This window comes from Acanthochromis polyacanthus, chromosome 10 (assembly GCF_021347895.1).
Source record: "Acanthochromis polyacanthus isolate Apoly-LR-REF ecotype Palm Island chromosome 10, KAUST_Apoly_ChrSc, whole genome shotgun sequence".
NCBI lineage: Eukaryota > Metazoa > Chordata > Actinopteri > Pomacentridae > Acanthochromis > Acanthochromis polyacanthus.
Genome location: NC_067122.1, coordinates 18,191,112 through 18,252,059, shown reverse-complemented (window position 1 = coordinate 18,252,059; position 60,948 = coordinate 18,191,112). Strand labels below are relative to the sequence as shown.

Sequence of the window (60,948 nt, the reverse complement as noted above, 5' to 3'; positions counted from 1 at the left end):
TTAATTTTTTTTTTAAATAGAAGAAGTGCATGAGTGTGGTTGTTCAACAAGCATGTGTCACCCAAAACCTAACTCCAAGCAGACTATTTTTATGTACACAACATATCTGGAAGGGATTCTTAAATAGCAATAAAAAGGCCTTCCCTACATTTAGCCTCTATTAACATGATGCCCCTATGAGCTTTCCAGTGGACGAACAGAGACACTGACATGCACACTGTAAAATTAGATTGTGAGCTATTACTCTATTACTGCAGGGTACACAGCTCTCTAACCCTGGGATATGTCACACAACATGCAGCCTTCCCCACGCCTGACTGCATCTGCAACACATTAAACACGACATTTCTAATAAGAAAACAATAGAAATGTTATGCAACATCAAAGTCACTGTAAGCCATATCGACAGGTTCCTGCAGGACTTTTGTAAAATGTGCAAATATACATGATTTAAATGCAGCCTCACAACTTCTTTCCATCCTTTCCGATCAGGCAGGCTCTGACACGGTTTTACGCGCAGCACCACAGAGGTAAAGATAACACTTGTTTTGTGGTTAAGATCGTCTCTCTCGGCCCCACCCGGGCATCCCTGCCTCATCCGCCTCCTCCTCTTCCTCTTCTCTTCCTCCTTCCCTACCTCCCTCCTCCTCCACCGCCTTTCCAGCTGACCGCAGCTTCCCGTGGCGCCTCGACCGGAATCACAATATACGGACACCGGCCACATGCGCCCTCACATCGGGTCTCTGCCCCCTGGATGCCGGCAGCAGTGGGTGTATTACTGCTCTCTGCATGGTGTCGAGTGCCACCACTGATGAGAAGAAACCTCGGTGTGTTTGTTTCATCGCTGTGTGCAGTCTGCTCCAGCTGTTTGGAACAGGAGGCTACAGGAGCGCACGGTCGGACCGGGACAAAAACACCATGAAGTTGGCGATGCTGCTTCTCCTGCTCGTGTCGGTGTCCTTTCCGCTGCCCGTGAACTCCATCGCTGGTGAGTAAACTCTTGATACGTTTTTCTAAACATTTCCTTACTGTGTTTTTTCTACTCTGAGAACAGACCATGTGGAGCAACATCCGCGTATAAAGACAACCTCTGATGACCTCGCCAAACAGAAAGTACCACCTATAGCCTTTTCACTTAATAGGTTATGTGCCCAAAAAGCATGTTAGGATCTTTACAGCACTTGTTTCTGCTTGTTACTATCCCAATGTCTCATGAAAACTCAGTAAGACGGGGCAGATTTAAAGAGTTCTGTTCAGCCTTGGTGCTGCACTTAGAGAAAGTGCCATCAAAGGAATATTTTTTTTCTGCTTTTGTAATTATACTGAGAGTAATGAAACAGAAATGTTCTCTTTGGAGCTAGTAGAAGTCAGGAGCAGGCTGTCATGCTCGCCTCCATCTCTGTTTCTGTTGAACTTGATTGGTCATCAGACAAAAGGGAACACAGGTGTCAGGTATCAGTGTCCAACTCTCTGCACCTGTCCTTGAAAGTACAGACAGAGCTTATGGGATTAAATGTGGGCTTTTTTTTTTTTCTAAACGTTTGTCTGGTGGATACATAATATTTATTTATCCACGAGTTCAGTCTGATGATGTCAGACAGATGTGAAGCCAGATTAGAAACCAGCAGCAGGTTAAAGGTAAACACTCTTCCTCCCTCTACCTCAGCAAACACATTAGTTCTCCCCTGTGTCTGACATTATAGCCATCTGCTATCAATATTACACTTCCTGTCCCTCCAGAGACTTCACATCACCTCAGGCTGACTAATGTGCTGACTGCTTCAGGACACAGTGATCACAGTTATCCATCCAACTCAGTTTGTATCTGTGCAGAGCTGCATCATTATTCCTCTTTCTGCTTTTCTAGGAGAGCACCTACCTCTTGACACTGTCTGACTGTTGTGATTTTGCCCATTGTCTTACATGTCTACACTTACAGTTGTGAACCAAACTTTATACACACTTGTAAAGACCATGTTTGTCATGGTTGTCTTCAGTTTCCAATGACTTGTATAACTTTGAGTTTTCTATAATGGAAGACCTTGCATCTTTGTCACACAAAACCGTCATGCATTTTGGTTCTTTCATAGATTTTTTTATTGGAGTTTTCTAGAAATATGATCAAATCTACTAGGGCGAAGATATGCACACAGCAATGCTAATATTTGGCTAAATGTCTCTTGGTCATTTTGGCTTCAATTAGGTGCTTTTGGTAGCTGTCTACAAACTTCTGGTTTACTGATACCGTCCAAAGATGTACGAAAAATGTTTAAAGTGGAATTCTTTTAAATTAACAGGATGCTGCCAACAACATCTAAGTGTACAAACAGCTACTTAAAAGAGTAGTATTAGTCAGTTTAAAGTGTGACCAAGATAATACAATACATGAAGCAGGTACTCAGCTGCTGTCATCAGAAAGACATTAAGTACTTTCCACTAATGTCTCTTGAAATGGTAGAAGGAGGCTGATGATAGTGAACGATGGTCATTGCAGGAGGACAATTGTTAATCCACGTTTTTTCTTGCTCCAGCTCCAAATGAATTTGTGTCCTTGGCGGAGATGGAGGATGCCCTCCTCAAGAACCTTTTCCAAGGCTACCAGCGCTGGGTGAGGCCCATCCAGCGTGCTAACGACACCGTTAGAGTGCGCTTCGGACTCAAAATCTCTCAGCTGGTTGATGTGGTGAGATGACACCTTCAAGCCCCAACACATTGTCTGCATGTCTCCAACACCTTACTTCTGTCCCTTCTGGCATTTTTGTCTTTTTTGGACAATGATTTGAAGAGGCAGACAGGAAAGGTAAAGAATAATGACACCCTGTGTTCCAGTAACCATGTGACTACTGAAGCATTTCACAACTCTGTATTTTAATGCACAATTGAGCATGTGCCCTTAAGTTAATCTTGGCAATATTTCTTTTCTTTTAAAAAAAAAAAAAAGTTAATCTTGGCAATATTTCTTTTAAAAAAAATCTTAGCAATATTTCTGAAAAACTGGATGTTGCAGACACATTTTCCACAAAACACGAACATCAGCATGTAGTTTACTCTGATGCAAAATACTATTTGGTCTATATTTGCTTACTGAAAGCCATGTTGGTGAGCTTTTCTAGTAAGTCATTTAGCCCTTTTGTAGAACAATGCTTTATTAGGGACCTGTATATAAAAATTTCCACCTTTAAAAAAATCTATAGAGGCTGAGAGACAGTCATGTATGGGAAGTAGGAAAGTATTGAAGGATAGAATAACATATTGCTGAAGTTGGTCTTTATATTGGATTAGGTTGACAACAGCAGAAACACAGAGTAACGCCAGCCTTACTGCTTTAACCACAAAAGCAAGTTAAAGACCTGAGTTGTAGAGAAAACATTTAAAAAGAGGAGAACGAGATAATCTGCGCAAATATACGAGCTGAGACCTAAAGTTTGAGGTTTGTTCTTCAGTGTCACTGTCCGTGGTGCTGAAGCTAAACAGGCCACTGGCAGCTGCACACTGTGGATCTTTCCATGGTCCTGAAATAGATCTGGAACACTCTCTTCATATCTACAACTACACAGCTGCTCTCCGGAGTGTTCCTTTAATATTTCAGAGGCTGGCTGTGATAGGCTGAGTTGGTTTAGGTGTTCAAAAGGAGAAAATGGAGAATCCTAATGGAGGAACCACTCTTCTAGGCTTGAAATATTCATCTCAACCAGTTCAGATTTAACTCCTCATCCCTCCTCCTTCAAACAAGACAACCAAAAGGAAATAAATCTTTTTTGTTTGTTCTGGATTCAAAGATGTAGGTTGATCTGTTAGATTTTGAGAGAAAAGGCGAAAGAGCTAACTATAAGCACAGCAGCTTGGCGACACTGTTTATGTCCCCTGAGTCTCTCTGAGCTGCTGCATGGCTCTGTATTAGATTATGGTTCACCTCTGGTATATGTGATCAGTGAAACATCCAACTGACTCTGACAGCTGAGGTCTGGGCTGGATACCCTGAACGGCTTTCAATGCGTCTCTTTCTCTTTTGGCACATTTATTTTCTCTAAAGCCTTTTCTACTCAGTCTTCCTTTGCTATCTCAAACTTACCTCCAGTGATGCGGAAATAAGCCAGAGTTAACCACTCTCCAGCCCTCTGCTCCTGTCTTCTTCTATTTACCTCTTGATGTATTTATATTGCCCTAGCTTGGTCTACTGCACCTACCTTTAGGTTTCTGTGTCTTACTTGCTAAGGAGGTAAATGAGATTCTGTTGGACTCTATGGAAAGCATGGTTTTGTTCACCTTAACCAAATTTGTCATGTAGTCTGCTAATCAGATCTATTGTTGTGATGAAACACCCAGAGCAGTCATTTCAGAAAACATTTTAGCTATAAACATTTTAGATAACAAAAGTAGGGAATGAAATGTTTATGTATAACAATGTTAGATTCTCTTAAACTCCCAACATTCCACAAAAGCTGACATTTGTGAGGCTAAGTGTAAACATACCTACCAAAAACAAACCAACCGAAAAGTACATAAGTTATATGAGCACAACATTTATATATTACAAGAAAACACATTATTTTGACTTTGTTTTGGTCTTGTGTGCTCCATAAATATCAAGATTTGCATTTTTGATCACTAAACGTCGTCTTCACCTAAATTTCATTATGTTGCCTTTTGGCTGTTCCCTCCTTTTTAAATATCAATCTCCTTGTCTGTTTTCTTTTGTCTGTTTTAGGATGAGAAAAACCAGCTAATGACAACTAATGTTTGGCTCCGTCAGGTGAGACACAAAAATGAACTGAGGCTACATGGTCACAGTGAATCGTATCAATTGCATCAATAAATCATTAAGAAGACTCTTATTTGCTATAATATTTTTTTTCAGAGAGACCAAGAAAAAGATTATTTCTACTTAAATGACCCAGTTTTAATTAGTGATCAAAACAAGCCTTAGGCTCTATAAGGAGAAACACATCAGGATGAAGAATTTTACATTTCAAAATGTACATTTGTTTGTTGTTTTTTGTGGTAATGTCATGACTTTACACCCAGATCAGAAAGTCAGAGAGAAATAGTTTGGTGTTTTTCTCTTTTGTTTGTGTTCTTTGTTATGTGATACAGTAGCTGAAACTAGTAAATAACATTACTTTGTTGGGCAGGAGCAGAATAATGATGACATATGGTAGTGTATTATATGGATTTAGTGGTGTCTTTACAAAAATATTAATATGGATGTCCGTCTAACTATTGCAAAGTAAAGTCCACTATTGAAAACTACTGTTAACTGTTTTGCATAAGCCTAATCATATGACATCTAGTGTTTTGCATTTTACTACCACCAGGAGTGGATTGATTACAAGCTACGATGGAATCCAGAAAAATATGGAGGAATCACTTCCATCAGAGTCCCTTCAGAAAACATCTGGCTGCCAGACATCGTCCTGTATGAGAAGTAAGACTGAGCTGATGCTCCACAAACCAGCTGACTGATGTCACTTCATGTAAAATTTAAATACTCCACCAGCATGAAAACAGCATGAACAAAAAATGAATATTGTTCATATGCACTACCAGTCAAAAGTTTGGACACACCTTCTCATTCAGTGGTTTTTATTTAGTTATTTTATGCATCATAGATTAATACTGAAGACATCGAAACTATAAAAGAATACTGATGGAATTATGTTGTAAACAAAAAAGAATTGGTCTTCAGTATTAATCTACAATGTAGAGAATAGTACAAATAAATAAAAAAATATTGAATGAGAAGATGTGTCCAAGCTTTTCACTGGTAATGTAGTATTTTGAATTGATTTAGATTTTAAAGATGTAACAGAAGTTTAATATTCTAATCTTACTTTTAATCTAACACACTAAAACAAAGGGTATGTAACGCTAGGGACATTTTCCATTAAATTTCAGTTTTCAGTTGGTTTGATTATTGAGTATCATTAGTGCATATATTTGCTTCAGGAAAATAAGAATTTCACTGTACAGTGTCTGGTTTCAGTGCATATGACAATTAACCTCTGGAACTTGAACGTATTTCTAGTAATGAGAATATAAAAATTCCTTCCATAACTATAATGCTACAGAATGATTTGCAATACATTTAAACTATGACAATGCATTAAAAAGATCAATATAATCAATACATTTAAATGCAAAAAATCTATGAATGTGATTCTGATAAGAACAACAGGTACTTTCTGACTTTGCTTCCATATTTCCTCAGTGCTGACGGACGGTTTGAAGGCTCCCTGATGACTAAAGCTATTGTGAAGTTCAACGGTGCCATCACCTGGACACCACCTGCCAGTTATAAATCTGCTTGCACCATGGATGTCACCTTCTTCCCCTTCGACCGACAGAACTGCACCATGAAGTTTGGCTCCTGGACGTACGATGGCAACATGGTAGACCTGGTTCTGATGGACAACCAGGTTGATCGGAAAGACTTCTTCGATAATGGGGAGTGGGAAATCCTCAGTGCCACTGGTGCTAGAGGAAACAGGAAGGATGGCTTATATTCTTACCCGTTCATCACATACTCCTTCATCCTGAAGAGGCTGCCACTGTTCTACACTCTCTTCCTCATCATCCCGTGTTTGGGTTTGTCCTTCCTGACTGTCTTGGTGTTTTACCTCCCCTCAGACGAAGGAGAGAAACTGTCGCTCTCTACCTCCGTCCTCGTGTCGCTCACTGTGTTCCTCCTGGTTATAGAGGAAATCATTCCCTCCTCCTCCAAGGTGATCCCGCTCATCGGAGAGTACCTGCTCTTCATCATGATCTTCGTCACCCTCTCCATCATTGTCACCGTCTTTGTCATCAACGTGCATCACCGCTCCTCGGCCACCTACCACCCCATGTCGCCGTGGGTGCGGAACCTCTTCCTGCAGAAGCTTCCCAGGTTGCTCTGCATGCGAGGACACACTGACCGCTACCACTACCCAGAGCTGGCGCCGGAAAGCCCCGAGCTGAAGTCTCGATCTGGAGGTCGGAGAGGAGGCCAGAGGACAAACAGCGGAATGCACGGACAAACGAATTCTGAAGGGAAGGAGGACGAGGCATGGGCCACCATGCTGGAGAAAGCCATCTATTCAGTGCGCTACATCAGCAGACACATCCGCAAAGAGCACTTCATCCGCGAGGTGTGTATAGCATCAATCCAGAAATATTAACAAGTTGTGAATCTAATTGTTGAAAGACTTAAATTTCTGCTTTTTCACAGGTGGTACAAGACTGGAAGTTTGTGGCGCAGGTGTTGGACAGGATCTTCCTGTGGGCTTTCCTCACTGTCTCAGTACTGGGCACCATCCTCATCTTCACTCCAGCTCTACAGAAGTTTATGAAAATCCCTCCTCCAACTCCAAGCGAGGAGCCACCTTCAAACTAGGGACAATACTCCAGTAGGAGCCACCTTCAAGAATTCATGAAACACGTTATCACTGAGCAGCAAGAAGCCATCAAACGTACATTTTACAGCAGAACCCGTCTTCTTTTGATTCACTGAGTGAAATCTTGTGTATGTCATTAAGTCATGAGGCCAGTATAGGTATACTTTGCGTGCATATCATTACATGTCAAATAGCGTACCAATCTGCTTGGAGATACCCAAGACGATCATAAAGTTATTGCCACCTATGCTACTTTTTAGTCTGTTAAATGCCAAATTCAAAAAACATATCCCTTTTAGATTCTACATAATAATGTAGATTCTAGCTTTAAGTGTCAAATATTACACATGCTTGCCATTTTAAAAAGGTATTGAAGCGGAAACCCAACCAATTCCATTCCGCTTACTTAACTGTAATAAATCCACTGAAAAATTTTACTTTTCACTTTATTCTGGACTTTGCTGATTTCCTTATTTCTGTTTCTAAATGACATCACTACTCATATGATGCATGCTGGTTTTCTTGAAACGTATCAGTTTTCATTTGGCCACAAAACAAGTTTCCAGACCAAAAAACTATTTAAAAAAAACAACCTTCTAAAATCTCTGTAGTTTCTTTTATACAGACACCATCAGCCCAATGTTAAAACCTAATATTATGCCTGAGTTTATGAAAAACCTATTAAAGCCACTAGAACAGCTCTTAAATGTCGGTACATGGACACAGGACCTCTGTGGGTGTCCTACGCCGTTTGGCAGCAGGATGTTTCATCAGATCCTTTGGGTCCTGTGGGCTGAGGGTTGGGACCTTCCTGGATCGGGTTTGTTCTAGCGCTTCCCATAGATGCTTGATTGCATTGGGATCTGGGGAGTTTGGAGGCCGAGCCAACGCCTTGGGCTCTGTGTCGTGCTCCTTGAACTGTTTGTGAGCAGTGTAGCAGGTTGCATTATCCTGCTGGGGGAGGCTGCTGCCACTGATGAACAGTTTGTTCTGGGTCTAGAACAGTATTTAAATGGATGCAGCGGAACACTGCATTGTAAAAAGAAGATCAAAGTTATTCACTCCAGCTGGCTTTAACATTGTGGCTGCTCAGTGTAATCATTCTGGCTTTAACTATTACTTACTGTACCTGAAGCACAAAATACTTCTTGCTGTAACTACTTAGTAGTGTACTGCATCAAAAGCCTCAAGATACCAACAACATTTGAACTACCTTACACATTTATTACAGATGCTGCCACCTTGTACATGTTTGCAAAAATCATTAAACACATTTTATTCATTAGTGTAACAAAGCATTAAGTCACTGTTCAGAGCTCAAAGTTGCAAAGCTTTTTCTGAATAGTTTGCACTGTGTTTCTGTTGAACACTGTTTCCTGGTCTGCCTCATCTTATTCAGACAGAATTCAATTTAAGTGCAATAAATGAATTAAGTTACACATTCAACCCATAAACAGTATTGGTAATGTTCAGATGTTCTTCATCACACTAATAAAGGCTGATTCTCTATTTGTTACCATCAGTGCCATCAATTTGTACTCCTGTTCCATTCAGTGAAAACTGTAGTTGTTTATAATTTGTACAATGTTGGATGAAGTCACACTGATGTCAGATGAAGTAAGAAAGAGCCAAGAGGAAGAAAGTATGTGGAAAAGTAAACAGTATGTGTAGAGTGCCTGTATAATGAGAGTGGCAACATGACGGGTCCAAAAAATTTTGGTCACGTGATCTATAGGAGCCATTTTGTTTCCAATTCATGAACGCCGGTTATGCCTGTTAACGTTGTTTACAACGCAGAGAGTAATTCTAGGTCTTTTTTGGTTTCATAAATACCTGAAAAATGACGGGCTGTTGTGCCTTTGGGTGCACAAATCGATCGGAGAAGGGATTACACATGTTTAGATTTCCCAGGAGTAGTGAAAGAAGGAAACTGGGGGAAAATAAAGTCCGGAGAGTGGGATGGAAACCGACTTCATCATGATTTTTGTGCCAGGTTAGTCCCATGTATGTACTTTCATGTTATGATGTATGGGTGAATGACAGATGACAGACAGTTTGATGTGATTTTAGGCAGTTGTGGTTATTCTGACTTTGACCATTTTCATGCATGGAGATGCATGAAATACGGGCCGCTTAAGTTTAACGGGGTAACCCGTTAAACTTAAGCGGCCCATCTGAGCTTCGACAACAGCCTCCCTGTTCATTCACATGATTTCCAATTCAACAAACAGCTGACAGTTTTCTGTTTCCTATTTTCTGTTTTCCGTCCAACCTGCAGTCACTTATCAGCCTCATATGACCCGAACAGGCTCCGTGTTGTTCACCTGTTTCTGGGCTGTTAGCCGCCGTTAGCATGAGGATGCTTGCTGTTAGCCACATGCTTACAGCTGCAGCACCGTACAGGCGGACGGGAGAACGTATTTTACTAAATTTACCGAAGTTGCAAACTCGATGATAGAAACATTATACACCCATGGAAAGCTTAGATTTTCATGAATCCACCGGTATAAACCACTTTCGGATGTGATTACCACAGCGGGTAATATAAACACATTTGTCCAACAAACAGCAAATAACGTAAACAGCACAACTCACCTTTGAAGGCTCAAAACTAGTCACAGATGAAAATATTCCACAAACAACGGCCATACTCCAACCTTGGACATCCAGACAAAACAAGCCACTAAATTATTTTGTCCAAAACATGTCTTGAAATCAGTAAACAATCCATAGTTTTCGTGAATGTGCACCTTGCGCTGCGCTTCCCATATTGAGTGAATGGAAACAAAATGGCGTCAAATCCCCAGTTGTAGCCACTCTGATTATACAGGCACTCTAAGTATGTGCAATTGACAGCACCATCGAGTGTTAAACCTCAGCAACCCCCTGAAAGACATCAAAGAATGCAAAACTCAATTTTTTTCTAAAATGTCTTGTGAAATAAATGCTTCTTTCTTCATATCATGCCTTTAAATAAAAACTCACTTTCCATCAGAATTCACAAGATTTAAAACACCAAATGTACAACAAGCATGATTCATTTCTCCTGATCTCATGTAAAAGCAGTTTTTTGTCTGAGTCCTTTTTCCACTGTGAGAATATTTTCATTAACTGCACGCAATAATATTTCAAGACAATATCAGTATTAAATGAAAATTGCGCTTTTTTGCAGTGGCACAAACTTTTTTTTATTATTAAATGATCATTGGGATTGTTATTTTATAAACTCATTCTTTTCCTCACATTGCCATGCTTAATAATGAGCACATTTCATATTCTTATAAGAACAATGTTGGAAAAAAAATAGTTCTTGCACAACCAGCACAGATATTTAGTTGTATCTAAATACAAAACTAAAACATTATTTTACAAAAATAGTTCATGATTGAGGCTCAGAATATAGAACATATTAATATGTATTTCTATAAATCAATCAAATGTTGGGGCTTTGCTGAAGTACCATTGTGATGTTACACCTCCTCGGTCTTCCTCTTGTTTTCTACCTCTGTCGACCCGTCAGACTGTCCAGGTGAGCTCGTGCATTGCGGAGCATCTCCATATAGAGCCTGTTGTTTTCACTGCAACAAAACAAATAAGAAAAACACTGAAAAAATCATTAAACAATCTACTGTAATGAGTTGTTACGAATTTACGGTATGTCATCTGAAAAGCCTATTACAAGAAAATTACAGCACGCAGGAAAGCTACAGCATTCAGTTTGTACACATTAGGAGCTTTAAATGGCAACAAAAATCTACAATTATCTTGAGTAAAACTAATTTTGAGCCTGAACTGCCTTCATTTTCTAAATAAAGCATTCTAATGTCATGTGGTTAGAGTAGCTGTGGATAACAGTTCACTAATCTCACTCACGTAGCCACAGAGCGGTCAAACATCAGGTTGCTCATGTCCATGTAGTACTGAGCATCTGTTCGGAGGGCTGTATAGTACTCATTAGCCTGAGGAGGAAAAACAAAGCCTTTGTATTAGCTTTTGCAATCCTTCACAAGAAGTTATGATCAAAGCGGGTTATTGCACTCCTATATATTCACACCACACAACGTAGTCCTACCTGTTCCTGAACGGTGTAACCCCACTGGTTCTGAGAATGGTGTGGATCCCAGTATCCTGACTGTCTCTTCAGTCTGATGAACCGCTTTGCCTCCTCTTCTTTCACAAACGGTGCGGCAAAAACCCCTGCACACAATGGGAAAAGCAGTCAACTGGGTTTAAAAAGAGAGAAAATAACATTTCCGTGGCACAAAAATAGTGAATTACAGGCAATAGAGTTTTAATTTTAAATAATACTCATTCTGTTACATCTAAAATAATACTGGTGTAGAAATTAAGTGTATAATGTACATAGGAATCTGATCAAAAGTGATCCATTTAAAGTCAACATTAGGTTGCACTTGATCATGGCTCTAAATCTAAAACATCTAAACATACTAATTGAAGCGCAGTGAAGATAAATCATAACTTACCACTGAAGACAGCCAACAGGATCACAAACTTCATGTCTAGGAGATGTTAAATACAATTAAAAAAAGCTTAGAAAACTGATAGAAATACATGCAAACATTGAATGCAGGGTTATGTCCGTCTCTGGCTAGTAAATAAATGATGAATAAAAGAAGAAAACATCATAAAGATATTTTTAAAAGTAGCAGAAAGCGAGATTTACCTGCAGTGTGAGCGGTGAGGTGCTGGTCGGCTGAATGTGTCTTCAGATCTCAGAATCTCTCATCCAAATGTGAAAGTGAACAAGAGTTTCTTTCAGTGATTTTCTACCAGGAAACTTAGAGGAATGAATGGACTCAAGCATCAGGCTCTCAAAGTCACCACTTCTCTGGATGCCAGAGCTCCAGCAGACGATCCAAGACACACAAACGCACACTGCGGTGCCTCCCGTAGGAAAAAGTCAGGCATAAAGACGATGCTGTCTGGACTAACAGTCAGCAAACAAGTACAGAGCAGAAATCTTGAGCCGAGTAGTCCAGGTTTAGAATATTTTTGTAAAACATTTTTTCGAAGTTTGTCATTATAGAAACATGAGTTATTTAAACCTTTATTAAGTGAAAAAAATACCCTTAGGACTCACAAATACTGCTAGGTTCGAACTGCAATTTAAGTTGCAGCCATTTCTCAACTCTAAAATGTTTAAGCATTTTAGAAATTTAAACACATTATCTCACCTGTTTTCACAACAGATTCCTCAATCGGAAAATATAATTGTATTATTGTTGTTCAGCCACTTCTTAAATTAGCATTTTTTTATCTGATGTAACAGACTGAAAATAATTTTTTTTTATTGTCCAGACACAGAATCATGTTACATTTACATAACCATAAGATTGTGACTGCATGATCTGTGTTTGTAATCTTGCAAATATGATTGCAACAAAAAATAATTTGGTGTACATCAACATTTCTTCCACTGGGTGGAGTCCTAACAACAGTTATATAGTAGAGCATTTACTGTTACACATTTACCCATCATGTAATGTAGGTACAGAAAAAAAAAGAGTAAAATCAAGAATTTATGCAACCTGTGCCAGCAAATTAAAAAAATCTGCACAAGAATGATGAAAATAAATGAAAAAAGCCTGCAAAACAAACTAAAATGCACATTATGACGAAGTGAGTTATGAACACACTAATACAAGTGACAAAAATGCAAGACATTAATAAAACTAGGAGACTTTTGTGATTCGCTTAATGAAACCTGAAAATATTAACAACATATACACATTGTAGCATTTGCAAAAGGGAAGGTAATTAAAAGCTTGTTTTTGAATCAAGGAATTCCTGGCTATGACTTCAAAAATTTCAAAGCAGCTCCCAGGAGTATTAATCTTGGCTTCTACTTGTTGAGGTGCTGCATTAAGTGTCTCATCCTTTAAAGAGTCAGCCGGAGCCTTCTTGTGCGTTTCTTTGTGTGATGTAATATTTACACGCTCGCTCAAATGCAGCCACATGGAAATGACCACGTGAGAGCTGAAGTGAGGCTAAGAGTTAAATCACAGACACAATAACATGAAGTCTAGTGGAACAAAAATCATTACTTATTTAAGCTATTTCAGAACTTAAGCATTTTTAAGTATGTGCATATAAATGTGTGTGTTTTTCTGCATGTACTTGTACCTACATTTGATTTTTCTCTTCAGTTCATTATTTTCACTCATCCACACAATGCAGAAACTCTATTTCTGCTGTTTCTTGTCTATGTTTTCCAGATTGTGTGTCTCTGATCCTCAACCCTTGTTTGGACTGGTAACATTTTCCACAGTAAACCCCAACGTATGTGTGAGAGGTTTGCCCTTTCTGTGACATCCCATGATAAACCGAGTCACCACCTGTACAGTGTAACGGAGACAAAAAGCGAGCTGGCAGCAGGACAACAGAGGAGGAGCGAGATGCACTTCATCATGTGGGTTACCTCAAAACAACACGTACTGGAGGCACAAAATCCACAATTAATTGTTCTCTTCATACCCGTTCTGGCCGAAAACATCTTTGTGAAGACACTCTACATAACAAGTGTGCTTTGACACACACACACACACACACACACACCTTGGCATCTTTCACACATCAAAGGTAGAGACAAAAACTAAAACTCATCTGACCTCATTCTATCACACATATGCGCCCAGCTGGGGCAGGCGAATAATTCAAGTATTTAGTTTAGACACAGAAAGTGAAGGAGATGGATGTTTAACAAAATACACTGCATCACTGAAAATTTCTTATATACATTTGGCATTTTCGAAACAGCCGACTGAGATGTGAACACACCTGCTGCCGTTATCGCTGACTTTATGAGCTTTTGCTTGTACTTTAGTGTTCACATATGTCCTCCTATAAGCAGAATAACGTAGCTCTGATTCTGTTACGAGTTATTATGTGCGGTAGGTTTGTTTTATGCAGCAGAAAAATACCATAGGGATGTAGAGAGGGAAAAACGTCAGGAAGTAAAGCAGCAACAGTATCTCCACTGCATTAGGTCCATTAACAGAGCGCTTCTCATTTATAAAAGATAGAGAATTAACAGCTTCCCCGGTCTTCACACTCTTTTCTGTGCTTAACATTTCCTCTCAATTGTTCATCTTGTATCATTGGATTGGCACATTTTTAAAAAAAAAATACACTAATGGAGACTTTAGATTATTTTAGTTGTGAGAATTTTGAAATCGGCTCTGAATAGTGAAACCATATCAAGAAGTAGCATGATTTCTCTTTGATCTTTCACATTTGAATAAATTGCTGATTAAAAGTGTTGGACTTGCATCTGCATAGATCCTCAGGTTGCCAAATCTCTACGGTGCCGACAAAGAGTGCCTTTGCCTGATGATTGTCAAATGTATTTCAAAAAACACTTTGAGAGCTGAAATTTAAGGCAGTCCATTTCTGTGTGTCTGTAAAGTTGGATTGAAAGACTCTCAGCAGGTAACAGTTTGCTCATGGCGACACTCTGGGCACTTTGAGGAGGGAAAAAGCGAGATGGTTTCTTGTTTATGTGTTTGTGCAGTTGCAGCGTGTGACAGTGTGCATTACCAAGTGTTCGCAGCTCGTCCCCTACCGAGGGACAAAATCATGTGCAGCATGTTGAAGGAGGCAACACATAAGGAGAAAAATTACTTATGCTGCAACAGACCAACACTGCACAAGCACAGTGTTTGAATACTGAATTACATGCACACCAGGAAGTATAATGCAATGGAACAAACAAAATTATAAATGTGATGCACCTTCAGACAATGCAGGTGCCCTTTAAGTTTCATGCTATGAGACTTCAAAGGCTGTTTTCAGTTTGAAATAGATTTGACATTGCTTATCTTTCATGTTCTCTTATTAGCTGTGTCATATTGTCACATATGAAATCTTTGTAAGTATAATCTGTCAGGTTAGATTGTTTATAATAAGCCTGACATCATGGCTAATAAAGAACGAGCTGACTCCCCCCCCCCCCCCCCCCCCCCCCAATACATGATAAAAAAATCTTGTTTTTTTTCATGTTGCAATTGTTAACATTGACACGTTTCAACATGCTACTGCTGGTAATATCTCAACTACAGAGTGCCTCTTCTTACTGCAGTAAAGTTAGTGGCACTAGTAACAAAATCTTTAGCTATTCTGTCCACAGTTGGTTCCATATTTCCTTGGCAAAATTTGTTTGATGCCACTGCCTTCTGACTGGCGAGACTTCTGCCCAGTGAGAGCATGAAGAAGGATGGAGGTGGTGATCAGAGGTTTCTGTTGGCCCACCTACAGCACACACAGACATAGAGTGCTGTACCAAATCACATCGAACGGCATCAGTCTCCTCCGATGGAGCGCCATGAGACGTACACATGTGAGGTATCTCAAAAAATTGGCAAGAGCAAATCTAATACCACTGGTGCAATGCTGCCTCTTAGATAATACTTCCCTGTTCCGTTGAGAGAGAGGCTGAGAGGGAGCCAGAACGTTTGGAGGAAAAAAATGCAGTGTTCCTCCTCGATGCCTGTCGGATCCCATTTCCGACTGAAATTATTTATGGACCGGGATAAATAGGTCATTTGATTATGAGCCAGCCTGGCACAAAAAGGAGACAAATATGACAAAAATGCAGTTGATGAACCTCTTTGTAACACTGGGAAGTGGGAAATTGCAGCGTGACACATGGCACATTCAGAAACGATCGTGTACAGCTGTGGGAGAAGGAGGGCTGACTGGTGATCTGTGCTCGCTTTATGGGCCAGAGTCATTATTCCCATCCAGCACAGAGGGAAACAGGCAGATGAATGATGAGTGTGTCCTCAATAGCGACAATTCAAAGGCCTTGTGTTTGATTTAAACCTGCAGTCACTTGTTGAGCAGGTCTCTGGAGGCAGCTCAACAAGTACTTCACATTATGTGTGGTTGTTTGATCCTTTGTACCAAAATAAATGCTGATTAGAGCAACTTTCAGAAATGTGCATGCAGTTATTTCACAAGTATTATTTGGGAGAATTGAAAATTCATTTGCGGAAAGGAGAAAAATCCTGTTGTGCTCCTCTGCTTTGAGACTTGCAACATGTTTTTTTCTAGTCACAAATGTTATTTTGAAGAATTTATTAGTAGTTAAAGGAATAGTCTGACATTTTGTGAAATGTATTAATCTTTTTTCCTCAAATTAGACAAGAACATCGATAGCATGAGAAAAAAAGCCACAGGCATCAGCTCAGGACCTTTGCTTGAGCTTACTAATTAACATGTGATATTTCATTTATTTAAAGTATAAATAGGGCAATTTAACATTTTTCTGAGTTACATTCCTTGGCCAGGCCTAGTGACCATAAACATTACATTTTGTATGGGATTAACAAACAAGATGAAACTAATAAATGACCTTCACTGATATTTAAACGTCCTGGACAGAACCACAGTAGCTGCTACGTCTAAATCAACAATCCATTGACTATGTCCTTTTTGTGACATTAAAACTAACAACACAGCATCTAATAGTGCAACAAACGAAAACTTATTTAGACCCATAAACTGAATAAATATGTAATCCATTTTAGTTTGTTAACATCTAAACACATGGCCTAGTATTTATAGTTTCTGTTGCATACAGATGTGACTGGAGCAGCACTTTTGTCATCTATGCTGCATATTGTGCCATCTTTCCACCACTTTTGAGGATGTTACATTGTCTGATATGGATTTCATTGACGCTGACCTTTAACTCTAACTACTAACTTTTACTCAAGTCTTCAAATATTTGGACTTAATTTCATTCTCCTCACAACGCGACTGTGTCCCCGAAACATGAGAAACACAAATATACTAATTTTGTGATGACTTTAGTTTCTTTTCATAACAAGATGTTTGTAAATGTGTTATCACACCATAAAACATGCATGTTTTACCAAGATACTATTTATCTTTTTATAACTTACTGGACTAACAAGAACTGAAAACAGACAAATTGCTCATCTATCTGATTTGATTCAGTTCTACTTCAAGTTCATCCTGTATGCAGCTGGTGTCCCTCAGAAACTTAGTAAGGTTTTGTTATAGCAGGTGCTAAGGCTCAAGTGCAGGAAATAAGATTCAGAACATGAAAACAGTTTAAAGGAATTTTTTAACACCAAAATATATACACAAAACAACTATCTGAACCGGAACACGGAAACCGTAAACTAACTAGTAGAACGGAACTGGAGACCCTCTAGGGGACAGGCAGTACAACTATAGGAACTAGAAACAACAAAAGAAACAGAAAACCCACAGTTGGTAATACCAAGGCAGGAATTCAACGAAACTACAAAACTGGATATATACACAGACAGGAACCGTCACTAGACAGAGAGAAAAAGACTTCCTAATAGCTCGAGAACAGCAGGCACAGACAAGCTCAAGGCACTAACTGATAGAACAACAACTGGCATCTCATGGAGCCCAGAGTAGATGATTGCATGACTCCCACCTGCACTTGATCTGCTGATTACAAACTTGCCACACCTACCACCACTCAGCTGAACCACTGCACACCTAGGAGAGGAGGAGAGAGACACTAGATCCACTAGCCACATCCAGAGGCTGTGACTGTGACAGGTTTTCTCCAAAGAAAACACCATGATGCTCTTTAGACCCAGCAACACTGGTTCAACCTGAGGATAAAAAAAAAACCAACACAAGCTCACCAGTATTGTATATGAAATCCAATGCAGTGATGAGTGCAAACACCTTCATATGGGGAAAGTGAACACCAGCTCCACAAGCACATGGCTCAACACAGGAGATCCAGCTAACTGGACTCAGCAGTTCACCTGCATCTAAAGAATAAACCACACTCCCTTTAAGACATCATTGTTTACGTTCTTGACAGAGAAAACAGATGGTTTGAGAGAGAAATGAAGCTGGAACATTAGCTCTAAATGGAGGAGGAGGTCTATAACACCACTTTTCAGTTACTTGTAACACAGTCTTGAGGTCCCTCCACAGTTTCTACATCATTAAAACATTGAGCCCTTCCTAACCGGGCAGTTTCACAACCATCCACACATGGAGGCATGGGAGTCATTAATGAGTCAATCACGTGGCCGCAACTCAATGCATTTCAGCATGTAGATGTGGTCAAGACAACTTGATGAAGCTTAAACCAAGCATCAGAATGGGGAAGAAAAGCATAAAAGTGACTTTGAAAGTAGCATGGTTGTTGGGGTCAGAAGAGATGGTCTCAGTATTTCAGAAATTGCTGATCTACTCGGATTTTCACAAACAATCATCTCTAGAGTTTACAGAGAATGGTCTGAAAAAGAGAAAATATCCAGTGAGGGGCAGTTGTGTGGACAATAATGCCTTGCTGATGTGAGAGTTTCTTGGTACATTTCGGGCCCCTTGGTACCAACTGAACATCGTTAAACACCACAGTCTACCTGAGTATTGTTGCTAACCATGTGTACCATCTTCTGATGGCTACTTCCAGCAGGATAATGCTCCACGTCACAAAGCTTAAATCATCTCAAACTGGTTTCTTGAACATGACAATGGGTTCACTGTACTCCAGTGGCCTCCATTCACCAGATCACAATCTAATAGAACCTTTGGGATGTAGTGGAATGGGAGATTTGCGTCATGGATGTGCAGCTGACAAATCTACAGCAACTGTATGATGCTATCATGTCAATATGGACCAAAACCTCTGAGAAATAATTCCAACACATTGTTGAAAGTATGCCATGAAGAATTAAGACAGTTCTGAAAGCAAAGGGGGTCCAATCTTTTACTAGCAAGGTGAACCTAATAAAGTGGCCAGTAAATGTTTATCTTTGACTCCCCATCAGTCAGTTAGAACTGCATAAGCTTCTTGGATGAGAGGTGGGAAGAGAGATCCAGCTGATTTATACCGAAACTCCTACAATTGACTGAGTTTATCAAGTAAGCAGAATTTAAATAGATGCTGCAAAAACATGAAAAATTTCAGGACTGAAGAATTAAACCAGATGTAATCTTGTCTTTAGGCAATTTCACGTAATCAGATTCGAATTAAAAATACGATATAACCTGCTATGTCACGACTCTCTAGCGTGTGGCTCATTCAATTATAGAAGCTATTAGAGGAACTTTACTGTGGCTGTTATCACCGCCTGGTTACCTGTGAAGTTATGCCGCCATATTTAACTCCAGCTGGGAGGCGCATCCCCGAGCAGCGCGGCGCTCCGTGAACGCGCCAATCTGAACTCCACGCTCACTTGTCTGTCAGCCTTTTTCATCTCACAGTCGCTCTTCGTGTCTCTCCAGCCTGATGTTCATTCCACCGGCCAACAGAGTCCCCGTGTAGCTGACACTGAGAGCCCGGTGCCGGGCAGCAGCTGTGCCAGGATGCGCTGCCACAAGTTTTGGGAAGCGTGTTCGGTTGGATTTTATATCTGGACAGCCTTCCTCTTCAAAGGTAGTTTTCTTTTCCTGTAGTATCTTCAGTGAGTGTAGATAAATGAAAAGTAGGAATGTGGACTGACAAACAACTAATATTCATACAGCATAGTTTTTGTTTATGAGTGAGTGATTTTTATGTGAGTGAGTTTTGTGTTCCTAAATGGACTACTGAGCTTTTTATTAAAGAGGAAGCATTTTTCTGATTTTAGGGAACTTCCTTAAAAAATAAACTATTATGCTGATGGAAAACTCAAACTCTAAATTGAATTGTGAGGAATTTACCCTGTTTTGTTTTATTCACATCAGGGTAACAGAAAAAGAAACTGCCTTTATATTTCATGTTGGGAGATTCAACTCTGATATTTTCAATTTTAACTCGTGAGGCTCACAAAGTGTCAGAAAAATGGTTGAATCTTTTAAGTCCTGTGTGATTAGTTAAAAATACTTCTTCACCTTGCATGTGTATGGCATTTCTCAGCAGTCTGGACCTGCATGCATTTGTATTTATGTGTGTAAAAAGGTAATTTACCTCTGAAAGAGTTATTTTTAAACACAGTTCACATCTGCATGCATTTATGTGTGTGTGTGCCTGATACACACATTAATGTTTGCTTATTCGAGTGCAATGAGATGTGCATGCATGACTATAATTCTCTCCTAAGCTCCATCCCATCATCATCATCAGCAGCAGCAGCAGCATCTGTAACATCTGGGTTGTTTACTTACCAGTTTCTGAAACAGTTGCTTTGCTGAAGCTTTGCATTCAAACCTTTTACTTCAGTGTGTGTGTGTGTGTGTGTGTGTGTGTGTGTGTGTGTGTGTGTGTGTGTGTGTGTGTGTTTTACCGTATCCACAGTCTAGCCTGCCACCTTCCACTGCCTCCACCTCTACATGCTAATCAAGTCAGAGGACATCTTCTAGTGAAGGAGATGGGTGATGGGGATGAGTGTTAAGGACTGAAACAAAGCTTAAATAGAGATATAAAGAGGATGGAAATCAATGACAGGAGACCTCAGCCGTCTTTCCTGGACAGTGTTGCTACCTTATAGTGGGACATGGTTCAGTATGTGTCCTGTCTACTATCAAAGACACTTTAAAGACACATGCAAAGCTACACATGTCATGTGATTTAGGTTTACTGTCTTACTTCTATCGCTCAGACAATTGACCAATTCACAAAAAATACGTCAACAAGGCGAGAGCAAATGTTTCTAAATGAATTACTAAATAGATAGATAGATAGATAGATAGATAGATAGATAGATAGATAGATAGATAGATAGATAGATAGATAAAACTGCAAAACGTCTACCACAGACTACCCCATAGTACAGTCTGTTTTTTCCAGCAGCACCTTCGTAGATCTCCTCATGATTTAGTATGTGTCACATTTGACTGTTTGGAAGCAGGATAGAAGCTCATGAGACTTTGGTCGTGGGGATTAAAGATGCAGCTAGCCGCTTGTAAGCCTAGTGTGTGCACATTCACTGTGCCATTGATAAGCAGCTTTAGTCTGTCAAGGGAAACACAAGAAAATAGCCTAAACAGGAGAAATAGGCCATGTTAGTTTCTTTGAAACTGAAGCATGATTTTGCAACGACATGCCAGCCAGACACAAGTGGCAGACAAATGACAGGGTGGCTTTGATCCACCAAATTCTCAACATCTGCAGTTGCAAGTGGGACTGAATTTCCACCTCAGTGACTTAAAGTTTCTCTGCTGGCATTGATTCAGTGCCAGAAAAACTCATCTTTGTTCATCAAAGTTCCGTATTTACAAGTTTTTTTTATCCATGAAAATAAGCCCTTTATGCTTTGAATAGTTACATTTAACACCTACCTTTAGTATGTGCAGATCTATACTTTCACTCCACCACTCACTTGCAGTTTGAGCACACCTGCTCACCTTCAGCTGCACTCAAACTACTCACTGTTACACATCGACAAGTTGTAATAGCTTGGTCAAATTTAAAACAAAATAATAGCACTGGTTTGAAGTGTACCCATGAAAAGTACAATAACATATCCCCTTTTTCTGACCCTTATTCCAAGAACGAGAGTGAAGTTGTCTGGCACAGATGTTGCAACAGTATCTGCTGATTTCAGTGAAAGGCCACAGATCTTCTTCTTTCTCTCTTGTATCAGCCTCTTTCTCTCTGGAAATGTTTCACAGTTTGCTGTCTTCTTGTTTTTTTTCATAGTCAACAAAACTTCCCACTCTTCTCTCGATGTCCTTATTTTTGAAAAAAAAGAATTCTTTTTCAATGAAGATAACTTTAAATGAATCAGAAATACAGTCCGGATGTTGTTAATGTGGTAAATGACTATTCTAGCTGGAAACGGCTGATTTTTCATATATCTCCATAGGGGTACAGAGGCGCATTTCCAGCAACCAACACTCCTGTGTTCTAATGGTACATTGTATTAGCTAATCATTTTTGAAAGGCTAACTGATGACCCTCCCCTTATTGCACCTCTATCTAGCTCTAAGTCTTAGATTTAATTTTGACGTTTAAGAGTGTAAAACATTATATGGATGCTTGAAACTAATATACTGACTATGACAGTTTTAAAACTCTAACATTATGATGAAACATAAGCCTCTCTTTGTGCTTTTTTAGCTCTCGGACTGTGAAGCACAGTAGGTTGTGCTCTTAACATGTTTGAGATGTGGTGGTCATGCAATCAGTGTTGTACCACAGCAAAGGTCTTAGCCCTTGGATTAGGATTAAAATTCCACTGGTTTTAGGACTCTCAGCACTCGTCCATAGATTATAAATCTCTCCTATATGATTCCATCCATGCAAAACCCCATTAACACACAACACCATAGACTCTGATCCCTGCTCACCACTGCAGCCAGTCACATGATGGTGGAAATGATGTGTTAATGGATGAGTCAATGGCTGGTCAGTTGATTTGAACATCCCACACATGAAATGATAATGAGCATGTGTGCATGCACTTTGGAAACAGCTGCTTTCAGTCTCAGTGTAGACAGAGGAAATCTCTTATATTAAATAGATTTTTTTCTGTATTATTTTTGTCCCCATAGTCTCCTTTACTGTCCCTTGTCTGTCCTTGTTTCACCCTCGCCTTCTGTCTTCACTTTTACCATCATTACTGATTTTATACCTTACCTCTTGTCAAAGTCACCCTGCCTTTCCCTCTCTCTCAGTTTTAGTGCCAGCAGGTTTCAAAGACCATGATTTAAGTCATTTTTATAACTTTTATTTTTTTTATTGCCATCTGGGACTGTATTGAAGATATAGCAACATATCATGGATATAAAAAGTGCAAGCTGTGAGACTATAAATAACTGTTTTATGAAAAAGGGCAGAAAAACAAAATATTCAGGACTTCTTCCATCAAAATTGTTGACACGTGTCTTGAACTGGCTGGCTCAAAGTGCTAAAATGAACAAACTAAAAACTAACACGCTCAGTTTAAAAGTCAAGTCACAACACTGGGATCACTTGCCAAGTCCAACTACATACAATCTCAAGAAAAACATCTGTCTGCAGCTTTGCTTTGGTGTTGAAAATAGACATGATCAGAAACTTGTACAACATTATGGGATGCAGAATATTCCAAGCTTTTAAGGGATCCTTGATGCCCTGGATTTCCTCTCTTTACCTCCATCTTGTTCCAATTCTTTTTTCTTCTTCTCTAATTCCAGCTTCCCTGTTTTTTTGGGTGCCTCCTACTCAACTCAACTGACTCTCATCTCCCCTCCGTCTCTCCATCTGTATTTTGAAACGGATTAGTTAATAGCCCAGCCGCCCGGGTTGAGATGTTGGTTTAAAGCTGCTGAACATCTGGATGCTTCACCGCCGGCTTCCCCTGACTGACTTACTGCACTGCCAAAAGATTGATAGTGATATAATGAGGTGCTAGACTATTGCCAATGTTGATGTGACCTTAATTTAAATCAATGCACACTTGGTTAGTGTCAGAGGCAGAGCTGTGTGTCGGCTATGAAAGAAACAATAACAGGAGAGCCAGAGTAAAGAGGATACTTACCTAAGAGTAAGTATCCTCTTTAGTGTCTCGTCTTTTGGAGGACACTTACTTCCTATAAGCATAAATAACACACAGACATGCATACACAACAGCTATCTGAAGACTGTTTGCTGCAGCCCGTCAGACATTATAGTGTCTGGATTCCATTATTTCTTCACATTGGGCTTTTCAAGGTTGGCCATAATCTAAAGGAGAGATAGATGGCCTCTGTTAAGGTGGGTGGACATTTGCGAGCTTGAAGAAGTGTCAGAATACACGTTTCCCAGGGACTCATTGGCTGCGTAATGTGAGGTTATCCGCTGTCACAGCGCTAGCATTTAGTATCAAGCATGTTAGAGGCTTGATATCTGCAAGAAAAATGACCGATTGTGACATTCTGGCAAGTGAAATTTCAGCAGTGTTAGCATATGATGCGCCTTAGTGTGTCCAAAGTTGCTGTAAATGTGAATTCCTGTGAAAGGACCAAATGAAGTCAAGGCATCAGTTTTGTCTTGTTTTCTCATTCTTTAAAAAAAAAAGTCAAACTGTTCAAGTTTTCATGTCAATCATATTTGTAAACAATCATAAAGACTTGACCAGAGCTCTTCATTCTTTTTTCATGTATTATACCATCTGCAAGGTTTAAATTATATTCAGCAAATGTGGGAGTTTGGCCTCTGGAACACCATTTGATGTGTGCATGCATGTTATTTATTTTTCTCCATCTGTTTCTCACATACACACTCACACATACACTAACACAAGATATTCGGATCAAAAAGCTTCTAGATATGTAGCATTGGACATGGTGTTGACTCTTCAGACCTCAGGGAGCAGCGGTCTGTCAGAGCTTTCTTTGTGTTGTCTCCTCCCAGGTTCATAACTCCGGTCTCTCTTTCCCAGAGCATTTTCAGATGAGAGTACTTTATGTTCCAAACCAGATAACAGATGTGGCTTTTTATGACAATTTCAGTACGAATGTTATTTGTAAAAAGGTTGCTTTAAGACATTTGTTTCACTTTCATGTGGTTTTATATTAGTGTTTTATCTGCTTTTTATGTGTTTTAGTTGAGCTAAACTGAAGTGAAATGATGTAACGTTCTTTCATTTCTAATCTCTCTAACCCTTTTGCCACGACAGCTCTGTAGTGCTTTTGTTGTTTCTTCATCAGAATTCATGTTTCGTTATTTAGAACTTCAGAGACCAAACTACAGAGCAACACCACAGAGGCCATATTAACCCCGTCTGAGTCTGTCTGTCAGCAGGATCACTGTTGTGAACAACAGTTGGTGAAGCCAGTTAGCTGTAAAAAAAAAAAAAAAAAAAAATGGACAAAGCAATCATTGCATCACTCTGCAGGAGTGTTTTGAAACCTGCAGTTAAGCAGCAACCACTGTAGCTATTGCAAGAAAAGGCAGCTGTCAGTCAAACGAAAACCTGTAAAACACCTTTTACCTCATGAAATAGTAAGGAGGGTTTCAGAGAAAGAATTCCTTTCTTAAAAGTCTTTTGATAATAACTGCTTGATTTGATCTTAGACTGCTGAAGTGCCATGCAGATGTGATTTAACCTAATAAGGCATTTTGCAGTAATATCTCTCCATGGGTGGTACAAACAGTTATGATTAGAGCAAGAAATAACTCTATTATGAGGGAATATGCATGTCTGGTTTTAAGACAGGCTAGAAGAAATGTAAACCTTCAGATTCATATTCAACATCAAAACTGCTCTGATACATTGTCAACCAACTAATCATTCCAGTAATTTCCAGTCAGCTATGTCATTCAGGTCAATGTCTATATTAGGCATTTGTTGACATAATTTATAGAATTCCCCACAGCAAAAGAATGCTAAAATCCTGTTTTATATTATAATAGATTACCCAATCTACATAAGTATGGCAGATTACCATGGCAGAAAGAGAGTGGCTTTGAGGAACAAAGCCATGATCGTTTCACTGCATCCTGGATGTGTGTGTTGGAAAGCGGCTCAGCCTGGATGGGTTTAGTTGGGCACATCAGGGGCACTAAACACCCTGATGTAAGAGGTGGTCATTTAGTGCTCTGCCTAAAATAGCTTTCCTGTTTTTCTAGTTTGGGTGTATGGCTATGAGGTGTGTGTGTGTGTGTGAGGGGAAATGAGTCCCTCAGGCCGTCTGTGCATGGATAGCCTGATGTCTGATGAGTGTGTTTGGAAGCCTCATCTGAACACATTGACCCAGTAAAAAATATTCAAATGGGATGGATTCGCAAAGCTGAATTTCTCAGTATATGTTAATGGGTGAGTGTGTGACAGAAATAGGGAATAATAATGTGTTTAGATGCAGCCCCAACCAAACCTATTTTTGGCCTCAGCGGGAACAGATCATTTTGCACTGGTCACCTTCTACCTGTTTATTTGGCCTCCCTCGCCCTCTACCGTAAGTGGCTTCAGATATCTTTGCACGTGATGCTAAATCACGGTTGACACTAATTATTAGAACACTTTTGAAGCTTTTTTTTTTTGCTTGTTTCTATACAACGTAATCAGCTCTAGAATGTCCTCATTCATTGTAAATATGACATATTTACATATGATATAACCAAAATGCTGAAAGCTGAAACAAATATGTACAAGACAAGCGGAGGATGGGGGACTGAAAAGGAGGACTAGAATATATCACAAGACTTCGAGAGGCTTGTAAAGGGATAAAGGCACCTAGAGAGGAAGAGAGGTGCAGTCAGGATACAGAAGAATGATGAATATACAGGAGAACAGCACAGTAGGGGGTAAAGGAGGAAGAAGAGGTGGAAAACTGAGATGAAAGACGGAAAGCTTGAGGAGGAAGGATGGGGATAATGTACTTGTCATTTTCCCTTTTTAGGTTTACACAGGATATTTAAAACTCCACTTAATCTCCCTGCAATGTTTATTTATGAATATATGAGTAGATGATTTTATCTCTCGGCAACAATGACCATTTCTCATCCATTAATTAGTGCATTATCTCACAGTTAATAGCGTTGTATTCTTAAGTCAACTTAACAGTGAATAAAGAGTTGCATTACACAGATGATGACTGTAGGTGTGAAACATGCATTAGTATGTTAAGGTTAAGAAGTTTGTGCATTCAGGTTACTGCTTAATAATTCAAGGTGAGCGATAATTTCATTTATCCTTTGGGCCACCCTGCTGTACAAGCATATACTCTTTGCAACCTGGCAAAAACATAACTCAAGGTCTACTGAAAGGCTTTTTTGGGGGGAGAGCTTTTAAAGCATGCCTCACTGTTTTTCTCAGGGGGCTGAGGTTGATCTCTTTGGCTTAAACGTTGATTATAAAAAGCTGGTCTTGAGTTGGTTGGCTTGAAACTAATAAAAGGAGGGGGTAACTGGATAACTTCTTGTATAGTTTGTTTTTAACAAATGCGGTCAACAGTATGTTCAATTGCAGGAGGAGTCTTCTCTTTGTCACATTTGAATAAAGCTCAAATGTGCCTCAAATTTACTTCTTTTGCTTTGCACACACTAGAGAAGTTTCTAAAAAGTGTCCTTTATTTTTTATTCTCGCAGTCCCATGGCTGTAGTTGCCTCATTCTAAGTCAGAAGTAGCCGTTGTTGTCTCGATTAATTTCTGTCATGATGGTGTCTTAAAGTATTCCTTTCGATTCAAATCAGTGAGTCTCATTCCTCAAACACCCACATCATTATTTATGTCTTCAGAACTGCTCTAAAGTTTTACCCTCTGGAGCTGGAGCTTCTCAGATTGATTGAGAGGCTGGGTGACACATTACTGGACAGGTTGCCTCGCCACCACAGACTACATGAAGCATATGAGGATATGCAGACTGAATTTACATCTGTATGTGTCTGTCTCACATTTTTCATTTCCTTTGACAATAACCTGTAAGATAGTGCTCATATCCAATATTCTCCCAATGAATACTGATGTCAAGGAAACACACGGCTTGGCCTTAACAGAGTCCTTATGAATAGTTGAAATGCATTAACTTTTGATGATGTCCTCAGAGTCAGTGTCTAAAACATGAACCACCTCGTTCTGTTAAATGTTTGTCTAAAGACGAATTAAGGACAGAGGAAGACAAAGAAAAGTAACAGAGAATGTGACTGTGTGTGCCAGCTGACAGTAGGGCAACATGTCCTATCTGTGAAAATGCAAAAACAGGATTTAATGGGACTTTTAATGACCTGTGACATGATTCTACTGACTGTTTTTTAAGCACTGGGTTCTCATGAAGTTTAAAGGACAAAACTTATTTCCTTACTTATCTTTAATGAGATATTTCCTGGTGGGCAGTAACTCTGGCAAGTCTGTGCATGAGTGTCCGACACCGATCTGCTCCTCCTTTCTGTTGTCTGTTACACAGATGCACAATAATTTGAAGCATTTGGACATTTCTGAATGAAAAACACATTTTTTCAAACATGTCACCGATGTAAAGTCAGCAGCAGTCCCTTCCTGGATGCCTCTGTGTTTAAACGGTGATAAAGACACCGACACTTCACAGGTTAAGCAGGTGGTTGAAACCACAGGACTGGACTGAACACAATTAGCAGAGAAGGTTCGTGCCACAGTGGGCTGCAGCCTGCTTGATGATCACCACAACACAGTCATCCATTTCTTTCATGTTCCCAATTTGTACAGCAGCCCACTGGGAAAAGTCAAAGTCCCCCTGATGTCCACTCTGTAACTACATATGTGTGTTTGCTGGTGGGTGGGTGTTAAGGTCGCCTTGTCAGCTGTGCACAGTGTAGAAAGAACAAGTTGTCGTGGTTGATTATCCAAATATGGCTTCTTCTACTAACCCAACGTTCTCTCATGTGCTATTGTTATAGTATTTTTTAATGTTTATATATGTTAAATGTTTATGTTTGTGTAAATCACCCAAACTTTGCTATAAATATGAATAGATCTTTTTCTTTCAAGGTTATGCTATTAGTCACATGAACCATTAGTTATCGTTTATCTTGGTCAGAATGACTGAAAACTGTGCCGTTGTGCTGTCATCTGCAATAATTTGCATTTAGCAGTGTGTGGATTTGGACTATGGGGCTGTATGTGTAAAATACATTTGTGACCTTCATGAAGGAGCCATTTCATCACAAGGACACACTGCCAGCAGAGACATTTAGGAACATTTTGACTGAGTTTTGATCCCCAGACATAGAGGATTGTTTCCTGACCTACTTCCAATGATAATGATTTTAAATGGTTTGACCTTAACATATTGAGATTTATGAATAATTGGCACGTCCTCTGTTGTACTGTTTTGCTGATGATCAATAAGTTGGATAAGTCCACCTATCATTAACCTTCTTGCAGACTTGATGTGGACACAGCCTGACATTTCCTGTAATGACCCACATGGTGGTAGAATGATGGAGGACTAGCACATGTTTGTTGTTTATCATTACCATGCCTGAGTTTAGCCAACACTCACAAATGTAGTTTTGTTATAAAAGCCATTTTCCTCTCTTTACCAGGTAAGTAAGGCTAATCATAGTCATATGTTGTCTTTGTAAGTAAAGGTCAAACCAGCTACTCTATAGGGGCTTTAAGAATAAAGTTTGTGATGCAGTTCCCTTTGTCAAATCTTAAATACATTGGTTTTATTATTATTTTATTTCTTTCAAGGTCCCCTCAAGTTGCGGAAGCAGATGATTTGAGATGTTCTGTTTTACAAAACAACTGGTGTCTTTAATCTTTGGTAGTTAAGAGACAGCAGCCTGGATATATCAGTGACCTGAACCAGGCAAACCAGCATTAAAAAACCCATATTTTCTTTCAAACATTTTCATTTTTTGACGTTTAGACCAAAATCCTCCTTGAGTTTAAATAAATTTGAAGAAACAAAAGGAAACGCTTGAGTGGATGAGATCTTTAGATCGATACAGGACCAGGATCTGAATCACTCATTCTTCACCTCCATTAGCACAACAAAACTTCATCAGAACTTTTTCACGGACCCAACTCTGCAACTCCATGAGAAGACTCATTCTAGTTCCCAGTTAAGACTAATCCTATTTGACTTTGACTACATCTTGGGCGAACTGTCATTTCAGGTTCATTTGTCATCGTGTATTTCTGCAAAGTAGACTTTAAATTCAGTTACACATTTTTGAATTTTTACTGGTGACCTTACTTGTCCTTGCACTTCCCTAAGGAGACACAAAGGTGACTTGTTTCCATAAAAAAAATTATTCTTTGGTAAAGTTAAATATCTCTTCTGACCTCTCATGTTTTGCCAGCAAGAAGAACATTTATTACACATTTTGCTGGACAAATAACTCTATGAGCGAGGCATGTACCACATCATTCACAATGTCATTTGAGCATCATGTACTCCTCAAAATTTTCTGGCTCTGGATTTAGTAACAGCTGTGGGATGAGAGAGAGAAATCAAACCAGCCATGATCCTCTGTTTTCTGGCCAGTTAAGCATTGTACCAGTAAAGTGAATGGGATATAAAGGTATTAAAAACAATTTTCCAAAAATATTTAGCAACAGTGTCAGTTGACAAGCCTGCATGAAGTTGTATTTGGTGACCACAACCACAGTTGTACAAGCTCACATACACAAATGTATTATGCAAGACAGCAATAGCAATGATGACACGCACATCCTTTATCTGTCTGAAAGAAAATGCTTGACTAAAAGATAACATGAGAATGAATCAGACTTTTTAGATTGACATTTCTTTCATTGCTGCTCTGAGGAACACCTCTCCTGCCTGTTTTCCATTATGCTCTTTAAATAAAAGGACAACGGTGGAGTACAGGGCGATAAACGGTGAAGGTGCTGAACAAACGACAAATCTTTCATTCCCCCTGCTCCCTCCGCCTCCCTCTCTCGTTTCACTGCTGGAGTTTTCTGATGACACCTCTTGCTGTGTTCAAAAAATCATGTCTTCATGCCAGCTTCACATATCAGCTCATTAATGAGATGATTAAAAAACAAACAAAAAAACAAAAAAACCCACAAAAACACAGATATATCCCTTCATCCCCAGTGTACTCTGCACATAGTTTGTTTGAGAATTAAAGTTGGCACCGTCGTTTTATTTATTTGATTATTTAACATGTTTTTTTTTTGAGTCGAGCAACAACAGAGACTGAGCTTTCAATTCTTCTTCACTGATTTTATTAGTTTAGTTCTGTTCGTTTGGCCTTCAGCTCACATTTCACAGTAACAGAACACAAGAATGACACAGGAGGGAGGTTGGAAGAAGGATAGCAGCTGTAGGTGAAGCAGTATTTAAACTTTTGTGCACATGCCTATGGAAATTTTAGTGTACATATGTGAGCAGATTTATGGCTCTGTTGTTCTGTTTATTTATGGAAATTGTATTTTTGTCTTTGTAAAACTCGTAAGAAAAACAGACTTTAGAACAGTTGCCTTGTCGTCCATTCTATCGTGTTTACTGACAGAAAGGCAGAAAAACAATATTGTGCATAAATGCATCTGTATCTATGCCTGTAGGTGTGAATCTGTTTGAATCCAGCTTCCACAGAAGGTAATTGGTGCTGGTGGATGAGGTCTGATGAATTAATCAGAGTCTGTGTGGCTCCATAGCAGCAGTTTGAGGGATTTTGCTTTGCTGAGCATCTTCTTGTAGCGCCTCCGTCTCCGACCTCAGGCTCGGTCCTGCTATAACTCTCCTCATTACAGCCTTAATGGGCCAATCAGCACCATGCGAGGCCAAAGGCACAATGCTGCTCTTCACAGCTTTACAAGCATGTGTCTGCAATCCTCTCCTCTTATTTCTTGCTTGTCCTTCATGTTTGTCTCTAATGTTATGCATTTCTTTGGTTTGCACTTCGGCTTACACGATTTCAGTGCATTGTCTGCTGAATGTTTATTTGAGTGAATCATTGTACTGTTTGCATGAAGGTGAACTGCTGCTTACATTTTGTATCTTGTATCTGCTTATCAGTGATAGTTTGTGTATGCACAGTATATAATGAGTGATATTGTTGGTTTTTTTTGTTTGGCTGTTAGCAGCAATCCATCCATTATCTATGCATCGCATAATTCTCATTAGGGTTGGGGAGGGGCCGGAGGCATATGGGTTCTGGAAAGGCACTGGTTCTCAACCCTGTTCCTCAGGACCCCATGTCCTGCATGTTTTAGATGCTTTCCTGCTCCAACACACCTGACTCAAATAATCAGCTCGTTATCAGGCTTCTGCAGAGGCTTGATGACGAGCTGATCATTTGAATCAGGTGTGTTGGAGCAGGGAAGCATCTAAAACATGCAGGACATGGGGTCCTGAGGAACAGGGTTGAGAACCAGTGCTGTAAAGCATCGTGAGACAAGTTGACCTGTAATTCAATTCAATATAAATAAAATTGAACTGGAATGAATTGGAGTCTGTCCCAACGGACTTATGGCGAAGGCAAGGGACACCCTGGACAGGCTGCCAGTCTATCACAGGGCTACACATAGAGACAAGTAATCACATTCACACCTACGGGCAATTTAGGATGACCAATTAACCTCAGCATGTTTTTGGACTGTGGGGGGAAGCCGGAGAACCCGGAGAAAACCCACACGTGTACAGGGAGAACATGCAAACGCCATGCAGAAAGAGCCCAGGCCAGGCTGCGAACCAGGGATCTTCTAGCTGTAAGCTGACAGTGCTAACCACCGATCCCACTGTGCAGCCCCGTTAGTAACTATATCTGTATATATATCTGTATATATATATATATATTTTATCTGCGTGTGTTCACCTGCTGAGCTGTGTGTATCATGTTGTGTATGTATGCAGCTGACCACCTTCAGTAGTTGCCACAGTTTCAGATTTCATAAACCTGCTGACCCATGAAGCCCTCTCTAAACCTTTTGATTCTGCAACAAAAGGGTTATTTATCTGAGAAGACAGCTTTTCTAATTCTCTATCTTAATCTTAGCCTACAAGGAGAGTATGCACAGTTACATATACATAATATATTCACATTGCTAGGCTCTATTACGGCTGTGTTTGCCGTTGTAGCCAATATCAAAAAGCACTACTGACGTTTATGTGCACAAATTCAATGCAGAAACTGAAACACCTGTGATGGTCACGCATAAGCCCATTAGAATGATGCCACATAGAATCCAACCACCCCATGTACATATCATGTCATCACACAGATCCACTCACATATGGCTGGACATTTTAAGGTTTTTGGACACAAAGCAATGTCACTTATGAAGCTAAAATCTGACTTTTACCTGCAGTGTGAACATAGTGCAACCTAGCAGCCTATTTCCTCAGTAGATTTGATTGGAAGTTTCAGTGTAAAGTCATCACCATGCTCTAACTTGTTAAGTTTGAAAACTAAGCTTCCCGCTATAATCAGTTGCGCCATCTGTTCTCATGCAAAACTTAGCTTAGCAGTGATGTATTATGTGTGCATCACTCTGATAATCTTGGCGAGAAAGGCACTACTAATTAGTGAAGAAAGTGAGTGAGTGACAACAAGCTGTTATTGTGAAAAAAATAAGCATTTAAATGCTGCTTTATAATTCAGAGCTCATTTCCCTTACTTGTTTGGCTGTACTTTGCTGTGCTATGATGTTTCTGACACAGATAAAATGACCGTAGCACGCAGAACAGCAGTGATGATTAATAACTGCCATATTTTAACATTCCTTCCATCTCGATTTAAATATGTAACTGAGAGTTAATCATTTTTACATGCAGGTTTCTATCACAGGCCATCAAGTGACATAAGCTGCAGTTTCCACTTCAGCCGCATTAATCTATTTTCTGCCTTTGTGTTTTACAACTGACAGACAATACTTAACATGATATTAGATTTTCTTTGCCTAATCCCCTCTAAATCAGTATACTAATAAGCTGTCTACTGTTTATGAAGCAAAGTTTACTAACCACCAAATCAACAGGCATGTGAAAGAAACAGGAGATTTGTAAAGACAGATTATGTTTGTATCTTTGAACACTGTTTTTTTTTTAAACTAACTATAGTCAGATCTGTGGCTTCAAGGTCATTAAGAATGTGGTATGAATATGTGTGTGTGAGAGTGAGAGATGGTTGTTTATGTATGTGTCTTTATTTTTGGCTGAAACGGTGCTAAATGTGTACTGAAAGTGAGCTGGAGAGAATCAATAATGGTGATGAGTCGAGCCAACAAGCACATCATCCTAATCACCTTAAGACTCCACCGACTCACAGTCCTACCTTTAAACTGTGCGTGTTACAGTCAGCAGATGCATATGCAGGTGTCAGCACGTGCTTATTTATTCATTATTCATCAAAACCTTCGATTCAACACCTACAGACCTTCTTCTTATATGCTGTTCAACGTTAAGTTTACAGAAATAAGCGTAGGAACCGGGAACATCTTGGCACAGTTTCAGCAGAGCGAACGTTCAGGTACAGGATGTGGCAGCGTGTTTGAAACTGTACCAGGTGAATTCTAATCCGGCTGCAGGCTGCTGCCAGCACAGGAAGGGTAAAAGGTTAGGGAGGCCATTAAAACTACTTTCTGGATTAGAATTCAGCCTCAGTACACAAGAATTTGTTCCAAGGAAAGTGAAGCCAAAAAAGTGAAGGTGTTTTTAAAAAATGCCTTCTGTGGAGCATCATTAATCCAGCCACAGATTTATGGTTTTAAAATGCAAAAAAACCCCTCCAAACACAATCTGTAAATCAAGGAGTGACCTTCAGAAAGTAGTGCCTGCAGGGGTTTACTATCGACTCTGACGGATGTGCTGGTGCTTTTGTGTGACAAAATAACCTCAAGGACCTCCATACCTGCTTTACAGGACTATTTAACCTCCACACTCAAATGTTGGTGGTTTGTTTCAAACATATTTTAAATGCAACAGAAAACGCTTCTTTATAATTATCCATAAACCAGATTTTTTTCCCTCTTCTTTCCTCCAGGATCCTTGCAAGGAGAGCACCAGAGGAGGCTGTACAAGGAGCTGCTGGCTAACTACAATCGATTAGAGCGACCTGTGGTCAATGACTCTGCTGCCATTCTGGTGGAGCTCGGCCTCACACTGCTGCAGATCATAGACGTGGTGAGGAAGCTGCATCTGTTTTCATTCTGTGTGTGGCACGATGACAGGTTGGGGCAGTGTAGAATGACAAAAGGGTGGCAAGAAATGAAGTTAACACTATGTGCATTGCAAATAAAATGAATGTTGTTTAAAATTTTTGAATTTTTAAACAATTTGAGATTCTTAATGTTTTGTGAAATTCCAGAAAAGGAACCATGAAATCACAAAACAATGCCATGTTAAATTATATTCCATTGACAGAAAACAAACAAAAAACAATGATGAATTGTAAATTATATCCATACAAAACATCTGTATTTTAACAAGTTTTGATATGGAAAATTATTTCATATTGCAATAATTAAATCAGCCCATGTGATTGGGATTTTGAAGATTTTTGCAACTATTTTAAAGAAAAAAACATGTAGTTAGGCCTAAAAGATGTAATAACAAAAAATGAAATCATCATTTTATACTTACTAAACAGCACAATTACATTTTAGAGTAATTCTTTGAATATGATTGTTTAATTTAAACCTGAGTCGCTTTAATATCCAGAGTTTCAGAGTCACAGAGTGCCTCCTGCAGCACGTTCGTTCTCATGATACTGTGTTAAACGGTGCCACAAGTAGTGCACTTCTGCTGTTTGACTTCTATTACATAAACACTGCACTGGGACACAGACTGTAATAAATACTTTGTGTCATTGTCTGCAACCTTACCTTAATTAAAACTTTGACTCCTTCCTCTTTAATGTTTCATCGTTTCTGTACGAGTCTGGATTTTTCTCATGCATGTCTCCTTACAGCTCCTCTGAGGCAGTTTGGGGTTAAGTGTTTTGCTTCGCAGGAGCAGCTGCTGTGGGAGCTTATTTACTTCCCTCATGCATATTTTTCCAAGTTGTCTCGACTGTAGATAAGAGATGTCAAACTCTCAACAAAAGCTGCTGTCCTGATAGTGTTTTTGTGTTTATGGGAGGTTGATACACCTGACACATTCTCTGTTATTTATGAAAATTATTATTCCTTCCTCCAGCAACCCAGAAATCACTCCAGGTCTACTGATTTTAATAACCTTTCAAATTGTAAGAAATTGCCTCAGAGTAGCAGAGGGCTATTCATTAACCTCCAGAGAGTATTGAAAACCTCAAAGACACTATACAGGCTGTGTGGACATTTGTCGGGCAGCTTGTCCACTGAGAGGAGACCTTTTAGGGTTGTGTTAGCGTGGGAAAAGCTCTGAGTTTTAAACCAGCCAGTTGTCTGCCCTCATTTGTCGCACAGCAGTGTGTGAGTGTGTGTTCTAACCACATGGGCTTCATGTTTTTCACAGAGGAGTAGTTTTTGGATTGTTTGTCTGTGTTCCTGGTAGTTGTTGTTATCTCATCTGTCTGAGAATGAAGGAGAGATGCATGTTTTGCTCTGATTCTCTCGGGCTCCTGCAGTTGTAATTTGCAAACTTTGTATTTTTTGGTCATTACACTGAATGAGGAGGATGTTTGTACATCCCTTTGCATGGCTGTGAAAGTATGGTTGCAATTAAAAAGAAAGAATTTTACTGTGAGTCTTTGAGCAAGACACTAAAGCCTATCTGCAGATTCAGTCGAGCCTGCAGTTTAGATGCTTATAAAGGATAAACTAGATTCCTGCAGTGGACGAATCTAACGGTTAGTGGAGAACAGCAGCAATGCTGATGAGCTTCAGTTAAAATTACACTTCTTTCAGCCCATCTCAACCATTTTTCCCCCAGACCATCGAGACTAATTTGCTGCTCAAGATTAGCAGGTAATGACATTTTTCATCAACAAAATAAAAAAAAGCTATTGGGTATTTGGGATTGATTTGGATGTGTAACAGAAATTGATGTGCTGAGACCCAGAGGTGTGCTAGCACACTGCAAGTTTATTGTTCACAAGAACCCTGGTGCCCATTCAGCTGATTTATTCATCAGATTTAGAGTAAACTGTGTTGACTGACAGGCACTTGCTTGTTTCTAGGTCGGATGCAAGCTGTCTCTGGGTAATTTTGTGTATACAGAGACTCACCGGAATACACAGACATGCTGTAAGAGGCAGACATCTGTTCACAAAAATATTTACAGTGAAACAGTGTTTAGAAAGAGGTGTGAGCAGATTATTCATTGTGATTGCACACAACAAAAGATGTAGAGCAACTGAGGACATAGTCTGCATATTACAGAGATAAATACAAAGCCTCATTCGTGTTTCCGGGATTTTATACAAAGGAAACTGCATTACCGGTTTTACTTTATCTTTAGTTGCAATCAATCCAATTCAAGCACATAGAAATGACGGCACATTTTCACAGGAACATTTTCAGATGCAAAAGGTTTCACCTCTTCCAGGCTTTGGATGTTTGATGGACGTATGACTAGTCAGTGTCATGACTGATGACTGACAGCTGCTCTCCAACTTGAAACCAGAACAGGTTACACTCTACAACTGTGTATACACTTCGCACCTGATTGGATGAATGTTTCACTCATGGGCTGTCTGCTCCCTGTTTGGAAATGCACTCTTGTATTGCAGACAGAGTTCATCGAAATGTGTTTCTGAAAAGATTGGAAGCGAGAAATAAACTGTGCAGCTACGCAGTCTGCCTTCATTTTAGATAGAAAACTTTTACTTTCACACTCCTACTCTGTGGATGCCTCATATTTGCACAAAGTAACTTAGACCTGAATTTTTTCCAGATTAACTTTATGCAACATGACACCCTAACTCTTCATATGCTCCACGATTCTACCAAAATGCCTTGCACGACCACGCACATAAACAATGATTGGAAAGCATGGACATTACAGATCTTGAACACGTGCAACACAGCTTCTCTTCACCGCCACTGGCTGTTTGGCTGGCTGTCTCTGAGATTTGGAGTTGTGTTTGACCTCCGACTAACAACCTTTTCAGCAATGTAGTCACAAAACCAAAACCACTCGCCATATTTGCTCTTTCCACAAAGATTGTTTAGCACCTTATTTTAGTTGCTTCCAGTCACATGTTTCACAAACCCCATCTTCTCGGGACACATTAAGTTCAGCAATTTCTGTGCTCTTCAGAGTACTGGACTATAAGACTAAATCCGGTTTGAGTGGTTGCTATTTCTGCTTTGAATAATAACTATTTGTCAAGGTTAACAAACACATTCCAATTTTGAGCTGAACTTTGCATGTTCTATTGCATTTCTGGCTGGTCTGTTTGTATGGTAGTTCTTCCAGGTGGTAGATGACAAGCTGTGTTTCACCCCATTTGTCACCAACATTGACACAACAGATTCATTACTGGGTCAGATTTCTCACAAGGAAGCTAAACTTATTCATTTCTTTATCCTATAGCAGTAGCTTAGCTGATTTTTCTGTTTTAAATCAATATTTTTCTTCCATGTCAGCTGTCTCTTTTTTTAATGAGACACTGCTTTGACATAAGTCACCATATTGTTGTCCAATGAACCTGTGCCTGGACCCTGTTGTCCATGTTGAACCTACCCAACAATGTTGACAGACTTAAGTAGAGCTTTTATCTGCTGAAAGCCTCTAGACATAATTTCTTCAGTCATTCCTGAGAAAGTCAGTCCCAGAGTTCCTTTGTTACACAAATAGATGCCATTTAGAGATCTTGGCAGTCGCAGACACTTTTTAATAAAGAAATTGACCAGGCTCTCCAGTTTTTCAACTTGAGTGATGGGAGCCTCAAATGCTATCACTATCACAACACTCGAGGGAGAAATCCTGCCGCAAAGGCTTAGTTGATTGTCTTAAAGACCTTGGTTTGCTTCACTGGGCTCTGTCATTACAGCACGGCAAGCTCTTAACTGGAACTTTAAATACAGCAGGAATTGATTTACTGTGTACACTGAGCATCAGGTCTAAAATGTCCCAGACTTGCCTGACTTGACCTTCATATGGGTACATTTGAGGTTTGAATGTAGCTTTTCCAGCAAAATAAACCATTTACTCCAGAAAAAAAGGCCCACCTTCTGGGTCATTTTATGTTATGGGTTTACCTTAATGTCTAAATAGAGCCTGTCAGAACTGCATTTCTATCACATACACCAGTGACACACATGACATGAACATCCACACCAAAGCCAAATATATGACCATTACTGTAATATACGGTCCAAGAGTTACAAGCCTGGCCTTTAAACAGGATATTAATGGACCATAAAATATTATATTTCTGCTAGATTTAGAGGATTCAGTCAGTCTGTATATTATGTATGTGTTAACCATACACAGAACGCTGCAGACATTGTGTCGTTTTGACCTTGAATAGGTCAGCGGGGTTCACATTTCCAAGATATGTATTTTACATGACCCACAATTCTGTTTTCATCGTTTCATTGAATCATTGAATTGCTGACACACACACACAAACCACTGGGGGATTTAAAAATCTCTGAAGAGACACACATTTCCAGTCATTATTTTCAGCTGTGACTTTTGCTCGATCATCTGGGTGCCTCCAGGAAGGACATTATTTTGCAATATGTTCCCGAGTACAAAAAAAGAGACACAGAGAAAGTACGTATAGATACACTGTGTTTGAAAAAGGGGTCACTTCTTTGATCCCATCCAATGCTCCTCTCCTCTTCTTTTAATCAAAGAATTCACACACTTTTTCTCTGCACTGGGAGCAGAAAGTCTGAAGCTTGCAGAAATGCTAATTTCATCCAGTAGCTGGAATATGAGCAACATCATTTCCCAAAAGCTCATGATTTGGTAAAGACACAGGCTTTGATTAGTAGTGTGGACAATGGTATATTTGTAATGAAACACAGGGATTATTTATATTAAGTAATGATCACTTATTTCTCATTAAGTGTGTTTCCATCATTTTTTTTTTTTGTGCACAAGTTCAAATACCACTAAATCTGAATGGAGACCGTAATATTTCTTTAATTGCGATATTTAATTGTCTACACTTTATTGTCATTTCAACATAGCTAATGGGAATTTGGTTAGACAAGTCACACAGAACAAAAACAAGCTAAAAACTAATGACAAAATGGTTCAGAAACACAAATAACTGCAGTACACCACCAGAACACACCAGTTCACTGTGTGTAACTGTGTTCGTCTCTGGATATGTTAAACAACTACACTGACTTGCTGATGACCAAGACCTTTTCCACTTTGTTAAATACAAATTGGCTTTGTTGTTTTCTCTTTGGCAAAAGAAAAATAAAACTATTTTCCTTTTCTTCTTTTTTTGTCCTCAGGATGAGAAGAACCAAGTGCTGATGACCAACGCCTGGCTGCAGCTGGTGAGTCAAAGTCTTAGAAGGGCACATTATCACCGATTTAATGTGCTTTCATTATATTTAGAAGTTTATTACACAATTATCTGTGAAAGGCTGTGACAAATTACGAGTGCCACAACATTAAGTTGCATGCTGATGAGATTGAATTTTAACTGAGCACATCCAGAGACACTATTTATTTTGGAATTCATTCTTTAAACTTGCTCACAGTTTAGATACATTTTTTAGACATCAAAATGTTACTGTGCATCCAGCTCGCTCATGAATCCTGGCACTTTTTAAAATGCATATTTTAATACAGTCAATAGTGGACCTTGACCACACAGGTATGCGTGACTGAGAAGGAATGAAAGCATGGTAATCTAATGGCGGTGCAGTTGCACAATAAATGGGAATAAATGCCATCAGTCGCTGAGCCCTCAATTCAACTCCTGCTTTCTGCTTATCATTCCCATCCTATCTTATCTAGCTCTAATGCAACTGTCCAATAATGTCAAGAAAAACCTTTAAAATACGAGAGACAGCATTTTTGTGTGCTGGCATCAGCATCCTCAAGATTTTAGTTCAGGCAGTTTGTCAGGCAGAAAGTGAAAGGAGGACAGGAGGGAAAAGAAGGAGGAAGAGTGCTGCATATTTAAGAAGCCGTCAACTTGACTGTTAACGGACTTAATAGCAAAGGGTAAAAGACACAGACAGATTTATAGCCTGCAGGCAAATTAGTATGTGCATCAGTTAAAAGTTTTTTTCAAAAGCGACACTGTTTGCTCGGTACTCAACTGATACTTTAGCAAGTCTGCGTAGTTTTAAATAAATAGATGAGTTATAGAAGCAAAGAGAAGAGCCAGCACTGGCTTTATCCAAGAGTGTTGCCATTTAAAGGTCTTTTTATTCAGGCTTCAAATGAAAGCCCCATAAACAGCAGCTATCTCCCTTTGAATGTAACTTTTGAAAATGATGATGGACTGCTACATTTTTGAAGGCATTTGGTAAGATCTTCCTGCTTAGAAACCTTCACGAAATGCCCGTCTTTCCCTCCTAGATAAGCTTAGCATTACCATGTAATTTTTGAAAACTGTAATGATACTAGAATCAGTTGCTTGTCATTTGATTGGGAAGGTTCACTTAGATTATAGCTTTTGCAAGTTGTAGGTTTTGCAGAGTTGCATCATCTCAAAGTTTGAAAATGTTTGTTTTTTTTCTCAGTACTGGACAGACATCTACTTGAGCTGGAATCCAGAAAAATACCCTGGAGTCCAGAACCTTCGATTCCCTTCAGACCAGATCTGGACGCCTGACATCCTCCTGTACAACAGGTCAGAGCTGCCTCTTCCTGCTCATCACAGCCAAAGTTTTGCTGAAAAGTTTGTGACCTTTATGTTTTCTTTTGAAATGTTTTCCTCGTGTTTATCTTGGCGATTAGATATGTGCTGCATTCTGACATTGTCGGTTCTCCGTAGCAAATAAACACACCTGTCAGAGACATAATTTCCTACAAGAGTGAATCAAATATCAACATAATCCTTTATGTTTGCCTTTGCTTTTTTTTTTTTTTTTTTTTTTTTATTAAATACAATGTTTAATCTCTACAAACCAATATGTGGTATCAGGGTTAGTTTAAGCCAATGTGACAAACAATCACACAGAGTCAAATACAAAATCAGTGACGCAGACAACAGGAGGAAACTTACAAAATCCACTGCACTTTCCACTGACGGAAATGTGCCTTTATAGAATAGAGCTTGAATATGGCACAATTATACTTTGTTTAGGATAGAAAATAACTAAGAGAGAAACTATTCTGGCATTTGATTTTGCTTCTTTGGACAGAATTAAAATGTTAGACATGATTTCACACTCCTTTTCATTCCATTCCATTTCATTAACAGTATCTCGACTTTATCAACTCATAACAGACTTCTGAAAATGTAGAATGGTGGAAATTCAATTCAATTCAATTCAATTTTATTTATATAGCGTCAATTACAGTCAAATCGTCTCAAGACGCTTTACAGAACCCATATGCCTGACCCCCAGAGCAAGCCCAAAGGCGACAGTGGCAAGGAAAAACACCCTTTTAACAGGGAAGAAACCTCGAGCAGAACCCGGCTCTAAATAGGGGGGACCCATCTGCCTGCTGGCCGGGCGGGTTGAGAAGGACAGAAGAGGGCAAGGGGGAGGGATGGGAGAAGAGGGAGGGGTGAGAAAGCAAGGAAAACACAACACACATTTGAATACATGCATGACAGGATATGTGACACAGACAAAGTATAAGCTAACATTGAAAACTGACTCATAGTTTACTCTTATGATGTACGGCTCTGACATTAAACATACTCCATATATAGCTAGCAGTAAAATTCAAACAGTATGTAAGTTAGCATAACAGTATATTGAAGGCGATGCAGAGTTGACTCGTGGAAAAAGGGAATTGGAAGCAGAGGGCTGGTGGAAGGTCAGTAGCAGCATCCCACAGTGGACATGGTGGAGACTGGACCAGCTGGTGGAACATCGACCGCAGATCTGAAGCATCCAGCTCTGGGACCAGGGACACTCGGAGAAATAGCACAGGGGGAAACAGAGTGAATGTACTGCAATAACGGTATACATATTAAATGTAAAGGTAGATAGAGAAGGGCTCAGTGCGTCAAGAAAAGTCCCCCAGCAGCCTAGGCCTATAGCAGCATGACTAGGGGCAGAACGAAGGGACGTCCAAGAGGGGGTCAGCTGTACAATGAAGACACAAGCCGAACCTCTGTGGGTCACCCAGTCAGCCCCAACTATAAGATTTGTCAAAAAGGAACGCTTTAAGCCTGGTCTTAAAAATAGAGAGGGTGTCTGCCTCCCGAACCCAAACTGGGAGCAGGTTCCACAGGAGAGGTGCCTGATAACTGAAGGCTCTGCCTCCCATTCTACTTTTAGAAATTCTAGGAACAACAAGTAAGCCTGCAGTTTGAGAGCGAAGAGTTCTACTAGGATAATAAGGTACTATCAGATCTTTAAGATATGATGGAGATTGGTTATTAAGAGCTTTATATGTCAGAAGAAGGATTTTAAATTCTATTCTGGATTTAACAGGAAGCCAGTGAAGAGAAGCAAGTATAGGGGAAATATGATCTCTTTTGCTAACTCCTGTCAGTACTCTCGCAGCAGCGTTTTGGATCAACTGTAGATGTTTGAGAGAGCTATTTGGACAACCCGATAATAAGGAATTGCAATAGTCAAGCCTGGAAGTAACAAAAGCATGAACTAATTTTTCTGCATCACTCTGAGACAGAATGTTCCTGATTTTTACAATATTACGCAGGTGAAAAAAGGAAGTCCTACAGACTTGCTTTATGTGTGAGTTAAAGGACATGTCCTGGTCAAAAATAACTCCAAGATTCCTCACAGTAGTACTGGAGGCCAATGTGATGCCATCCAGAGTAACTATTTGCTTTGAAAGCGAGTTTCTAAGATGTTTGGGGCCAAATACAATGACTTCAGTTTTGTCTGAATTTAGCAGTAGGAAGTTAAAAGTCATCCAGGTTTTAATGTCCTTAAGACAATCTTGCAGTCTAGCTAACTGATCAGTTTCATCTGGCTTCATAGATAAATACAATTGTGTGTCATCTGCATAACAATGGAAGTTAATACAATGCTTCCTAATAATATTGCCTAAAGGAAGCATGTATAATGTGAAAAGTATCGGTCCTAAGACAGAACCCTGAAATCTGATCTGGACAATCAATGAGAAAAATCAAAGCTAATAAAGAGCCATTTATATCAGAATGCTTTGAGCATTCTTCCCCTTACATTTAAACAAATATAGTAGTTTTACAAAATATATTATTTAGGGAAACATACAGTAATGGCTTAGGTCAAAGTTCTTATTGTCATAAATGAGCTTGAGCGAGCTCATTGCATTTTGCAATTCAGGTCAGGCGTGTGCTGTTTGCTTATCCACTATATTATATGCTCTACATGCTGCTGTACTAGGCTTTCTCAGGTCAATTAAAGATGTAGGCCAGTTTTTTTTCTCCCCTCAGAACAACTAATTGCATTGCGTTTGCATGCTTGAGTGAGAGATGGATATTCAGAGACTGAAGGGAAACAAAAGATGAAGAGATGATAAATTCAGTCACCAAGAGAAAGACAGTGACACAAAGTCCACTGTTGCTGAATACTATAAATCACATTAGACTGACTTGAACACATTAGAGGAGGACAAAGTTAGAGGATATTTAGTGGTTGGTCTTTACTTGAGTGGATGCAGTTAGGAGCCTCGGTCGTTTCGCGTCATGACTGCATTTCCCCCCAGCACACAAACACTCACACTAACCCTCCAACACAATACATGGACCACGAGGACAAAACAAAGGTTTTGACGTATTAACCCAAATTTTTAAAAGCTCAGCTTTTAGACCTGAAAGGATTACCCACCCTAATCTCTGTGCTCTCACCCATCTCTTTCCCTACGTCTGCCTTTTACCCTGCGCCTCCTCCTCCCCTCTCCTCCTCCACCACGCCTTACCATCTCTCTTTTCATCTCATTCTATTTGTGTCTCCCGCCACCCCTCTTTCATAACTCACTGTCTCACTATAATTCACTCTATTCAATCAACTCTGCCCCGCCACATTTTTATCGTTCCGAACCTTCACCGACTCCTCTTTATAAATCATCCCATCTACCTGTCTCTGTCTGTCAAAGTGTCAGCATGTTACTGTCGCCCTTTTCTCCCAGTCTACCTGTATTTTTTCTCTTGTGAGAGAGAAACAAGCAACAACCCAGACTCCTAAACACACACACACACACACATGCACGCACGCTTTCAGATATCTGCAAGTTCAGAGTGTGTATCAGAAAAAGCTTTTGTTGTTTTGTTTATTTAGTCATAAACTAACAGATTGGACAAATTATTTTGTGCTGAAGAGATAAATAGGAGGGTCACCGAAGTTAATACTGTCCACTGAATGAGAAACATTCAGAAATATTTAAAAAAAAAAAAAAAACAGGAGAGCTTTGTGCCATTCCATCCTGTAGATTTTGTTTTATTTAACTGGATAAGTGAACATTTGACCAGATGAGTAGATTAAACTGTTGAACAAGTAACGCCATTAAGACTATGGACATTAATACAAATATGTATATTTGTATATATTTACATATATATATATATATATATATATATATATATATATATATATATATCCCCTTTAACAGTAGCTATAAACGTAACCACAAAATATCAGGATGCCTCAATTGCCAAGGCTGTTACATAGTCAGTTATATAGTTTTTTTTTTTAAAACAACAGAAAAGAAAAATAATAATATTTACCTATTTAAAGTAGCCATACAGTCCAGGTACAGGTAAGGCAAGCCAGTAACCTGCAATGTTCAGTTTTTCATGGGTTTTTTTATCCTCTGCTATCATGAAGTTGGCAGAGATAAACAGTAATGCGAAGCTGAAGGGGAAGAATCAGTTTATAGCCAAGCCAGAAGGTTTACATCCTCCCCAAGGAGAGATGAAAATTTAGTGTTTTCAGCAATAATATGGATCGCTGCTGGAAACGCACACACACCTAACTAATTACACCACACACCTCATCAAGTCCTCATCATGCTAACACACAGTAAACATCTGTGCACACGCATGCACACACGCAAAAAGAAAGATAATTTCATACAGGCAACACACTGTTTACCAGCAGCCACGTGAACACACACACTATCATACAATCACAGGCAGTAATGGCACAACACACCCCATTACACAGCGGGCCATCAGCGCACAGCCAATAAAACGCTAGTCTTGAATAGCAGATCTATTAAGACTTATTAGCATGCTATGCAGACAAGAATTCACCGTAAATCCATTTATTAATTTATGTTGTTTTAATATCAAGTTAATGATGTTTGGGAGCGCTCTGGTCAAACCTCATCTCAATATTCAATAAAAGGAAAAGTGAGGTAAAAATAAGATGCAGTCTTCTTCTCGTCCTGGTGTGAAATCTCTCATATCTCTCTCATATTGCTTCTCATACTTTCAGATCATTGTGCTCACATTGACTCACAGTGTCTCACGCGAACATAATCTATACTGTGAGTCATGGATTTGCCATCTGGACTGTATTTGTGCACACTGCCTGGAGAGGCTATTGTGCTGTTTAGCATCTTTGCAACAGTTTTGTTCTTTGATTGGAAAATTGCATCTTCCAGTTCAATAATTGCTGTGTGGATAATGGCATGAGTCAGACTGATAAATGGGCGGGTTTTTTTCTCGAAGTTTTGTTTTCACTGGACAGCAGATGAACGAAATCTTTTCCTAATTTAGAAAAGAAAGAAGAATATTAAGATAGTATTAGTACAAGAACAAGATGTCAAACTTTATCACAAAAGCAAAAACACATTTGGCTTCTCTTGAGACCAAACCTCCCACTGCAATGATGAGATGTAAACTTTGTGTTGGCTCCAGTCTGTCTGCCATAATGTCTCGTGTGTGCTAGTGTGTTTGCACGATTCTTTGTGTATGTTATGTGTGTACATCAGGCAAGCAAGACGTGTTTTGTGTGTGTTTGTATGTGGAGTATATACCTCTGAAGCAGCTTTGCAAGCTGTTGACCTGCTCTTATTAGAGGGAAAAGTCAATGGTCTCACTTGACTGGATCGATGAGGCACATAAAGGACGTCCAACTCAGGTAAACCACAGACTGAATCCTAATTCTGTCAGCAAGGAAGGTGGACGTACAAAACAGACAGCCCATTGTGAGTGTACATAAAGATGACGAGGGAATTAATGAATGAATGGATCTTTTTTAGTAATTGAATATATGAACAGATGGTTAGATTTGATTACTTTTCTGTGATCACTTAAATAGGACGGATGTGCAAGTTTACAAAATGCATGTTGTTGTTTTTGTTTTTTTAAAATGTGAGTCAAACATGATTTTTTTTCTACACAAATACCTGAACCAGTGAGCTGGGGTAGCAATAGTAGCAAGAACCTGTGCAATTTGTGCCTGTGTGTTGGAAAATGTACTGAAGTGCAGTTGTAGGGTTTCAAGTGTCTCTTAGGTCTTATGAACACCCTTCTTTTTGCCCTGTTTTGGAACTCAGCAGTAGTATACATGCAGTTTTGTTTTGTTTTTTTTCAAAAACGACAAAGAAGCATTCACAACAGTCATGCAACATATCATTATCCCAACATTCAAAGCTTTCGTTTTCCATTTTGTTACTCGAAGGTGAAGATATTTCTAAGTAATCCCTTCAGCTCTGTGCATACAGTAGGCCACTTGTCTCTGCTTCTGGTCTCCAGGAATAAATATACCTCACTGTAAGCTAGAACTATATCTAGGCTGCTGTTTCCTTATGCTGCTAGTTAACTGTAGAGCCTTAATGCTGTCAAAAAGAATTTCTAATGTCAGGATCCCCTGAGGCTCTTAAGTTGAATGTAATATTCCGGGGATGTGACATAATGTGTATGGATGGATTGGTCGCTCCTTAATTAAGCCTCATGCTGCTTTCAAGTGTGCATTGGTGTAAGCTTCAGGGAAGATGTTAACCATGGTCTTTCATTTATTATGGTATTTCTGATTTGATAAATTTAGAAAAGAAGCAGTTTGGAAAGAAATAACATGGCAGCAGACTAGAAAAAGAAGTATTTTATAGAACAGCTTGTTGCTCAGGCAGCCAATTAAAAACAAAACAAAACAAAATGTTACCTCTGAATTAGTCCGATCTGTCTCCAAAATGATTAGTGTTCTGTAATCTATGACACTGTAGGTCCTCAGTCTGAGTAAAGTAGTATTTTATATAGTTTTTGAAGGGTTTAATCTCAAACTTGTAAATTACTCAGGTAAAATAACACCGTAATTAACACTACAGAGTCTTAATTGTAATTTTTTTTTTTATGTTAAGTTACTTTTGTATGTCTTTTTTTCTTTACTGGAAGGTACTTTGGCACAGTGGCTGTTGTTTCAGATGTGCTATATAAAAATGTGTTCTTGATAAAACTATTTTGTCTTGTTGCTTTTGCCTGTTTGCAATCTTACGTATTTGTCGATTTTGTTCTTATTAGTCTTCTAATTGTGACTTTGTTTTTGAAAGGTTCTATACTAATCAAGTTATTATTAATATAATCAAAACTTAACTTTAAACATACATAGTATTATGACGTTGCATATTGTTTCTTAAAAATGATTGTCTTTTACGTGTATCTAGTGATAATTTATTTCACTCTGCAAGCTTCTGTTTCTGCTGTAGGCCCCAAACTTTGCGACTTCCCTTTTTTTTGTCACTGGAGTGGATGTGTGTGAGGACGGCAGCAGGTGCTGAGAGAGTGAGAGGAAAGCGCGGTGACTCATGTCCCATGGTGGAGGAACCTGTCACTGCTGCTATTGTCACTGCTGGTCAGTGTCTGTTCCCCCACCGACCCACTCTGACACATCCACAGTACTCTCTCTCCGCCATGCATGTGTGTGCCAGAGTGTGTTGTACAAAAACGTCCACTTCCCGTTCTCCCAGGGATATCACTTGTCCAGCTGCATGCATTTTTAATAATTAAGGTATGTGTAGTGCAAAAAAGAACATTAGACCAAAGTTGTTGTTTTGGTTTTTTTTGTTACAGAAGCTTAAAATATGTCATCTAAGCATAAATTAAGAAAAATCTACTGATTACAATGGCATGGCTTTTTAAATTACATTTCTAACAGAATGCTACAAGTTAAATTAGAATAACTAAGGTGAGGCTGATTTAAAAAGAGTTTATGTTGCTCATTTGTCACATCTTGTATCATTTTTCCTTTTAACTAACAGATCTTTTTTCAGATAACTGTGTGTAGCAATGCATTTTTCTTATATTCTGTGCGTGTACATTGTTGTAATGTGCTGTATAATTGCTTTAAGTGATGGTTATCATGTTGGAAGCATTGTGATATGAGCAGTATTATATAGAGTTTCTGCAGAGATCTTTTCTGTTTATAAGACAGTTTTTGCTTAAAGATATGAGAGATATCTTAAATAAACCCACCTAACCCTAACTGTTAAAACGAATGTTGGGAAATAAAGGGCAATGTCAAGACTGGATTAGAATTTAAGGTGTTATTTTTCTCCAGTAGATCCATAGTGAAAGTGTAATGAATGTGACAAAACCACACACAAGCTAAAGAGGGAACCGAACATCTTAAATGGAAATTGAAAACTGCCATTACACATTCTATTGTGTATTATGTACAACACACCCACCCACACATACTTCAGGATGTGCTCCACTGTGATGTGTGTAACCGCTGATTCCAAAAAAGTACACACATTCAGATAAAGTAAGGCCAAAGCTTGAATAATTCATTGCATGGCTCCACCTTGGCCAGCCCACACATTCCTCCTCCTCCTCCTGGAGCCATAGCTGATAGCAACACACACAGTGGAGAAATAAATTACAGCACTTGACCCTCCAGAAAAAAAAGGTAAATCACTCATCTGAGAAGAGGCGGGCACAAATAAAATGTGTCCATCTACGGATTTTGTTAAGACGCACAACACGTCCTTTTGTGAGGGATGAATGAGGCTCCGGGATGTTTCGGACACGCTGATGTTATCTCGCTCACATGGGGGTTGGATTGTGCGTCCGCATGTATGGCTGCATTGTGTTTGCCTTTATATTGTCCATGTACGTAGAGCTCAATGAGTGGATCTGACCTCTAACGTAGGGCGGGCTGTGAAGTAAAGCTGTCAGCTCTTTAAAGGGCTTTTGTGAGGTCAACGATGATAAATGCAGGGCTTGATTAGTTGTAATGTGTGTGTGTGTTTGAATATTTTTTTGTAATCAATGAAAACTCTACAGTATTTATTATTTCTGATAAGTGACAAATTACAGCACTTCTTTCAAAACATAGTGATTATTTCTTTCTGTCCCTAAACCACTCATTTTCCTTTACTAATGATTTTGTTTTAATTTATGTTTTTTTTAAGCAATACTCGTGTTTTACGTTTCTCTTCATACAGTATTTTTGTGTTGGCTGACATTTTGCTCTGCCATTTTGCTTTTTGTCAGTGTTGTGCAGCTCTTCAGGCTGTGTCACTGAGTTTTAACTGCACATTTAGAGGTCGGTGAGGCCAGCGGTTGCAGATCAGGGATGTGTAGCTCAAGATCCAGAGAAACACGAAAAAGAACAAACACTTAACAACAGAGAAGTGAAATAAATGCTGCTGTCTGGTAGCCTAGCCATGCTAGACCCATGTTTCTGACGGCACAAGGGTCTAGGGAAGCTCGACAGGGAGGGAGGCGGGCTAAAAGGTTGTCTATCAAATCCCTCTGCAGCAATTGGGTAGGTATACAACCAATCAACGCAACGAATAGGCTGACGTAGTTCCTAGAGCACCAGCGGATTGTGGCTAAGTCCCATTAGCTTCCCAACCAGCGGAGCCGCAGAGCTAACTGGTATATTAAGGATTTGCCATATCCCGTCGGCATAAGTCCAAATATGTCTTTCTTCTCAATGAAACACTTAAGTGCCGTCCTTTGTTTATCTTTCAAGTTGAATTTTAGCTTCAAATCTTTAAGGGCTGTGGCCAAAGCCGAGTCGAAAGATAACTCTTTATTGTGCGCCGGTTGTTTCTGTCAGAATTGTCACGCCTCTGTCGTCACTTCGTTACGCCCGCCTTCTGACTCTACACTTCATGGTGATTGGTCCGGCCAGTTTTAGGAGAATCCAGCCTCGAGCCTTATGGAGGGTAACTAGACCCACACTGGCAGAGAATTAAATTCGTTGCCGTGAGTTGTCTAGTGCGGCTAGGCTAGCTGTCTGGCTGATGAAGGGAGAAAAATTGATTGCACAATTCTAAATATGGGCTTAAAACTCAGATTAATTAGATGATTTTTTTTAAAAAGCTTTTTTGTTAAAGAGACTGTAATAGCTCAAAGTAAATCACAGTTGCAAATGCATTTCTACATTTTGTACAGTTTCATAGTACTTGCTGGTCAAAGCTGACTTGAGCATTTTCTCTTCTGCTGTTCGTAATAAAAAAAAAGAATGTACATTTTTTTCTTCCAGCTGGTCACTGCAGTGAGAAGTAAATTTGTATTGTAGCTTTAGTCATGTGTTGTAAAATTGGTAAAAGTTCAGATGGAGCCTCTGGCATTTTATCAGGGAGTTCACACTTTCAGCACCACAGGAGGATTCTCTTTAATACTTAATTAGAGTTCAACTGGAGTGCCAGAGCTAAAGTGGATCTAAGGTTATGGCCAAGGCATTTTGTTTACTGTAACTATACGTCCCTAAGGGTTTATTTCACACTCCAGGGCTTTCAGGCAAAACAAATGCTGTCTGGCAGTTTGGCAAAGTGAAGCCAAATCCATCTTTAACTTCCAGTATTTCAAGCTTTACTTATACAAAGGCTGTCTGTATCTGCTTTTTATTATTCCAGCAGGCTGTGGATACATTTAGTTCTTGTCTATTTATTTTGCATTGTGATAGTCTTGAATATTTACTCTTTCTTTAAGCTGGATTTTGCCTGGGTTTTAACTGTTAGTATGTAGTACGAAGGACTGACGTAGGATGATTGTTGGTCCACAGATGACTTTATACACTATGTTGCCAAAAATATTCGCTCACACACCACAATAATCAGAATCAGGTGTTCCAATACTTTCATGGCCACAGGTGTATCAAATCAAGCACCGAGGCATGCAGACTGCTTTTGCAAACAATTGTGAAAGAATCGGTCGCTCTCAGGAGCAGTGAATTCCAGCGTGGAACTGATAGGATGCCACCTGTGCTACAAATCCAGTCATGACATTTCCTCGCTCCTAAATATTCCACAGTCAACTGTCAGCTGTATTATAAGAAAGTGGAAGTGTGTGGGAATGACAACAACTCAGCCACCAAGTGGTAGGCCATGTAAACTGACAGAGTGGGGTCAGCAGATGCTGAGGCGCATAGTGCCAAGAGATCGAGAGAAAGAGAGTCAATCGCTACAGACCTTCAAACTTCATGTGGCCTTCAGATTAGCTCAAGAACAGTGCGCAAGGAGCTTCATGGAATGGGTTTCCATGGCCGAGCAGCTGTATCCAAGCCATACATCACCAAGTGCAATGCAAAGCGTCGCATGCAGTGGTGTAAAGCACGCCGCCACTGGACTCTAGAGCGGTGGAGATGCGTTCTCTGGAGTGACGAATTGCACTTCTCCATCTGGTAATCTGATGGACGAGTCTGGGTTTGGCGGTTGCCAGGAGAACGATACTTGTCGGATTGTATTGTGCAAAGTGTGTCACAGTTTTGATGAGAGGATGAGCAGCAGCTTGTGGACCTGCTGCAGCTGCAGCTAATTTAAAGAAATTATGATGAATTGAAATAACCACTTTAAAAGGACTGCTCACGTGGGCATCAGCAAAACGACAAATATCTGGCCGATTGTTAAAAGTTTTTTAAAGTTCACTCACATATCACTGTTACTCTCTTCCCAGTGCGGACGAGCGGTTTGATGCCACATTCCACACCAACGTACTGGTGAATGCATCAGGCTACTGCCAGTACATCCCCCCAGGTATCTTGAAGAGCACCTGTTACATCGACGTGCGTTGGTTCCCTTTCGATGTGCAGAAGTGTGACTTGAAGTTTGGCTCGTGGACACATAACGGCTGGCTTCTCGACCTGCAGATGCTTGATGTGGACACATCCACTTACATATCCAATGGGGAGTGGGATCTTGTAGGTAAGAGAGCTTCTGTGTTTAATACTGCAGGAACAGCCACCAGGAAGTGTATTTTCCAAATATACTGAGCAGATACAGTTTAAGTGTAACAAACAAAGCCAATCATATTTGAGCAACTCTGAAGTGCAATACTCGAAAGGATTTTTAAGAACAATTGATAAGATCAAACCTGATTAAACAGGTCCACACCACATAAAAGGGATTTTCTGTTTTAAACCTCAAAGCTGTGTTTTAGCTGAAGCCAGCTACTGTTTGATTACTGTTTTGAAGGAAAAATAACACCCATTTATCATGAAAATGTTAATATTTCCACCTGAACCAACATGCAAATTGTGGATAGCAAAGGAACGATGGAAGCTTTAAACGAATATGCTTAATGTTTTTAAACCTACCGCAGCTTATGGCTCATATGTCTCTTCAAACTGACTAGTAGAGCGAGGAATTTAATAGATAACTGGCATTATGTGCACATACATACATGTATAAAACAATAAAATACATCCTCATTTTTCACAGTCCCAAGTGAAAACCTAGGCTTAATTAGTATTAACAGAAGGAATGTTTTGAGATGGGCTGCACAGTGGATGAGTGGTTAGCACTTTCGCCTTGCAGCAAGAAGATCCCGGTTCAAATCCTGGGGTGGGCCTGGGATCTTTCTGCATGGAGTTTGCATGTTCTCCCTGTGCATGCATGGGTTTTCTCCAGGTACTCCGGCTTCCTCCCACAGTCCAAAAATATGCTGAGGTTAATTGGTTACTCTAAATTGTCCGTAGGTGTGAATGTGAGTGTGATTGTTTGTCTGTATATGTAGCCCTGTGACAGACTGGCGACCTGTCCAGGGTGTCCCCTGCCTTCGCCCGAGTCAGCTGAGATAGGCTCCAGCACTCCCCGCAACCCTAGTGAGGATAAAGCGGTGTATAGCGAATGGATGGATGGATGGATGTTTTGAGATAAAACTGTGATGATAAATCCTCACAACGTAAAATGGCATGCAGAGTGCATAATAAAACTTGTCACCATTAAATTAAGTGCCTATAACATATAATGACCAGAACAAAATCAGTGCGCATTGTATAAAAATTATGTCACATGATTAAGATTGCCGTCTACTTAAATTTGTGTATTTTAAGTGAAACCCTGTTTACACAATCACCTTCAGAGGTTTCTCTATTAAAGCACTGTCAACAAAATTTTGAATCAGTTCCTTTCGACTGATGTCTTCAATGTGCCCCGAAAGAGTTGTGTAATGCACCACTGGTCTCTCTAAATCAACATTTGCATGATTATAAAACACGTACCAAAGCAAATGAAATGACAAAAATGTTGCTTCACAGGCAGCTTCCAGTGAATAATATATAAATATTTTTCGCCATGGGACAACATTTGGGTTGATCTGACTGGTTGAACTGGAAAGAAGTAGAATTTTTGGAAGACGTCACAGGTAGTGTGTTTCCAGCTGGGAGAGAGTGGAAGACGATCCCATTGCTGGGGCCCCTGAGGTGATGATTAGCTGGAAATGGGTGTCAGGCAGGAGCAGATGGCTTGCAATAGGGCTGTTTGACAGGCGTTGGCAGGCGTGTAGCCAGGCCATATGTGAGTGCAGCACGCCACATCCTGGAGTTGAAGGTGAGAAAGTTGCACTGTCACATTCTAAATAATTCACCTATTTTTTTTTTTTTTTTGCATTATGGCTTGCTGAATAATTTAAGAAAAAGTTCAGTAAACATAGAGATAAGTCTGTGTCTGGCTCAAATTCACTCCAGTGGAAAGTTTTTGGGGTCATGGAAATAATATTCAGGTCAGCGAACTCTGGAGTGGGGCATTCCTAATATTGTCCAGTAAATATTCAGAGCTGTCTTTTCTCTCTTCAATCTATTCATTCATTTCTACAGACAGATATTGTATCCACAGAGTTTTTAATTATTTGTCAGATGTTACTGTTTTTTAGTTTTGTGCTTAAATCCTCAAACTGAATTACTTCTTCAGTCCACAAACAACTTATCTGTATGTGTTTGTTTCTCCCTCAGGTGTGCCAGCCAAGCGTAATGAACTGTACTACGACTGCTGCAAGGAGCCCTACCCTGATGTGACGTTTACAGTCACTATGCGCCGCAGGACTCTATATTATGGACTAAACCTGCTCATTCCCTGTGTGCTGATCTCTGGCTTGGCCCTGTTGGTTTTCCTTTTACCTGCAGACTCTGGAGAAAAGATCTCTCTGGGTGAGAGAGATGCAGAATAGACATGGAAAGTTTACTGCAGATACATTAGCATTGCTGTAAATATTGGCCTAACAGAAAAAAAACAACCATTGATTTGAGGTCATTTAGATACAGTGTCAACAGTATATAGTTTGTCCACAAGAGTTACTTTGTCAGTGTAAAATATCACTTGTCGTATCAATTTATCTTAAAAACACTGTTGATTAATGTATTGTTCTTTTTTTCTTAACTTACAGTTACTGATACCTGCCTCCAAAATCCAGTAAATAAATGACTTTGCTTTGCTCCATTTTGGACATATTTTTAATTGATCCAAGTAAAACACAAAAACGAAGATTAAAGATGTTACAGTTTTTACAAAAACAGTGCACTCACATATTAGCATTGGTGTATTTGTCTCCAAAAACATCCCTATGAATCATAGATCAAGCCATGAATACATGCATGTCAAATCGCCGTGGAAAAATTGAATTTCAAAATAAGAGGCTTGCCAGTAAATCCATTCTATCAGTTCAGTGACTTGATAAATAGCCATCTGTCGATGAGCAGTCACCGATTACAAAGTCAGAGTTTTAGGGTTTTCTGGAGCTCTAATCTACCTTGGACATGTCAGATCAGTCACCGGCTGACAAATGGTTGTAGTCAAGAGAACATAACTGATTACATACATAAGTAATTACAGGAATAATTTCATACACCAGTGACCCTGATCACGTCGTTACATGTATATGCTCAAGTACTTTCTCCCTGTGTCTCTCTTAATCTCTGTCTCCAGGCATCACTGTGTTGCTTTCGCTAACTGTCTTCATGCTTCTGGTAGCAGAGATTATGCCTGCCACGTCTGATTCCGTTCCTCTCATTGGTGGGTTAAATTTCTTTGTCTATGTGAGTACATGTGACATTTTCAATCGTGCGTGAAAGTAGAAACGTTGCATCTATGAACATACATTACTGATGAGCTGATTGACTGTATTTCTCTGACTGGTGAACATGTATTAAATGTGAAGTGCTTTCAATATGAGCTTCTGCCTGACCTCTGTGTATAATGTCTCCCGGAAAAATAATAAATACAAAGCATCTCTGGGTCTTCCTGGGCTTTGGTTTGAGCAGCTTGAGGGTGTCTATACATAATTCTCAATGCTGCTGGACGAGGGATGGAGCTGATTGGGTGGCCATGAACAACTCTGTCAGCACTCTTAATGGGTGGTGAAATATCTGATATTCCAGTGAGGAGGAAAGCAGGAAAAAGTGAGTTGATGTCACATATAAAAGAGTGAAGCGGCCAAGAGATAGCAGAAAATACCTTGGGGCTTAAGTTCTCAGAGAGGAACTTGAAGAAGACCAAGACATGTTGTTGGGCTTTTCGCACTCCACATTCAGCTGTTATCACAAAAAGAAGTGTGTCTTTTCTTTTGATTGTTTTGCATGTGTTAGAGTGTGCCAGGTAAAGCTTGTTCTCTGACATATGCAATATGCTGTTATGTGAGTGTTTCAGTATGAGTAGAGTTTATTCATGCTGAACTTCCATCAATGAAGTGACAACTGAGAAAAGCTTGAAAAATGTTTTTTCAATGGAATGTTATCATTTTTTCTAAATTCCAAAGACCTGAACACCATCCTGTGAACTCTCAATATCTTTCATGAATTTGACATATGTCCCTCTGCATCGCTCTGATCGAATGTGGATGTGAGCTATTGTAGCAGTTTGAATTTGACCGTAAATATATCATGCAAATTTTCAAAAGTCAGGCACGCGTCCTTTATCGTCAGTCCATTATCACCAGATAAGCTAAGTGTGTTCATTTAATTTTACTTCATTTACTTATCTGGTTCAAGACCATTTGGCTCAGTTCATTTTAATTCTGTTCACTTCTAATACATTTTTAATTTGGTTACTTCAGCCATGAATAACAATGTGGTTGGTGACTGACGGTCTCACAATTATCTTTTAAGTTATTATGCGTCATATCTTTGGGCAGACTTCTTTTGACTCTCCTCTCATAAAGAAAACCAAAGATGACAGGATGCAGCAAACGCCCTTCCACCTTTTCCCCATACATCTTTTCACATCAATGTCCTGACTTTCTGCCTTCCTAATCTCACTTCCCATGTCCATGTTTACTTTCCTCTGCTCCACTGTGTCTTTAACCTTCTTCTCTTTCTTAAGCTTCTTCCTTCTTCTCTTCCATCTTTCTTTTCATCATCCTAACAAATAACCCCTGAGCACATGAGGTCATGTGAAGTTTGACTTTGCTGGCGCTGCAGTTGCTGTAATCATGTTTAGCTCTTCTGAGTTCACAGCATGTACATGCTGGGAAAGAGCGAAACCTCCGCCTTACTGTTCACTGAAAACATCCCTCCTGGACCAGCCCTGATCTCTCCCTCTTTCTCTCTGCTTTTTTCTTTGGTTTGTTTACCCCTATTCTCTGTTTTCTCTGTTTTGTCACAATTTTTTAGCCACTTTTATTCACCCAGCTTCAGTTCAAGTGTGCATCTTTTCCCCTCGGCATTCTAACTTATTGAAGATTGAGCAAACTTGCTGTCCTTTCATGCTTGACTGTGAAATCATACTAATTCTTTTCCAGACTTAATTCGGTCTTTGTTTTTACCTGTTAGTGCGTCCTAATTGAATATGACCACTGGGTATTTAAAGGTGGGCCAAAAGGGGAAAAACATTCAACAAGTAATAAAATTAATGCCAACAGATGTAACTCTGAGCAAAAAATAAAAGCATGTTGATGTTTTCTGTGTCCTCAACAGCTCAGTACTTTGCCAGCACCATGATGATTGTGGGAATGTCTGTCGTGGTGACAGTTATCGTCCTGCAATTTCACCATCATGACCCTCATGGGGGAAAGATGCCTAAGTGGGTGAGTGACTGAAGCTAATTTAATCACATAATCATCAATATGTTTCGCACAAATGTTTATGTGACCGTGTTATCGTGCATGTGTGCTGATGATATCTTTCTCCTCTCAGGTTCGGGTGGTTCTGTTGAACTGGTGTGCCTGGTTTCTCCGCATGAAACAACCCGGTGATGAGAGAAAGCGGCCTGGTTACAAGTACCGTCACACCACCCAGCATCACTCCAGCACCAGCTCCATAGAGATGGGCACAATACCGAGCCTCACGGTGCCTCTGTCACAGACTTCCTGCCCCACAGGAACCTCCAATGGCTCCATGAACCTCTACTTTGGCAATTACCACCCCATAGACAACCCACACTGCCCATCTTCCAGCGACTCCGGAGTAGCACTTGGGGGACGTGCCCATGGCTCCCCCAGTGAAGACGTTGAGCCACCTGGAGGGATTGGAAGCGGTGTTGGAAGTCTGGGGATGGGAGTTGGAGGTGGGTTGGGAATAAGCATACCCCCACCAGAGATCCAACGCATCTTAGAGGAGGTCTCGTACATAGCGCAGAGATTCCGGGACCAGGATGAGGCTGAGGCAATCTGCAGTGAGTGGAAGTTTGCAGCAGCAGTGGTGGACCGGCTGTGTCTGGTGGCCTTCTCTCTCTTTTCCATCATTTGCACCTTCACTATCCTCATGTCAGCACCCAACTTCATAGAGGCTGTTTCCAAGGACTTCACATAACTGTTTGCAGCAGGGGGCAGGTAGAAGGTGTAAAACAATTAGGGATAAAGAGGAGGTTATGAGAGAAAGTGGAAGGGAAAGAAAACAATGGGGGGGATGTAGTAAACAGATACTGAATCAAGCTGTAGATAACTGACCCAATCAGGAAACAAAATTTTCATCATGACCAATAATCTACATCATTATATTGCATCACCACATTCCTCATCAAATAAGGAAATGCATATTCATTTTCTGGGCTGCACAGTGACTCGGTGGTTAGCACCGTCACCTTGCAACTAGAAGATCCCTGCTTTGCGTCCTGGTCTGGGATCTTTCTGCGTGGAGTTTGCATGTTCTCCCTGTACATGTGTGGATTTTCTCTTGGCACTCCGGCTTCCTCCTACAATCCAAAAACATGCTGAGGTTAATTGGTCTTTCTAAACTGTCTGTAAGTGTGAATGTGTGTGTGATTGTTTGTCTCTATGTGTAGCCCTGTGGTAGACTGGTGACCTGTCCAGGGTGTCTCCTGCCTTCACCCTAAGTCAGCTGGGATAGACTCTAATGAGCATGAAGTGATCTATAGGTAATGGATGAATGAATATTCATTTCCCCACTCTGTTTCTATGTCAGAGACAAATTATTCCTATCTCAAAGAAAACTGAACAACGAAGACACGGAAAACACTAAAAGCAAAATGTTTGGAATCAATAAGTGAAGTAGAAGAGTGCACTGTATATATTTTTTACATTAAGATATTGGTAAGGGCAAGGTAATGAGCTACTAATTATCTTTACCCTGCAAACAGTGTAAATATTGTTTTATTTGCATTATTCATTAAAAACTGCTTTATTTACTGTACAATAACACATACAACACTACAGCCCACCTCACTGCAGAACCCCCCGTCAGCTGTTGTTGCCCTGGATGTACAAATCCACGTCTGTTCAAGCCCCACCTCAATCTGAGCTCACACATCCACTGTTACCATTTTGAACTCTTGATATGGAACTCACAACCTGTTTATAATGAAGCTCCATCCTCGTAATGATGTTAGGCTATAGTTGCTAAAATGAGATGTTTCACTGTGATTCTTATTGTTTTTGTTTTCACTTCGATCAGCAGAGCACTGGTGGCTTTGACGCAAGTGTACTTTCTTATTCATCTGTGTAGGAATTCCTCTTTTATTTCACTTCTCATTCTGTCTTGCCTGTTCATTTCGAAATACAGAGTCTGTAATGTAATAGGAGCAGCGTGGGACAGTGTATAGTAATATTAAAACATCTGGTAAATTGTATCAGAAAGTGTTGTGTGACATGTATGAGTGTTGACCAGTAACACATGATGTACATGAGCACAGTCAAATAGTGAATGTTGAACTGTACAGGATACCTTTTAACCCAGTGGCCTGACTTGTACAAATTGTTGATTTAACCTTTGGAATCAGGTCAAGTATTTGCATCATATTTGGTAAAGAAAAGAAGAAAAACGTGTCTAACTGTTGTAAAGATGTCGGTATTCATATACTTACAAAAGGTGAGCAGGGATTTGTTCATGTTGGACTTGGGAAGTGAGCCGTGAAGATGAAGAGTGATATTTCTGAACCTCTGACACCACAGATAAAGGCTCATCAGTAAACAGAAAACTTCACAGAACCATTGCTCACTATGTTGCTGGAGAATATGCTGAAATGTACTGAACTGTCTGTAAGATTTTTCTGTGTTTTGTTGAGGGAGCCAAGAGACTGAAAATTGTACATTTACTTACTTCCACTTCCAGTTACCAGACACATTTTTGTTGTAACTACATTGGTCTCTTTATCTCTTGAGTGTAAGTTTTTGACTCTCCGTGTTAATAAAAGACTATTTATTCTCTATATAACAGGCTCTGATCAAATCTGTGGGAGGGTGCAGCTTGTTTCCAAACCAATGGGTTTGTTTTAAGTTATCTGAAAGATTCACCACAGAAATAACACTGTGGTGAATAAATTCAAGTTATGTTGTCCGATTCAGAGAATTATGACACATTAAGGTAATAACTGAAAACTGTTGAATAAATCCACCATAGACTTTTGCATAATTTAAGGGGGAAATCACCAGCTTATAATTTCAGGTCTAGCAAGCTGTGAAATAGGAAGAAAACAGATCAGCCAGATGTCTTCACTGCAAAATTTAAAGCGAGGATGTGAGGGGGAAATCTAAATGGTTGTGCCTGAATAACAATAACTAAACAATGACAAAGATCAGCACATCAGTAAACAAAATGACACAACTACGGACAATTAACAAGATTAGTGAGGCATTATGGCAGAAAGTTTTTTGTCACAAGCTTCTATCACTTCCATGTATTCTCCATCCTGGCATCTAAATGGGCCAACTGTCCTTACA

General features: G+C 39.7%; 3 protein-coding genes across 3 annotated transcripts; 2 read left to right on the top strand and 1 right to left on the bottom strand.

Annotated features, from left to right (window-relative positions):
- Positions 1-505: 505 nt before the first annotated feature.
- LOC110948186 (neuronal acetylcholine receptor subunit non-alpha-2-like) lies at positions 506-8,879 on the top strand. Its single transcript, XM_022189609.2, has 6 exons — positions 506-988; positions 2,532-2,683; positions 4,709-4,753; positions 5,316-5,425; positions 6,209-7,124; positions 7,205-8,879. The coding sequence occupies exons 1-6, from the start codon at positions 790-792 to the stop codon at positions 7,367-7,369; spliced, it is 1,587 nt and encodes a 528-aa protein (XP_022045301.1). The 5' UTR covers positions 506-789; the 3' UTR covers positions 7,370-8,879.
- A 1,040-nt stretch (positions 8,880-9,919) lies between these two features.
- Positions 9,920-12,164, bottom strand: LOC127535795 (uncharacterized protein C3orf85-like). Its single transcript, XM_051954642.1, has 5 exons — positions 12,055-12,164; positions 11,855-11,890; positions 11,443-11,567; positions 11,244-11,329; positions 9,920-10,948 (listed from the first exon to the last, which is right to left on the bottom strand). Exons 2-5 carry the CDS (start codon positions 11,886-11,888, stop codon positions 10,870-10,872), a joined length of 324 nt encoding a protein of 107 aa, XP_051810602.1. The 5' UTR covers positions 11,889-11,890; positions 12,055-12,164; the 3' UTR covers positions 9,920-10,869.
- A 7,382-nt stretch (positions 12,165-19,546) lies between these two features.
- On the top strand, positions 19,547-60,442 carry LOC110969972 (neuronal acetylcholine receptor subunit alpha-7-like). The gene is made up of 9 exons (XM_051954641.1): positions 19,547-19,794; positions 34,678-34,817; positions 40,037-40,081; positions 41,282-41,391; positions 52,519-52,766; positions 54,794-54,988; positions 55,764-55,850; positions 57,749-57,858; positions 57,968-60,442. Exons 1-9 carry the CDS (start codon positions 19,725-19,727, stop codon positions 58,580-58,582), a joined length of 1,620 nt encoding a protein of 539 aa, XP_051810601.1. The 5' UTR covers positions 19,547-19,724; the 3' UTR covers positions 58,583-60,442.
- The last annotated feature ends 506 nt before the right edge of the window (positions 60,443-60,948 follow it).

Bases quoted from the DNA above. Each gene is read 5' to 3' on its own strand.
- LOC110948186 (XM_022189609.2), top strand. From the start codon at position 790: ATGGTGTCGAGTGCCACCACTGATGAGAAGAAACCTCGGTGTGTTTGT. The intron at 5,426-6,208 runs GTAAGACTGAGC...ATATTTCCTCAG, and splicing joins GACATCGTCCTGTATGAGAA to TGCTGACGGACGGTTTGAAG. The intron at 7,125-7,204 runs GTGTGTATAGCA...GCTTTTTCACAG, and splicing joins AAGAGCACTTCATCCGCGAG to GTGGTACAAGACTGGAAGTT.
- LOC110969972 (XM_051954641.1), top strand. From the start codon at position 19,725: ATGCGCTGCCACAAGTTTTGGGAAGCGTGTTCGGTTGGATTTTATATC. The intron at 54,989-55,763 runs GTGAGAGAGATG...CTCTGTCTCCAG, and splicing joins TGGAGAAAAGATCTCTCTGG to GCATCACTGTGTTGCTTTCG. The intron at 55,851-57,748 runs GTGGGTTAAATT...TGTCCTCAACAG, and splicing joins TGATTCCGTTCCTCTCATTG to CTCAGTACTTTGCCAGCACC.
- LOC127535795 (XM_051954642.1), bottom strand. From the start codon at position 11,888: ATGAAGTTTGTGATCCTGTTGGCTGTCTTCAGTG. The intron at 11,568-11,854 runs GTAAGTTATGAT...CATTGTGTGCAG, and splicing joins CCTGTTGGCTGTCTTCAGTG to GGGTTTTTGCCGCACCGTTT. The intron at 11,330-11,442 runs GTAGGACTACGT...TTTCCTCCTCAG, and splicing joins GTTACACCGTTCAGGAACAG to GCTAATGAGTACTATACAGC.